General features: G+C 47.4%; 5 protein-coding genes and 1 non-coding gene across 6 annotated transcripts; 3 read left to right on the top strand and 3 right to left on the bottom strand.

Moving 5' to 3' along the window:
- Positions 1-12,273: 12,273 nt before the first annotated feature.
- LOC124676677 (serine/threonine-protein kinase CTR1-like) lies at positions 12,274-16,415 on the top strand. The gene is made up of 15 exons (XM_047212722.1): positions 12,274-12,747; positions 13,048-13,352; positions 13,756-13,900; positions 13,990-14,102; positions 14,234-14,442; positions 14,531-14,806; positions 14,884-14,924; positions 15,030-15,098; positions 15,183-15,283; positions 15,361-15,445; positions 15,533-15,631; positions 15,728-15,796; positions 15,882-16,013; positions 16,102-16,196; positions 16,301-16,415. Exons 1-15 carry the CDS (start codon positions 12,274-12,276, stop codon positions 16,383-16,385), a joined length of 2,298 nt encoding a protein of 765 aa, XP_047068678.1. The 3' UTR covers positions 16,386-16,415.
- Positions 16,416-16,880: 465 nt separating this feature from the next.
- On the bottom strand, positions 16,881-19,929 carry LOC124678122 (26S proteasome non-ATPase regulatory subunit 8 homolog A-like). The gene is made up of 6 exons (XM_047214047.1): positions 19,776-19,929; positions 18,869-18,947; positions 18,344-18,446; positions 17,559-17,819; positions 17,363-17,474; positions 16,881-17,171 (listed from the first exon to the last, which is right to left on the bottom strand). Exons 1-6 carry the CDS (start codon positions 19,878-19,880, stop codon positions 17,034-17,036), a joined length of 798 nt encoding a protein of 265 aa, XP_047070003.1. The 5' UTR covers positions 19,881-19,929; the 3' UTR covers positions 16,881-17,033.
- Positions 19,930-20,184: 255 nt separating this feature from the next.
- On the bottom strand, positions 20,185-20,257 carry TRNAA-CGC. The gene has a single exon. It is a non-coding gene; the product is annotated as a tRNA-Ala (tRNA).
- A 3,168-nt stretch (positions 20,258-23,425) lies between these two features.
- On the top strand, positions 23,426-27,891 carry LOC124679304 (protein ECERIFERUM 26-like). Its single transcript, XM_047215086.1, has 2 exons — positions 23,426-24,056; positions 26,795-27,891. The coding sequence occupies exons 1-2, from the start codon at positions 23,571-23,573 to the stop codon at positions 27,617-27,619; spliced, it is 1,311 nt and encodes a 436-aa protein (XP_047071042.1). The 5' UTR covers positions 23,426-23,570; the 3' UTR covers positions 27,620-27,891.
- A 21,805-nt stretch (positions 27,892-49,696) lies between these two features.
- Positions 49,697-51,584, top strand: LOC124678551 (cationic amino acid transporter 8, vacuolar-like). The gene has a single exon (XM_047214427.1). The coding sequence runs from the start codon at positions 49,788-49,790 to the stop codon at positions 51,579-51,581; it is 1,794 nt and encodes a 597-aa protein (XP_047070383.1). The 5' UTR covers positions 49,697-49,787; the 3' UTR covers positions 51,582-51,584.
- A 16,674-nt stretch (positions 51,585-68,258) lies between these two features.
- On the bottom strand, positions 68,259-69,331 carry LOC124671362. The gene is made up of 4 exons (XM_047207740.1): positions 68,740-69,331; positions 68,526-68,636; positions 68,407-68,440; positions 68,259-68,292 (listed from the first exon to the last, which is right to left on the bottom strand). Exons 1-3 carry the CDS (start codon positions 69,329-69,331, stop codon positions 68,415-68,417), a joined length of 729 nt encoding a protein of 242 aa, XP_047063696.1. The 3' UTR covers positions 68,259-68,292; positions 68,407-68,414.
- Between the last annotated feature and the right edge of the window lie 1,487 nt (positions 69,332-70,818).

The raw sequence follows: 70,818 nt of genomic DNA, 5'->3' as shown, positions 1-70,818 counted from the left end.
ACATAGATAAATTGTGATACAAACTCATATGAATCTCAATGAGATCATTGTATTGAAGTACATGGAAGAGAGATGAACCACATAGCTACCGGTACAGCCCCGAGCCTCGATGGAGAACTACTCCCTCCTCATGGGAGCAGCAGCGGTGATGAAGATGGCGGTGGAGATGGCAGCGGTGTCGATGGAGAAGCCTTCCGGGGGCACTTCCCCGCTCCGGCAGGGTGCCGGAACAGAGATCCCGTCCCCCGCATCTTGGCTTCGCGATGGCGGCGGCTCCGGCAGGTTTTCGTGGGTTTCGTCAATTGGTATCGGGTTTTCTGATCCAGGGGCTTTATATAGGCGAAGAGGCGGCGCGAGAGGGCTGACAGGGGGCCACACCATAGGGCGGCGCGGCCCCCTCTCGGCCGCGCCAGCCTAGGGTTTGGTGGCCTCGTGGCCCCCCTCCGGTCCTTCCCGGGTGTTCCGGATGCTTCCGATGAAAATAGGAACTTTGGCGTTGATTTCGTCCGATTCCGAGAATATTTCGTTACTAGGATTTCTGAAACCAAAAACAGCAGAAAACGAGAACCGGCACTTCGGCATCTTGTTAATAGGTTAGTTCCGGAAAATGCACGAATATGACATAAAGTGTGCATATAACATGTAGATAACATCAATAATGTGGCATGGAACACAAGAAATTATCGATACGTTGGAGACGTATCGGCATCCCCAAGCTTAGTTCTCGCTCGTCCCGAGCGAGGTAAAACGATAACAAAGATAATTTCCGGAGTGACATGCCATCATAACCTTGATCATACTATTTGTACAGCATATGTAGTGAATGCAGTGATCAAAACAATGTATATGACATGGGTAAACAACTCGAATCATAAAGCAAAGACTTTTCATGAATAGCACTTCAAGACAAGCATCAATAAGTCTTGCATAAGAGTTAACTCATAAAGCAATAATTCAAAGTAGAGACATTGAAGCAACACAATGGAAGATGAAGTTTCAGCGGTTGCTTTCAACTTATAACATGTATATCTCATGGATAATTGTCAATGCAAAGCAATATAACAAATGCAATATGCAAATATGTAAGAATCAATGCACAGTTCACACAAGTGTTTGCTTCTTGAGGTGGAGAGAAATAGGTGAACTGACTCAACATTGAAAGTAAAAGAATGGTCCTCATAGAGGAAAAGCATCGATTGCTATATTTGTGCTAGAGCTTTGATTTTGAAAACATAAAGAGAGCATAAAAATAAAGTTTTGAGAGGTGTTTGTTGTTGTCAACGAATGGTAGCGGGTACTCTAACCCCCTTGCCAGACAAACCTTCAAAGAGCGGCTCCCATTTTATTTTATTTTTGGATGGCACTCCTTCCAACCTTTCTTTCACAAACCATGGCTAACCGAATCCTCGGGTGCCTGCCAACAATCTCATACCATGAAGGAGTACCCTTTTATTTTAGTTTTATTATGATGACACTCCTCCCAACCTTTGCTTACACAAGCCATGGCTAACCGAATCCTTCGGGTGCCGTCCAACAATCACATACCATGGAGGAGTGTCTATTTTTGTTAATTAATTTGGGACCGGGAATCCCATTGCCAGCTCTTTTTGCAAAATTATTGGATAAGCGGATGAAGCCACTAGTCCATTGGTGAAAGTTGCCCAACAAGATTGAAAGATAAACACCACATACTTCCTCATGAGCTATAAAACATTGACACAAATAAGAGGTAATAAATTTTGAATTGTTTAAAGGTAGCACTCAAGCAATTTACTTTGGAATGGCGGAGAAATACCATGTAGTAGGTAGGTATGGTGGACACAAATGGCATAGTGGTTGGCTCAAGTATTTTGGATGCATGAGAAGTATTCCCTCTCGATACAAGGTTTAGGCTAGCAAGGTTATTTGAAACAAACACAAGTATGAACTAGTACAGCAAAACTCACATAAAGGACATATTACAAGCATTATAAGACTATACATCGTCTTCCTTGTCGTTCAAACACCTTACTAGAAATTATCTAGACCTTAGAGAGACCAATTATGCAAACCAAATTTTAGCATGCTCTATGTATTCTTCACTAATAGGTGCAAAGTATATGATGCAAGAGCTTAAACATGAGCACAACAATTGCCAAGTATCACATTACCCAAGACATTATAGCAAATTACTACATGTATCATTTTCCAATTCCAACCATATAACAATTTAACGAAGAGGAAACTTCGCCATGAATATTATGAGCTAAGAACACATGTGTTCATATGAACCAGACGGAGCGTGTCTCTCTCCCACACAAGCATGATGTAATCCAATTTATTCAAACAAAAACAAAAACAAAAGCAAACAAACAGACGCTCCAAGAAAAAGCACATAAGATGTGATGGAATAAAAATATAGTTTCAGGGGAGGAACCTGATAATGTTGTCGATGAAGAAGGGGATGCCTTGGGCATCCCCAAGCTTAGACGCTTGAGTCTTCTTGATATATGCAGGGATGAACCACCGGGTGCATCCCCAAGCTTAGAGTTTTCACTCTCCTTGATCGTAGTATATCATCCTCCTCTCTTGACCCTTGAAAACTTCCTCCACACCAAACTCGAAACAACTCATTAGAGGGTTAGTGGACAATAAAAATTCACATGTTCAGAGGTGACACAATCATTCTTAACACTTCTGGACATTGCATAAAGCTACTGGACATCAATGGATCAAAGAAATTCATCCAACATAGCAAAAGAGGCAATGCGAAATAAAAGGCAGAATCTGTCAAAACAGAACAGTCCGTAAAGATGGATTTTATTAGGCCACCAGACTTGCTCAAACGAAAATGCTCAAATTGAATGAGAGTTGCGTACATATCTGAGGATCATGCTCGTAAATTGGCATAATTTTCTGAGCTTCCTGCAGAGCAGTGGGCTCAGATTCGTGACAGCAAAGAAATCTGGAACTGCGCAGTAATCCAAATCTAGTACTTACTTTTCTATCAACGGCTTAACTTGGCACAACAAAACTCAAAACTAAGATAAGGAGAGGTTGCTACAGTAGTAAACAACTTCCAAGACACAAATATAAAACAAAGTACTGTAGCAAAATAACACATGGGTTATCTCCCAAGAAGTTCTTTCTTTTTAGCCATTAAGATGGGCTCAAGCAGTTTTAATGATGCACTCGCAAGAAATAGTATTTGAAGCAAAAGAGAGCATCAAGAGGCAAATTCAAAACACATTTAAGTCTAACATGCTTCCTATGCATAGGAATCTTGTAAATAAACAAGTTCATGAGGAGCAAAGTAACAAGCATAGGAAGATAAAACAAGTATAGCTTCAAAAATTTCAGCACATAGAGAGGTGTTTTAGTAACATGAAAATTTCTACAACCATATTTTCCTCTCTCATAATAATATCCAGTGGTATCATGAGCAAACTCAACAATATAACTATCAAATGAAACATTCTTATCATGAGTCTCATGCATAAAATAATTACTCTCCACATAAGCATAATCAATTTTATTAGTTGTAGTGGGAGCAAATTCAACAAAGTAGCTATCATTATTATTCTCATCATCAAATATAGGAGGCATATTGTAATCATAATCAAATTCACTCTCCATAGTAGGTGGCACCAAAAGACCACTATCATTATAATCATCATAAATAGGAGGTAAAGTATCATCAAAGAAAATTTTCTCCTCAATGCTTGGGGGACTAAAAATATCATGAAAACCAGCTTCCCCAAGCTTAGAACTTTCTATATCATTATCAACAATGGTGTTCAAAGCGTTCATACTAATATTACTACCAGACATGCAAATAAGATTTCATAGGTTTTTTAATTTTCGCATCAAACAATCCAAGTTTTAAATCAGGAAATAGAACAAGAAGCTCACTCTTATACATTATGCCAAACTAGTGTAAACAAGAAACAAAAAGATGCAATTGCAGGATCTAAAGGAAATAGCTTTGAGCACACACACAACGGCAACAGGAAAATACTTTACCTGGGACCGTAGTATGAGAGCCTTTTTACCTTTCCTCCCGGCAACGGCGCCGTGAAAAGTGCTTGATGTCTACGGGAGCTTCTATTCTTGTAGACAGTGTTGGGCCTCCAAGTGCGAGAGGTTTGTAGAACAAGCAGCAAGTTTCCCTTAAGTGGATACCCAAGGTTTATCGAACTCGGGGAGGAAGAGGTCAAAGATATCCCTCTCATGCAACCCCGCAACCACAAAGCAAGAAGTCTCTTGTGTCCCCAACACACCAAATAGGTGCACTAGTTCGGCGAAGAGATAGTGAAATACAGGTGGTATAAATAAGTATGAGCAGTAGCAACGGTGCCAGAAAAGTGCTTGGCGTGTAGTTGATGGTGGTGGTATTGCAGCAGTAGTAACGCAGTAAAACAGTAAACAAGCAGTAGTAATTCAGCAGTAGTAACGCAGCAGTAGTAAACAAGCAGTAGTAACTCAACAGTATTTAGGAACAAGGCCTAGGGATTACACTTTCACTAGTGGACACTCTCAACATTGATCACATAACAGAACAGATAAATGCATACTCTACACTTTTGTTGGATGATGAACATATTGCGTAGGATTACACGAACCCTCAATGCCGGAGTTAACAAGCTCCACAATAATGCTCATGTTTAAGTAACCTTTAGTGTAAGATAGATCAACGCTACTAAACCAAGTACTAGCATAGCATGCACACCGTCACCTTCATGCATATGTAGGAGGAATAGATCACATCAATATTATCATAGCAATAGTTAACTCCATAATCTACAAGAGATCATGATCATAGCATAAACCAAGTACTAACACGGTGCACGCACTCGTCACCTTTGCACACATGCAGGAGGAATAAAACTACTTTAATAACACATCACTAGAGTAGCACATAGATAAATTGTGATACAAACTCATATGAATCTCAATGAGATCATTGTATTGAAGTACATGGAAGAGAGATGAACCACATAGCTACCGGTACAGCCCCGAGCCTCGATGGAGAACTACTCCTCCTCATGGGAGCAGCAGCGGTGATGAAGATGGCGGTGGAGATGGCAGCGGTGTCGATGGAGAAGCCTTCCGGGGCACTTCCCCGCTCCGGCAGGTGCCGGAACAGAGATCCTGTCCCCCGCATCTTGGCTTCGCGATGGCGGCGGCTCTGGCAGGTTTCTGTGGGTTTCGTCAATTGGTATCGGGTTTTCTGATCCAGGGGCTTTATATAGGCGAAGAGGCGGCGCGGGAGGGCTGACAGGGGGGCCACACCATAGGGCGGCGCGGCCCCCCCTCTGGCCGCGCCGGCCTAGGGTTTGGTGGCCCCGTGGCCCCCTCCGGTCCTTCCCGGGTGTTCTGGATGCTTCCGATGAAAATAGGAACTTTGGCGTTGATTTCGTCCGATTCCGAGAATATTTCGTTACTAGGATTTCGAAACCAAAAACGACGAGAAAACGGAACCGGCACTTCGGCATCTTGTTAATAGGTTAGTTCCAGAAAATGCACGAATATGACATAAAGTGTGCATATAACATGTAGATAACATCAATAATGTGGCATGGAACACAAGAAATTATCGATACGTTGGAGACGTATCAAAGAGCAAGTTTTTTCCTTCTCGGAGGATCTTCGAGATTGCTCCATTATCACGAGAGCCTGTTTTTTCATCGACTGAAGTTGTTGTCGAAGTTCGTTCAAATCTTCTGTCTGATCAACGCTCGAGGGACCTTCAATAAACTCGTCAACGGAAGTTTTCCTTGCATAGGACTTGGCCGGTAACGCATCCGAAGAACGAGGCACCATGGTATAGTTGTCAAAAACCAACTGGAGAGAAATTTTTTTGACATCAATAACTTGGAAAATAGCATTCCATTGATTCATTTGGATATTTACATGAGCGTTACAAAAGAGGATTCCTAGTGAACCAATGATAAGCTGTCGCAATAGCTACTACGGTGACAGCAACACAAGAGGAAGAACAAAGCAAAAGCAGGGACAAGACGGTCTACTTGACCTCCGGCTTTGTAGAACTAGGGGAAGGAGTTGGTTTACATCCGAGGAAGGAGAGGATTTTTTCTTCGAGTTCGGCTTGGCAGCCTTAATCAAAGACTGCCACCTCTTCGTCTCCATCTTGTTCACATCACCAACTTTCGCCCAGTCGACGCTTTGTTGGCTTTCGGCAACCAAAGCGATGGTGTCTTCAACGCCAATCTTCAAGCCTTCTTGCCGCAGGGCCAGCCCAAGATCTTCTTCGGGAATCTGAAGTGCTTGGTTAGGGCAGCAAAGGTGTCAGGCTGCTCTTTCTTTGTGAAGAAGTAGGGAAAAGCCGAGAAAACGCCGACTTCGCATCAGAGATGCTCTGGCGCACTTCATCTCCATGAATCTCAACGAGATAAAGAGCGTCAAGAAGACGATCATCTTCGGGCTTTTCGAGTTCAAAATCATGGTGCATCCTCCCTGCTGAAACAAATTTCGGGTTGTCAACAAGTGCACGGAAAAGCTAAGGGTCACGAAGAATCAAAGTGGTTGGGGCACTTACTAACGAAGCGCCGATTTTGCGATTCCAAGCGGGCGATGATTTCTTCCTCGCCAGCAGTTTGTCGGGTTGTGTTCTCGTTCAAGGCATTTTCCGCGTCATGGAGTCTTTTTCGAAGACCCTCGACAGCGGCAGCGTCTAACTCAGCCTTTTCGCGAGCTTTTTCGCTTTGCTCCAGCTTGAGGGCAAGGTCATTGGTGCGCTTATTAGCTTCAGAAAGGGCCTCTAGCAAAGTAAAGGATGACAATGTTATAACATAATAGCAGAGGAAAATCTACTCGATGAACAGAGGCAAGAGAAGAATACCTTTCAACTTATCAGCATAATCACGGTACCCGATAAATTGGGTACCAAGACAAATAAATTCTTTCATCAAAGGCTGAAAAGTAACACGGATGAGAAAATCAACATAGGAAAAAGGTTCGACAGCAAAAAGAGAATGATCAGAGCCCTTACATCGTCCATAGGAGGAGTCGACGAACTACTAGTCAAGAGACTCGACTCTTTGCCTAGCTCAATCCTCGCTCTCTTCGGTGACGGGGCATGGGGGCTCCCGACAGGAGTCGGATGTCCTATGTCCTGTTGAGGAGGCGAGGTTTCGTCCGTAATAGGACGAGTCTCGGAAAGAACTAAAGTACGAGACGTGCTCGTAAGAGCAGTCACGTTAACATGAGGATCTTCTTCCTCGTCGCCACTATACATCAAGAAATAGTATAAGAACGCTTAACAGGCAGAATATCGGGCGCAAAAAGTGACAGAAACTTACGAGCTAACGAGGGCATCATCGTAAGGGTTGAAGGCTTTCCCCTCTTCTTCGGGTGAAGTCTCCTCGGCAGGGGATTTCCCCGCTTTGGAGGTGAAAGAGTCTGCGACCTCATCCCTTTTCCTCTTGTTTGTCGGGGAAGCAGCAGAGGGGAGAGAATGCGTAGACTCGGAAGCCTCGGATTCAACTTCTCTTTCAGAGGAAGCCGCGGATTTGCGAGAACCTGCAACTTCACTCTCAGGGCGAGAAGTGCCCTGGGTATCGTCGGTGACGACGGTTCGTTCCTCGACTTCCCCGCCCTCAGGAAGGGGTGGAAGAGAGGATAAAACTTGATGTTTCTACAAGGCGAAAAGATATGTCGACAATAAGTTACACCAGTGGAATCAGCAAAATAGTAGTCGACAATGTTGAAAATTCGGAAGGACAAAGATAGTTTACCTTGGGGAGGGCGTTGGCGCCGCTATACGGCTCCACGCGACACGAGGTTGGAATGGCGTCCTTTTTGCTTAGCGATGAGATCTTTCGGACGAGTTTCTCCAGATCCTTTACCGAAAGGTCCTTGGAGAGGCGTTCCACGTCTTTATCGCCAGCATACATCCACAGAGGATTCTTGCGAGCCTGCAGAGGCTGCACCCTGATCCTAAGGAAATACGCCGTAATCTGAATACCCGACAGCTCTTTGCCGTGGGTATTCTGAAGTTCGTGGTTGCGCTTCATCAGCGCCTCTGTCGCCATTTTTTCTTCATCGGTAGCCTCAGCATCCCACGACTGATGACGGAAGATTTCCTCGCTACCATCAAAAGGAGCGACATTGTATTCTTGCGAATCATTGTGCTCTTCATGAACATAAAGCCATCTTTTGCGCCACCCTTGAACAGAGTCAGGGAATTTGACATCGAAGTATTCGACATCTGGGCGGACGCAGATAACTACACCACCTACATTATAGGCGGTGGTGTGGGAGCTGTTGCGGCGGACAAGGAATATGCGTTTCCACAGGCCCCAATTGGGAGGGGTCCCGAGAAAGCATTCGCAGAGGGTGATGAAGATAGATATGTGAAGGATGGAATTAGGGGTGAGATGATGCAGCTGCAGCCCGTAAACAAAGAGTAATCCACGAAGAAATTCGTGGATCGGAGTAGCTAAGCCACAGATGAGGTGGTCAACAAAGGTTACACTGTATCCAATGCACGGCGTGGGGTAGCTCTCCTCGCCGGGGAAGATCAGCGTCTTCTCCTGCTTCATGAACCCGAGCTTCTTGAGCAGGTTCACGTCCTGGTTGGAGATCCTAGATCTCTCCCACTCGGAGAACTGCAGGTCTTCCGTCGCCATGGGGGAGGTGTGCTTGGTGAGCCTCGACCGCAGCGGCATTCAGTGGGATTGACTGCAGTAAGGAAGCAAGCACAGGCGCAGGAGCGTTTTGTGGCAATGGGGGATTTTGGAAAGAGACAGAGCAGAGGTGCGGCGCAGCGAAGGGGAGAACGAAGGAAGAAGAAGGTCCTTTATAGGAAACTTGCGAATCGACGCACCATTGGATGCAGCAGTAATAGGCTTGATGCTTTACACGTGGTTCAGGGGGTAAAAAATGTATTTTCATTGTGAAGGAACTGGACAGGCGCTACAGCGCGCGTGCCAGAAAAAGCGGAGGACGTGTGCCCCCCCTACTTGCGTAACGTGTCAAAATGCTGCAGATTTTGGGTCCACAAGTCAGTGACAGGACAGAACTCGCGTTTTCCCGATACAGGGGTCGTGGCTATCGTCTGCACTGATGTCACTTTAACAAAGGAAAATCTCGACGGCGGTGTTATGACGATTGGTGACAAACAAGAAGTGATGATAATTTCGAGAGCTTTTGATCAAATACAAGTTTTTAACCAAATGCTCCGGGGCTACTTTAGAAAGAAGGAAACCTCGAGTATGGCAAGAAAGAAAAGGCAAGAGCCTATGATCAAATGCAAGCATTTGTCCATATGCTCCGGGGCTACTCCCATCGGGAGCGCTGGTCGCGCACCCGAAAAAGATAAAAGAACTCGAAAAGATGACAATATAGCGACAAAAGATGTTAAAATGGTGAGCCTACAACCAAGTATAAGCACTTGGCTGTAGCCTCGGGGGCTACTCCCATCGGGAACGCTGTTCGCGTGCCCGATGAAACTATAAAGAGTGTGATGAGCATATTTCGAGTTATATAAGTAACTCTTCATATACTCCCATCGGGAGGACAAGATAAAATATACAAGTCATCCTCTGACTCGAAAAAATGGGCTATTCCAGCAGCCGAAAAAGTACTCGACAATATATTCTTAGAGTGCCTCAGTCGCAGATTAATCTTTGAATGCCGTAATACTTTGCGAAGGTAAGTCCCCGAGATCCGTCCTGTGCGGCGTGGCACCGCCTCTGACGGCGCTTCGATACTTTTTTCCGTGTCAGCAGATGCGAAGAAAAATCCTAACGGACGCGTTAGGTACCCGAAAAAACATAACTGGAATTCGACATTTGGTAAGACCTTAAGCGGCGCATGTCGAATTACACCAGTATTCCGAGATCATGTCCAGGAACGTGATCTTGAAGTAGGTTTTGGAGGATTGCCGCAAGAGCAGTTAACTAGTACCTGATGTGTCAGATGAACTAGCCTCAATTACCGTTATCCCTGTGCAATATATGATTGATATGTGTTAACCCGAAAAAGTTGTATGGTAATTGTAAAGTTGGCGATTTTCCCTGATTCTCCGATTCAAGCAAAATCTCGGGGCTACTGACATAGACATCCCCAATGGGCTTGCTGAAGATGGTACTCGGGGTTTTATTGAAGGCCCACGACCCGAAGATTATAAAGCCCGGAAGCCCAGTTAGGAGAGAGTTTGGAAAGATAGAATTGTATTAGGAATATTAACTTGTAATTACTACGGGACAGACTCAGATTGTCTCCCGAACTCTGTAACTTGTGTATCACGAAACCCTCGGCTCCGCCTCCTATATAAGGGGGAGTCGAGGGACGAAGAGAGGATCGATTTCATTGTCAATACAACCCTAATTTTCTCATAGTCGAGTACTTTTCCGGCTGAAACCCTCGAGATCTACTTGCCCTCTACTTCCAACTAAACCCTAGTCTACAATCCGTAGGCATTAACAAGTTAATCCCTTGTCACCGCGCGACGGCGAGTAGGTACGGCCGTCGTGTTTTTAGGTTAACTCGACTAACTATCTCTGTAAATATGATCCTTTTTGGCCAATCAACAGTAATGAACAAATATTATGGTTACCTAGTCAATGCCGATCGGGCCCAGATGCAACTACCGCGGACACTTGTCGCGTACGCGCAGCGTCAACGAAGACGCAAACCTGGCGCATATTTGGGCCAGGTTTGCGTCTCTATGGACGACCCGGTCACTTTGCGTCGCCCCGCTGCGGTCATGGCGGACGCAAACGGTCGCTCAGCGTCCGTTTGCGTCGCCCCGTTGGAGATGCCCTTAGACTAGAAGCTCATGATTCGGGCGAGCCCCTGGCGTGACAGCGTCTGCATGTAAGCTGGAGCCTCGCGATTTGGGGCGAGCCCATGGTGCGACAACGTCTCCATGTAAGCTGATGTGACTGGAGCTGCCGATGGCGTGTCTTGTACCGACAGGTTTCCCACATGCGGCGCCAATTGTTGAGGGCACTCCTCGGTAATGCCCACCTTTTGGGCTTAGGGTTGACGGAATCCTGCAGGCTGACACGAGACATCGGATACCAAACAAACGGGGAGAGAGATTTACCCAGGTTCGGGCCATCGATGAAGTAAAACCCTTACTTCCTGCTTGTCTGATCTTGATTATCGATAATATCGGGTTACAATGGGGTAGCCGAAGGCTTCGACTATGAACTCGTCGAGAAGCTAATATTTCGTATGACCTAGCTCTAGACTTACGGCGGTTATCGCTAAGTTGATTGTGTGTCCCTAGTCAGACCCTCTCCTGGCCCTTATATTGTGAGCCAGGTCTCGAGAGGTCTATCCGGGTACGACTAGGTTACAAAGAGTTATATGTCTAAACTTTCCTTGTTTTATTCGTCTTCTTTTCTTGTTCTTCAAGAGTCCTTTAGAATCGACATAATGGTCCACCTCGGTCGGTGGATGATCTTCATGGACCCCTGGTTGGGCTGTATGAGGTACCATAATACTAGTTACCCGAAGGGTAATGCCCATATCAGATAGTCTACGAAGTTGACAACACGGAGATGGAGGAGTAGAGTCTTACCCTAGACATCTCAGAGCCGAGCAGCGTAGTGGCTTACCTAAATAAGTTGTTGAGCTCGTCATGTCTTTTAAGATTGAGTTGTAATGATACTTAAGTAATAACGTAGGGTGTATTCATCGGACCTGTGAGAATACCAACTTGTTAAGAACCATGTTCGTCTCATCAGAACCTATCCTCTAAACGTTCCTCCATAGGCCTATCCCAGAAATGTTTAAGACACATGCTATACAAAAACGCGAACGAGCCCAGCCAACGAAACAGATCGAAAAACTTGCCTTCCCCCAACGCCTTGCGGTTGCGGACTTGCTTGCGGTCACCGCCGGCGCCCAGGCGCCGCAAGTCATAAACGGCCGCATCGCGCCCTTCCCCGGCCTGACGCGACGGCCCGGCGGACGACGCGTGTCCTCGCTGCCACACGCGGCAGCGTGCCATGGCGCCACGAGCTCCGCTGTCCACGTGCACCGGCGGCGCCTTTTTGCTCGCGCACCCTCGTGATCCCGTTTGGGAAGAGAACCACGATGAAACCACAAGGGAAAGGCGACGGAAATCTCAAGGGCTAGCATGCAAGTTGGAGCCGTTCCATTGTTCCCCCGCCCGCTCCACCGAGTTTATTCAACACCGCCGTCACGTTTCACACGCAAACTCTCTCTGACTGTCTCCGGCAACCCGGCACCAGCCAAAACCACCTCGATCTGCTAGCTCGCCCATGCACGCGTAGCCTCTAGCCAGCTCCTCCGGCCATGCCGCACCGCCGCCGCCTACACGCCCTCGCGCCACCGCTGCCCCCGGCCCACGCCGCCTTCGACCTCGCCGACCCCGACTCGCGGCTGCCGCTCCTCGCCGACTACGCGCGCCTCAAGCCCGTCGACGTCCCCGCCGCGCCGCCGTCCACGCACTGGAGCGCCGGCAGCAGCGCCTTCACCACCTCCACCACCGGCAACGAGCCGGCGACGGCCTCCACCGCCACGGCCACGAGCTCCTCCTCCCTGGCGCCGCCTTCAACCACCGCCGCGGCGGGTGGCGGCGGGAGGGACGACACGTGGGTTCAACGCTCCAGGGAAAGCTACTACCTGCAGCTCTCCTTCGCCGTCCGCATCACCACCGAGGCCTTCCTCGCCGGCGTCCCGCCCGAGCTCCTCCTACACCGCCTCGGCCCCAGCGAGGAACCGCCGGAACAGCCCACCGATGCCGCCGCCGTCTCCTACCGGCTCTGGGTACGCAGTTACGCACAATAATTTAATGTCCACGCCTCATGACCAGATTAGGCATATCATCACACACTAATCACTGAGCTGACGCTAAACTAATCAGTGCAGCTAGTCTCTCTTCTCCATCCAATTCTTTATGTTCCGATTCTTCGCTCATTAAAAACTGCAAGTTGAAGCAAATCAAGGCGTGCAACCTTCAGCTCCATCATTGGCTAGATCTTTCTTTTAAGCGAGCCACTCATTAACCGGATGGCATCGTACGTTATCAGCTATTCAGCGGATCACCAATGTAAATGGTGCGTGCAGGTGAACGGGTGCCTGCCGTGGGGCGACAAGATCGCGCACGGGTTCTACAACATCATGGGGATCGACCCGCACCTGTGGGCGATGTGCAACGCCGACGAGGGCGAAGGCCGCCGGCTGCCCACGCTGGCGGCGCTGCGGGAGGTGGACGCCAGCGACCAGTCGTCGCTGGAGGTGCTGCTCGTCGACAAGTGCGGCGACTCCGTGCTCGTCGACCTCGAGCGGCGCGCGCTCGACCTCCACCGCGCCCTCGGCTCCACGCTCGACTTCGTCCGACGCCTCGCCGTACTCGTCTCCGACCAAATGGGGTACGTTATCCTAGCTGCTGCTGTAGCTTCGATCGATCCATGCCCGTGATTTTGCTTTACAAAGAAAAAAGGTTTGGTTGGTCCGTGTCGATGCAATGTCTTGCTCGTGTGTGTATGTCCGTGCTGTGCATGCACTGCCTGTGACTCTGACGGTGACCGTGAGTGACCAATGGACCGTCAGACATGGGACGAACACCAAATTTCGTCCGTGAACCTCGAAACCGACGAACTTGTGAACACCACTCCAATTTCGGTGATGACTTGACTGTCATGGTCACGTTTGTCTGTAGTGTGTACTGCATTATAGTAGAGCTTCAGCTTTTGTTGATGATGAAAATGTCTCCAGTTACCTGAGCAGACAACGCACGGCACATTTTGCTCAATTTGCTGGGATTTTTTGAAGGGGTGCATTGAGGTCGGAGGACGGGGACCTGTACATGCGGTGGAAGGCGGTCAGTAAGCGTCTGAGGAAGCAGCAGAAGAGTGTCGTCGTCCCCATCGGTCGCCTGTCCATCGGCTTCTGCAGGCACCGTGCTATTCTGTTCAAGGTACGTTCGCCGGCATTGATGTGCTTGCATTGTGTTTAAACCAACAGGTTCAGTAAGTAGTCAGCGGTCTTTCAAACCAATCCACGCAGGAGCTGGCAGATTTCGTCGGCCTGCCATGCCGGATTGCGCAAGGCTGCAAGTACTGCTCCGCGCCTCACCGATCATCATGCCTCGTCAAAATCGACGAGAGAAGATATACCAGGTGTGTGCAGATGTGCTCGGAGAATTCTTGCAGCTATATATATTGTAGACCTGAACTTGCACAACCTCTTTTTTACTTACTGGCCAGTAAGTAAAACACCTTTATTTACAATGATGATGGTGCTTCTTCAGGGAGTACGTCGTGGACCTCGTCGTTGTGCCAGGGAGCATCTCCAATCCAGACTCCTCCATCAACGGGCAGCTGCTCTCCTCTGTGTCTTCGCCTTTCAAGACTTCTTGCACAGCAGGTTTGGCAAACTATATCACACCGGTTGCAGCAAGGAATCGTCCGGTAGATGATGATTGTTGCAATTCGATGTTCTCAAATTCCCAGTATTCAGGTACAATTTACAACATCATTATACCGCGTCGATATCAAATGTCTAGACCATGCAGATGCACGTACTGATTGGTCATGTTCTATTGCAGTTGCCGGGGACAAGAACTCTATTCAAGCAGCCACTATGGAAGGTGTGGTCTCGAAATGCGGCCAGGTCATGCAGAATGACAACTGCAACAACATGTCAGTGTTTCAAGTGTCAAAGCAGTTGAAGGCGATGGAGGTCGATACCGAGGTACTAATCAATAAGGAGAACATCCCTGGTGTTGCAATGCCGAAACGCCTGATTGTTGAGCCATCTTTCGCCATGGATTGGCTTGAGATATCATGGGATGAGCTTGACCTCAAGGAACGCGTAGGAGCTGGTACTTCTTTAGCTTCAGTATTCTTATCAACTTGCTGCCTGATGTGAAAGTGATCACTCTTCACTGGAATAATGCAGGTTCATTTGGTACCGTTTATCGAGCTGACTGGCACGGTTCTGTAAGTACCTTAAACGTTTCTCTATGGAAACTTTTTCTCTTTGCAAGTGAGTTAAGTATCCTTTGGAGAGCTCACGAAATTAAGACCATACTTATGGGTATGTAGGATGTTGCAGTCAAAGTGCTTACAGACCAGGATGTTGGCGAAGCTCAGCTGAAGGAATTCCTGAGAGAGGTAACTCAACACTTCTTTTTTGCATCAAAATATTACTTATCCCTAGTATGGATCTCAATATGTCTCATTCTTTAACTCTTGCAGATCTCTATCATGAAACGAGTTCGCCATCCAAATGTGGTATTGTTCATGGGTGCAGTGACAAAATGCCCACATTTGTCGATAGTAACCGAGTATTTGCCTCGGTAAACCTTCCACCAGTTCAATATGAGCTAATTTCCTGCAACAAAATAAAATACCTGAATCCTGATGTTGTGAACAGAGGGAGCCTCTTCCGTCTCGTCAACAAAGTGGCTAGTGGAGAATTGCTCGATCTACGGCGTCGCTTGCGCATGGCATTAGATGTTGTATGTATTGGAATACTGGCTTTTGCAGGTAGCATGTTATTAGTTTTCCTGAATGTCGCATGACACGTTGTTGTGCTTGGAATGCAGGCAAAAGGTATCAACTATCTCCACTGCCTGAACCCTCCTATTGTACATTGGGATCTGAAGACACCAAACATGTTGGTGGATAAGAACTGGTCCGTGAAGGTTAGTTAGAGTTCCTATCCAACCTAGCATCGCACGATCAAGAATGGATATGTTCTGCTTTTGTCTCTTTATTTACTATCCTTGATACGACTTCAGGTAGGTGACTTTGGCTTGTCCAGATTCAAGGCTACCACCTTCATATCGTCCAAATCAGTCGCTGGAACAGTAAGCTTCATATGACAGTCTAGCTCCATCAGTAATCTGTCTTTACCCTTTTAGACTCTTATGTTCGAATTCCGATAAACTGCAGCCAGAATGGATGGCACCAGAGTTTCTCCGTGGCGAACCATCCAACGAGAAATGCGATGTGTACAGTTTCGGTGTGATCTTATGGGAGCTCCTGACAATGCAGCAACCATGGAGCGGCCTAGGCCCCGCACAAGTAATCTCCCATCTCATTATCATGTTCTCTAATATAGTTCAGAAAAAGGGTTATGTTTGTTTGTGATTCATTATAGAAACATTTGCAGGTAGTAGGAGCAGTTGCATTCCAGAACAGAAGGCTCCCTATCCCACAAGATACCATTCCAGAACTAGCTGCTCTTGTTGAATCCTGTTGGACTGAGTAAGCATTTTCTATGATCTTCCTGCTATCTTGATGAAAATTTAAGCAACTATATCCATTTGTGCTCAGTCGCTATGTTTAACGTGATTATGCTTTATTTTCAGTGATCCAAGGCAGCGCCCTCCGTTTTCGAGCATTGTGGATACCCTGAAGAAGATACTCAAGTCAATGATCGGAACCGGTTCATGAGGAGTCCCGCAGATTCTTGGCTGACTTTTTTTTTATTCACTTCGTTCTATGGGTTGATGCTAATCCACGGCAAGGAAATGGCAAGGAATAAAACAGTTGGTTCCCTCAAGGCATATAGGCCTCGACACAGCCCACATCTGTTTCCTTCTCCCTTGTCATGCAGAAACAAATAAAATCAATTATTTTTCTGCTCCTCTGTTGCCCAACATGCCCTATGTACAGTGATTTTTGCTACTAACTGAAATTCTTAGGGGCGGTGAGTTGTGGTGTAAAAAGGTCTCAACGTCCTGAATGTTTCCAAATATTTCTACGGAAATTGACTTTGACGGCCACTAGCTCACCGTGATAATTCGACAAGCCAACAAAACATTCAGGTTGAGTTAAAAATACACCCAACTGAAATGAACTGAATTTACCAGAAGCATTAGACTGCAAGTGAACATATCTTTAGCTTAGACAGGGTCAACACTGACACGAAAATACAGTGCTGAGTTTAGCACCTCAAGCAGCCACCAGCAGTGTTTCTAACAGAAATTCCACCATTTGAGTAGGGAAGAAAACGCAAATCACGAAACATGGCTGCCTAAGTTCATCGTTGCCTAGGAAGGGACTACCTACATCAGAACAAAGTCCACCTTGCTTTGCAAATTACACTACCTGCTCCAGCTCCTGCGCATAGCAAAGAGATTGCTTGATCAGCTTAAACGAGTGTACGCCGACACGAGGTTGGGACTTCGCCATGTGAAAAAGAACCGAACAGTTCTGAACCTCCCATTCATGTTGCCTCTGCCATCAACAGGAGTACTTGCATGGTCAGAACTCAGAAGTGGTACAGAAAATCTATTATCTGGTTTAGCCAGTAGAGCAGCAGCTTAGTGGATGCACTCATGCCTTTAACAAGATGTGGATGCCACCCTTAAATCATTTCTCATATTGAAACATGATGATGGGGACAGAAAAGATAAAAGAGCATTTACCTCTGATATGTACTCCAGAAGCTGCTGGTCAGAGGAGAACATCAGCATTTCCATGGCATCATTCACTGGCAAGTGATCATATGCCTGACCACTGCAATCAGCTATTTCATCTCTGCAAAGGAACACGTAGAGAACACACACAATCAGGAAATTCACCACAGAAGCCAAGTAGAAAGGATAATGTAAATTCATTCACCTGATAGTTTCAGCAAGAAGGTCCATGAAGTAGCGGTATGACTCATGTGGCACAGCTTTTCGATCATTGATCAATCGGTAGGTCCCTTCCATAAAGGCTTGCTCAAGCTCTACTGCATATTTGATGCAAGGATGGTGTAGGGCTCCCAAGGGCAGAAGTTCCAGCTCAGTGTGGAATTCGGCTATTCTGTTCCCAGCCAGAAGCCTCATAAGATTAAGCCCCAATATTGGGTATTCATCTGGTGAGGGAGGGATCATGCCTCTGATGAACAATCACAAAGAAAAACTGGTATAAATAGCACTCAACAAACATTATTTCAGAAAATACAGCGTTCAAAAATACAATATATATGTAGAAATCTTCAGCAGCATTTAGCCACAACATAACTATGCTCGTAAAGTCCAGGAGGCCAATTAACACAAATGTATTCCTAACAACGACAGCTTGACAAGTGACAAATATTGAGACTGTTGAAGAGAGGAATCTTAATCTTTGTATTTACTATTTATATCAAGGATGTTCTGCTGGCACCTCACAGGTTCTGTTAATGGCCACAGATTAAACCTACAGTTAATGGTCACAACTACCACCAGAATGAAGTAGATTGTATCAATAAATGTATGTCCATGATCTGAATGTTTCAACTGTCAACGTGATGTTCAGGGAAAAAATATAAATGTGATCGCAAGAGAAAAATAAGTTAGAAAGAAATTAAAAATGCTTGCTTACATAGGATAAATCTATACAGTACATAGGGCCAAACTGAGTTAAAGTAGGAAAGAAACCTTGTATCCATGTAGAAACCTTTTAGTTGGACCAAGTCCCTCTCAAATGCTTCTTGGTCTTTCATTTCCATGCTCAAGATAACAGCAAACTCGTACACAGCCCCTGAAAGTTTCACAATTAAGTCACCAAACAAATTTATACAAAAACATGGATGCTTACCCACAACTACCCACTACACACTTGATAAACTGCAATGCAAAAATGCAGCATCAAGAAAAACGTGAACAGAGTTTTCCAGAACAGTGTAAAGAAGAGTTTCAGTTATTACTTATGACAATGTTCTCTTCAGCAGAATGCTTTGTAGACTTTTCGTTGCAATCCATGACTAGTGAGCACACATACAACCTGAACTAAGTATCCCAAAAAACCTTAAGCTATATAGCAACTTCGAATTGGATGGAACTGAATATGCAGCATTTTAGGTTACATTGTACAGGAGCAATTCTCTTAAACTGATTCAGGATCCCACATTTACTGGAAATAAGAATGTTTCATCATGTATATATCCCAAACCAAGTGCTTACTTGCAAATTTCAGCTCCTCTACTGCATTAGGTGTCATCTCAAATGTTGGTGGCAGGCTAGGAAACTTTGTCAGGAGAATCTGAAATCAACAACAGGAAGAGACGTGTCACCTGATGATAAACGATGAATATAAGGGAAACCCTCAAAAAAAAAGCACGGCATTTCGTCCTACTGCAAACCCCCAGAACCAGCCCTGCATCATTACATTGTCAATGTGGAAGCAGAGTTGCACATCCCCAAAATTGCAAACACTCGCCCCAATTCATCTTATTTCCAGCAAGTTGCGCAAACCCTAACAAATCGCAGTACAGTTGGGAAATTGCAGGGACCTATGGAAAGCACATCACGAATTCCGGACCCATCCATCCACCTCCCAAGTCTGATGATAAACGCTGAATTGAAGGAAAACCACAAAACAAAACAAAAAAATCACAGCATTTCCCTCCTACCGCGAACCCTCAAAACCAGCAAGTACCATCAGTAATGCATTGTGAATGTGGGAACGGAGCTGCTCATCCCCGAAATTACAAACCCTAGCACCAATTCCTCTCTTCATCTTTATCGAAAAGAATTCCTCTCTTCATTTCCAACAAGTAGCACAAACCCTAATCAGTCGCAGTTCAATTGGGACATTTCGGGGATGCATCGAAAGCACATCCCGAATTCCCGCGGAAAAATTAACTCCCCAAGGATCACCGAAAAGGCCAAAACCTGCTCATAAACCCCATCCTTCGCGCTGCGGAACGCCAAAAATACACAAAATCTACATCTAAACCCTAGGCATCAGACTGCAGCAAAACCGCGTAGTCACCGGGTTAATTCGTCAAGGCCACTCCAGAATCCGCTGAAACCCCCCTTGAGAAAATTCGAAAGGGGCGAGGAAGTCGAGCCATGGGTGGGTGGATACCTTGAGCTCCGAGAGCCGGGCGACGCAGGACCCGAGCTCGTTCCTCGAGCAGTCGAAGTTGAGCCACGCGAGCTTGCGGATGCCCTCATCCAGCTCCCCGTCCATGGCGGCCGCGGCTTCGTCGCCCTTCCCTTCCCCCTTCTCTGTCAGGTCTCGCTTTATTTTGAGCTTTTTTCCTCGGCAGTTCTTTTTGGGGCACACTTTCTTGCGGGAGGAGACGGCGCCGCACGCTGGTGCCGTGGAGGCCTTGTGAGCCGTAGGATGGGAAATGAACGGTGCGATCTGCCACGAGGTGGAGGCGGAAAACGGAATGGAGCCGGCGTGCTCGGGGATAGAATACGTTTTCGAGAACGAAAGGCGGACTATTCAGAAATTTGGAGGAGGCTGATTAATTAGCAAAAAAGCGTAATGGAGGTGCGGGGAATCGAACCCCGTGCCTCTCGCATGCGAAGCGAGCGCTCTACCATATGAGCTACACCCCCGTTGTTGATCCTGAAACTACTGCAATTGTAATGTACTACTAGCGAAAGCTAATCATCAATTTTTTGATAGAACAACGGTCAAAGCTTTTGATTACGGTGGTTGATCCGTGGATCTGAATTCTGATAGGCACAGCTCCTCCTGGTCACTAACACTGGTTTAATGCGGTCGATTCTTTGTCCATTAGATTAGACTTCATTCATTTGTGTCTAACCAACACAAATGGAAAAAAAAAAAAAATCATGTCTAGCTATGGGGATGTGTCGTCCTCTGTTCACGTCGGTGTCATGCTTATTTGACAAATTTAAGCTGGCTAGGAAATGCTAAATTAGTAATGACGATCAATTCCCCAACTCCCAACCTCTGCTTTGTTTATTGTACGTTGCACACACAAATCTGCTTCGCGGTTATCACGTGTGTCTCCGAACTCGGATGCACTGGCCTCCAGCCCAACCGTTTGTCCCCTCCAAGATGGTGGAAATGGCCGTGGAGCAAACTTGAGTGGTGGTTGTGTCTGACCGCAGAGCAATGAAAAACACTTTTGATTCAAAAAAGGAGCTTTATTATAATATCCTTTTTGCTTTTCCTACAAACGGCATAACAGCCATATTTTCTTCATGAAACTTTGCATACGTAAAAAATACAAGTATGTGTATTTTCACAAAAGTAGTTCAATATGTTTATGAAATTTCATTTTATTTATTAAAAAGTGTGCCAACAATACAACAAGTAGTGTCCATATTGTTGCAATGACCTCACTCGGTTTTGTTACAAGTAGGTAAGCAATAGTTTGTCGTGTCATTGGCCCGCTTTTATGGCATTTATTTTGCAACTTCATATATTTGTGTGCGTCGCGAGTGCGAGGCAACCATCCAACGGTGCCTCAATTTTTCTGCCTCTGTGCTATATGTTGTTCCCTAAAATAATCTAAGAATACCATCATAATACAAATCCTTCCGTATTCACCTGTCGTATTATTGGCATAAGTTCCTCACGTCCTTGCCTACGCCGTAAATTTGTTATCGGATAATCAGAGAAGCTCGTCCAAGTAGTCGGTGTTTAGATTCTCTAGCACCACATGCCCAACTATCGCTTGCCGCACCTAAACAACCTCATTCACGACAACACGTTGGTGCTCGACGTGGAAGTTAAAGACCTGCATACGGCGGTGACACCACCAACGAAAGAGGTGCTTCGTCATAGGACGCCGCGGAGGCTTCGCCGTCCCAAGTGAGGGTGGCCAACCATGGGAACCCTGCCAAATGTGTGCCCGTGATCGACTAGATGATCTAGGCAACATTTGTTTTTTTGTTTGTTGACATCACGATAAAAGAAGTGCACATCTAAGACTGGCAAGTGCTCGTTAGAAAGAGACAAGGTGAGCTCCATGTGGATCATGGAGGGTGACAGAGGCCGAGCTAACCACACGGAGACCGTGTGCAAAAGCATAGACATGTTTTCTAAAAAGCTATATTTCTGCACAAAAGGAGAAGCTACCATGGAATTTGTATTTCTATCATATCCTCAATTTTGGTTCAGGAGAAAGAAAAATCGGAAGCTGTTGGATGGGCTGTTGTCGACTCGTGATTTATGCGATAGGCCATGACAAGCTTGGTCCATCCTAATAAGTGCACCATGCTCAGCACCTAGGATGCATAGTAATTGTGTTCAGTATACACAAATAATTATGTTCACATTGACTAACAACAAAACAATTAACTTAAGAAATGTAATTATGAATCATAAAAATGTAAAAAAAAATGCAAAACAAATATGTATTTCAGCACATGTAAATGGCCTTATGACACTACATTTACTTTGCTCACGGGAAACTTATATATATACAACTATGTGCATGTATTGCTAGAGAAAACAATTCAAAAAGAATTCTAAAGAAAAATCATGTTAATGCATTAACTCTTCAGCATAGGCTCTCTGAACCCAAAACGCATCCCCAAAAACAATCCTCTTATGCCTGGTCAATGCCAAAAAAAAACTTTAATAAGTTATAACCTTTGCCAAGCATGGGTAGGTCCACCCGAAACTCCCGAACAGATTTAGGCCCGAAAGCTAGGCCGAGCTTGTGCTTCTTAGTTGGGCGCATTAAGGAAAATGTCTTGCCCGTCGGCCAAATGGGCTTTTGGGTTGGGGTTGTGCTTGGGCCAAGTTTTCTTCCGGGCGGTTTGCCCTAGGGTATGGCCAAGTATGTCGCCAAGTATACCTGGGCAATGAGCATGCGTTGGGCTGGGCCAAGAAAAGCCTAACAGAATTAAACTAGGCCCTAACCAGGCCCAACCTAATTAAAAAGCCCACCGGGCCCGTGGGCTGGGCCGCTTCGTTAGACCATGTTTTTGGGCTACGCAAGCTCGGCCCGGTTGTCAGGCCGAGATTTCAAGCTCAACCTATATTTTCGGGTTGGGCCTAGGCCCGGGCCGGGCCGGGCTGCCCATGCCCGGGTACATCACAAGTATCAGCAAAAGAAATGTTGCATCAAATATTGGCAGCCTTTACATACAAAAGAGTTATGACAAAACAAAGTACAGTATACGAAACAAAATGGAGATCGACAGCGCAGTCAATTTTCTGTTAGTGTCATTCTGAAACTTGCCAGCCTACATGGTCCGATTTGGTCCTAGTTGGGTGGGTACAGATCTCAGCTGCTTCACGCTGCAACGGGCCATGCCTTCACGTGACCTTCAAGGCTTGAACAGCGCCCACCGCCTCTTGCTTTCCGTGGTACCAGCTGCTACGGCCTCCGCTGAACGAGATAGACGCCACCGTCGCCGCCGCTACTATTGCGCCGCCGACACCGCGTTGCATCGGTCCGATCAGAGATTCCCAGACCCAGATCCAATCCCACTGGGCACTGGTGGTGTACTTGTACTACATTCCTCGATCCATCCTTGGACAGATGAGATGAGGACCATCATCGAGGAACCAGAATTCAGAGAAACAGCCAGGCAAAACAGTGCGCCGGCCGGCAATCAATTCTCACCGGCGGCGCCCGCAACCGTAAACCGATCGGGCCGGACATGCGCACACCTCGCCCGCCGTCGACACCACACCACAGTGGACTCCATTCATCCGTCACCGCCCGCTCTTCACCTCCCCAACCACCTCATCCCAGCCGTATTTAAACCCCCTGCCCGTGCTCGTCCTCCCCAGCCAGCCACGGTACCGGCGAAGGAGGAGCTGTCGTGTGCCATCTGATCTCGCGATATATACGCCACTACACGCGTCCCACCGGCCCAAGCTAGCTCTCAGCCAGCACAAGTACTCCTACGTAGGCAGCAGCGGTTGCGCGGCGCGATCGGCATGGGTCTGGAGACGGAGTCGGCGGCGGCGGCGGGCGGCGCGGTGCACGGGCACCGGCTGTCGACGGTGGTGCCGAGCTCGGTGACGGAGGTGGAGAGCTACGGGCTGGCGGACCCCGACCTGGCGTTCCGCCTGCACTACCTGCGCGGGGCGTACTACTACGCGGCGGGGGACGCCGTGCGCGGGGTGACCACCAAGGTGCTCAAGGACCCCATGTTCCCCTGGCTCGACGCCTACTACCCCGTCGCCGGCCGCGTCCGCCGCCCCGCCGACGACCAGCCACAGCAGCAGCAGGAGGACGGGGGAGGCGCGTCGCGCAGGCCGTACGTCAAGTGCAACGACTGCGGCGTCCGCATCGTGGAGGCGCAGTGCGGCCGGAGCCTCGACGAGTGGCTCCGCGACGACGACGTCGACCGCGTCGCGCAGCTCTGCTACGACAAGGTGCTCGGCCCGGAGCTCTTCTTCTCCCCGCTGCTCTACGTCCAGGTAAACCGTTGACCCTTGCTTCATTCCACCACTAGTGAATTTCCACCCAACCTTGTCGCATCTCGATAACGAATTCATAGATTAAACAAGCTCAGCTGTTGAATCTTCGCGGTTTGATCATGGGGATTTTAAACATTATCAGGAAAAAAAATCGTTGCACACAGTTCTTTACTTGCTACTTCGCGTGGTCTCCGTCGGCGATTTGGTTGGTTGGGCCGCGACATGGGATCGATGAGCCATGGAGACGTAGCTTTCGGTGTAGTTCGCAGCTGCGGCCATAGCTGTAGCCATCAAAAACTTATGCTAGAACACTGACGATCGACCACGAAATCGGAAGCTTTTATTGCTGCCCTGTGGTTGCTGCTGGGGGCAAAACTGATCGCTGAATGGTCGTTTTGCACACGCTCTTCTTCTTCAAGTGTTCGCGGCACAGAAGCAAATTGATCACGCGAAGCAAATGAGCCAGTTTCGTGCGCGATCAGGGTTTTGCCGACTAGATATTCTTCCACGGTGAGTTGTGGCGATGAACTGATGAGGGATCTCCATTGATCCACCCTTTCCACCTTCGCTATAGCTGCCTAGGACGCGGTGAATTCGTCATGTAAAGGCGAAAAATGTCCAAAATTACCATTTAAAAAGTGCAAACTTATACTACTGTTCTACTGATCTACTCTGGATACTCCTATATACACCATGTTAGTACATCATTCATGCCGCGCCTTTACCCGTACCTTGTCCAGCGTAACCGAGTCTGACAGTAGGTGTCGACAGTATTAACTGCAACACGTCTAGGACAAGAATGAATGCACCTTGTCATCACAGAGAGAGTACTGTAGACACAATCACACAACGCTTCTGCGATTCAATTTCCCTTGCACACATCTCAGATTGAATCCCAACTACCCGTCAATCCATCACGTACTTGTACCAAAGGGAGAACAAAGAAAATCGACCTGAATTTGCTTTGATCCCACTAGCACCGGTGCTTGCAATGTTTGTCCCAACATTCCCTCATGTATTGGTTATTGAAGTGTTTGGTGTTAAAAACTTCCTCCAGTCAAGCCTCCAAACGACGTACGGCAAAAGTATCACATCTATGGACGTTGCGGCACAATGTCACATCAGCCCTGTTCGGCTGTTCCCAGCCGTGTCCCCAATTTTTTTTAAACAACAAGTTTAAACCATAATTTAAAATTTCATCCACATTTGATAATATTTTACGCATTCTGAATGAAATTTAACTAAACTAATCTAACCGTGGCTATGGCGGCCGTCGCGATAGTAGTACTCGACCTCGTTCTTCCCGCGCTTCCCGTGCTGGTCCGACTCGTCCTTGACGGCGTCGCTGGGTCCAGCGCCACTTGGCAGGTGCATGTCTGGCGGGACTAGGTACCGCACGCTGTAAAGAGCCCATGCCACAGAGATGGTTAGGCCGCGTGGCGCAAAGCCGTCCGTGACACTTCCACTGGTGCGGCAGTTCGACATGGCGATGATGGTTATGTCTCTTGGTGCAGGGTGGCTCTAGGGTTTTCTAATGAGGCGAGTCGTGGAGGGTGTGTGAAGAGAGCATGTGCGGAGGGAAATCAGTACATGGGTGTACAAATGTACACCCATTATTTTTGGCATAAGCTTGTATGTCTATATCTAGTTCACATGTAGAGCAATAAACATCAAGTAAATTAGGAGACATATAAGTACTATAACTTTTAGTCTGCTTTGTACGCCATTCTTTATACGCTGACTCCGCCACTGGAAGAGAGAGTGTCGCCCGAGGTGAATTTAATGATGGTGACACGTGAGGGAGCGGTACGTGGCGCGCATTAACACCGGCACTATCCCGTCATGTCACGCCACACCACCCCTGTGCGACGGCGACAAGACACCCCACTAGGCACGCCTAGGAAACCGGCACACATCCAATGTGTTTATGACATGGCTGGCCTGCCACTCGCCACGTCGTCACCATGTTGCATTAGGCGCGTTCAACATGTGCTCTATGGGACGGGGATGATCTCGGGGCGCCGGACACGGTATTGAGCCACACGGGATGGAAAAGGTTTTGGAGCATGAGTCTGGAGAGATCATGTGCGATTACAGATTACAGTACACCATTCATTGCTGCATCTGCACTTACCCGTATCGTGTCCTGCGTACCGAGTCTTCCAATAACTAGCATCGATAGTATTCACTGCACCACGTCTGCTCTGAACAAGTGTAGCTTCCCAGACAGAGACCCAGCTTCTTTTCTTTCGTAATTCAATTTCCATTGCACATCTCAGCTACCACTTCTCAGATTGAATCTCAACCCTACCGTCGATCCCACCAGTATCAGTACCACAGTAGCCCTTCAAAGTTCCGGTCCATCAGAGGGCAATAATCCCTGTACTTGAGCACTTAAGTTAGTCATACATGTGTGTGTTGGTTTGGCAACAATGTTAGATGGATCGCCGTCAGTACCGGTGGTGCATTATGATCAGCTTTTGGCATGTAGGACCACCGTGTCTCAACCTATGTGGCCAGATCGTATCTAGCTAATTCCATCCAATCTCTGCAGTTCATTTTGCTTGGCTTCTTTTCTGAACAAAGACAGGCTTAATTCTGTTTCCGATTTCAGTCTCAAGCTACTTGAAATTTCAATTCGATCGGTGTCGCTGCATATAACCTGAATCCTGTCGTGTAGTTCTAGTCACGCCAGTTTTAACAATAGTGCTTTGTTCTGACTGAATGATGATTCGCAGGTGACAAAATTCAAATGTGGAGCGATGGCGCTCGGGTTCAGCTGGGCGCACCTCATCGGCGACGTGGCCTCGGCGACCACCTGCTTCAACAACTGGGCTCAGATACTCGCCGGCAAGAAGCCGGACGCCATCACCGTCAACCCTGTGAAGGAGCCGCAAGACCGCGCACCTGCCGCAGCGGCGCCGCCACGCTCCATCAGGCAGGTCGGGCCCATCGAGGACTACTGGCTGGCTCCCACCGGCGTCGACATGGCGTGCTACTCCTTCCACGTCACCGAGCCCATGCTCAAGAGGCTGCAGCAGCAGGAGTCGGCGGCCTCAGCCGGCGCCTTCGAGCTCATCTCGGCGGTCCTGTGGCAGACGGTGGCGAAGATCAGGGTCAATAAGGAGGTGAAGACCGTGACGGTGGTGAAGAACGACATGTCCGCCAGGAGCGGCAACTCGCTGGCGAACGAGCAGAAGGTCGGATACGTGGAGACGAGCTCGCCGCCGGTGAAGACCGACGTGTCCGAGCTGGCGGCGATGCTGGCCAAGAACCTGGTCGACGAGACGGCCGCGGTGGCGGGGTTCCCCGGGGACTTGATCATCTACGGCGCGAACCTGACGTTCGTGGACATGGAGCAGGTGAACCTGTACGGGCTGGAGATCAAGGGGCAGCGGCCCGCGCACGTGGAGTACGGCATTGCCGGCGTCGGCGAGGAGGGCGCCGTGCTGGTGCAGCCGGACTCCGACGGGCGCGGCCGCGTCGTCACGGCGGTGCTCCCCAAGGACGAGGTCGGCAGCCTCCGTGCCGCGCTCGGGAGCTCGCTCCTGCAGACTCCCTGAAACTGAAACTTCAGCTCGGTGATTGATTTTCAGATGAGCGATAATTCTGTGTGATAATTCTGGCGCGTGATTTCCATGTGGGTAGTATGAACGATAGATGCGCGATCGGTTTGCCATGTGTGTTCTGTACGATGTTACGAAATAAGTTGCTCCTCGAATAACTTGTTCCAGATGTACCCGGGACTGCAAGAAATGCAAAGTTAATTATAGTTGTAAATTTGTTCCATAGCAAACAATCCAAACCCGGAGGTGAATTCAGGATGGTTTGACGATTCTAAGTAACCCAATTGCATTATTGCATCACATCGTAAGGAACTAAAGTACAATCAGGGGGAGGGCTGTGGACAAATGGAGCTCGGGCTCCATGTAGCCTTTTTTTTTTGGAAAAATCAGAAGCAACAATATGGAGATTGAAAAATAATCTGAAACAAATATCTAGATGCATTAGATAATGTTATACTTTACCGATTTTTAAAATATCAACTCAAAATACCTTATATTCAAGGGTACACAAAAAAAATGAGAAAATCAACCTAAAAATTGAGTAACAGTATAATGGAACGAGTTAGGGGCACTCACAGCGATTAGGCATTCTGAACCGTTGAATCTGGCCAATGAACGCTGTAGATGATTCTTCTTATCCCGAACCGTTGTTTGCTCATTATTTACTCCGCCCGGTCGTGGTAATGGGCACACTGTTACGTTTTAGGGCTGCTTCTCCCGAAATCGAGCTAGCCCGCTCCTGATTCGTTGGGCCAGGAAACGCTGATTTAGCCCATTCCGTCCTTTTCTTAACAGGGCTATTCGTCTTCCTTCTATTATTTTCCCATCCCGGTTAAGGAGTCATCAGCTGCAGCGGCGGCGGCCGGCATGCGACACGACATGTCAGTCCTTCTAGGCCTGCGCGTACCCCTCGTTCGCTATCCACGTCCGTTTCTGCAGGTATTAATACATCGTCCGATCTGAAACTGCTGATGGCGGCATAATGGTCAGGATGAAGCTCCATCGCCTTCCTCCCATAATAAGTAACCATAACTGCTCACTGCAGCTGCGTTACTTGCCTCCTCTTCTCAACTGGTTCTTTATTTTCTCTCCCGAATCATCCTTTAGAGCATCTCCAGCCGCGTCCCCCAAAGCGTCCCCTAAACCGTGCCGGATTGAGCGTTTGGGGGACGTGTTTTGTTCGTGCCGCGTTTGGGGAACGTCGCTCCCTGTTAGACTTTGTATAGCTGTCTCTGTATTATACGTGTATATGTACGATGTTCCCCTATATATATATGAGATATGCCACCCCTAGAGGGTTGAGCAAGTTCCCACAACAACGTTGTTTCATATGGTATCAGCCTAAAACCGATCCGCCTACCCTAACCCTAGCGCCGCCGCCGCCTAAAACCCTACGCGCCACGCCGCGCCGCCGCCTCTCCCCACCATGACCGCTTCCGCATCGGGCACCACGAGCTCCGGGCTTCTTCCCGCATCGCTCGCTGCCCTCCTCAACTCGCCTCCGTCCCCGCTTGCTCCCCAGGTGCCGCAGTTCTTCGGCACCACCGCCGTTGGCTCCATGTACTCGGCTCCGCATCCGCTGCCGAGCACCGTCGCCGCGGCCACCCTTCTCGCCGCCTCGTCTGCGGCCTCCACGGCGTCTCTCGGCGCCGCCACGGCCGGGAACATCCGCCCCGGCGGGTTCACCCGCCACCGCCCTTCCGACGTTGGACACGGCCCTCTCCGTCGTGCCGCCGGCCTCGGGGGGCTCCGCTGCCTCGGCCTCGCCCGGGATGCAGCCTCCTCCACCCATGCCCGCGCCCTTGGCGCCGGCCCCTGCTGTCGCGCCTCCCGTGTACGCCACGGCTGCACCGGGGTCGGCCGCGGTACCGGTGGCGCCGTTTCACTTCGCCAACCAGATCACTATCCGGCTAACCCCGGACAACTATTTGTTCCGGCGAGCTAAGGTGTTGCCGCTGCTCCGCAGCCATGAGCTTCTTGGGTATGTTGATGGTTCTCTTCCATGTCCTCCTCGGGTGATCATGACCATGCACGGCCCCGCCATCAATCCGGACCACCGCGTGTGGGTTCGAGCAGGACCAGGCGATCCTCTCCGCCATCCAGGGCTCCCTAGGTGAGGGAGTCGCTGGTCTCGTCCTCTTCGCCGCCACCTCCAAGGACGCTTGGACCACGCTGGAGCATGCGTTCGCCAACGTCTCCACCTCTCGCACCATGGCCCTTCGTCGGCAGCTCGGTGAAATTAAGAAGCTCGACTCCTCTGCCTCCACCTACTTTAACAAGATCAAGGTGGTGGCGGATACGCTTGCCTCGCTTGGTCAGCCACTCCGCGATGAGGAGTTCGCCTGCTTCATCATCCAAGGGCTCGACTCCGACTACGACAACCTGGCGGAGGCGAGCCAATGGCGCCCGACGCCGCCGCTCTCCCCACGAGCTTTACTCGCGCCTCATGTTCACGGAGCGAGCGCGTCGAGGCTCGTCGCGCCGCCGGTGTCATCACCGACCGGTCCGCGGCGCACCGGGCCAGCAGTGGCCCGCGTCCGCCCGCGCCTCCCGGCGCTGGTTCGGCGCCCCCGCCGGCGGCCAAACCCGCCCCACCCCCTGCACCGACCACGGGTGGCGGGCGAGCCGGCGACACTCGCGTCTGTCAGCTGTGCGGACGTCCGGGGCACCTCGCTTCGAAGTGCCACCGCCGTTTTCAGCGCAGCTTTCTGGGCATCGGCAACAATGGGCGGGGCAATGAACGCCGAGGCTCGGCTCGCCGACTTTGGCCCTCCCACCGCCGCCCTCGCCGCCTTTGCCGCGACTAAGGGAAAGGAGCATGTTCGAGGGTCCACTCCGTCCTACCCCATCGATCCTGCGTGGTACATGGATACTGGCGCCACCGATCATCTGACGAGTGAGCTTCAAAAGCTTACCACCCACCAGCCCTACTATGGTCATGATAAGGTTCACACCGCCAATGGCGCAGGTATGCCCATCTCTCATATTGGCCAAGCATCTCTTTTAACTAGTCTTCCTAGTAGACAGCCTTCATCTTCGCAATGTTTTACGGGTTCCCTCGGTCACTCGTAATTTGTTATCTGTTCCAAAACTCACTCTTGATAATAATGTCCTATGTGAATTTCACCCGTTTGATCTTCTTATTAAGGATCGAGCCACCGGGACGTTACGCTTAGTGGTCGCCTAAGCCAAGGGTTGTACCGCCTCGGAGGATCCTACTCTCTCTCGTGTCTTCGACGGGATTCGAGTATCGTCATCACAGTGGCACTCTCGCCTTGGTCATCCTGCCACTCCCATAGTGCGCCATATTCTCCACCGTCATGAGCTGCCACTAGAGTCTAGCAATAAAGAGTTAGGTGTGTGTGATGCCCGTCAACAAGGCAAAAGTCATCGGCTACCATTTGTTTCATCTACTAGAGAAGTAAAGAGTCCTCTTGAGATTGTGTTTTCAGATGTATGGGGTCCTGCCCAAACCTCTGTTAGTGGTCACAACTATTATGTGAGTTTCATTGATGCTTATAGTCGCTTTACTTGGCTTTATCTCATTAAGCGCAAATCTGATGTGTTCGATATATTTGTTCAGTTTCAAAAGCATGTTGAACGACTTCTCCAGCATAAGATTATTCATGTTCAGTCTGATTGGGGGGGCGAGTATCGCAACCTCAACACATTCTTTAGCAAGCTTGGAGTTTCTCATCGTGTCTCATGCCCACATACACATCAGCAGAACGGTGCCGTTGAGCGTAAACACCGTCACATAGTTGAGACTGGCCTTACTCTTCTTGCTCATGCCTCTGTACCTTTTCGGTTTTGGAGTGATGCATTTGCTACTGCATGCTTTCTTATTAACCGTCTACCTACACGAGTGCTTCATATGAAAACCCCCATCGAACTTCTCTTGCATGAAACTCCTGACTACACATTTCTCAAGGTTTTTGGGTGTGCTTGTTGGCCTCACCTTCGCCCCTACAATAGTCGCAAACTTGAGTTTCGATCTAAAAAATGTGTATTTCTTGGGTATAGTTCTCTTCACAAAGGCTACAAGTGCCTTCATGTACCGACCAATCGTGTCTACATATCACGAGATGTTGTTTTTGATGAGAATGTTTTCCCATTTTCTACCATGCCACAACCATCCACTAGCGATACACTCATGCATTCATCCTCCATTCTCGCCCGGCCAATTTGAAGATGTTGCGTATGCGCCCGTGTTGTTGCCTAATCATGGTGCAGGTATTGGTCGCGGAGCACGCCTGGAGCTTCTTCCCGACTGCGCTGCTCCCCCGGTGCAGCACGTCGATCCGGCCATGCATGTGCATGCCCCGGGTCCCGTGCCCGTCATGGCGCCATCGCCCCCTGGTGCTTCCTCACCTGGCACGCCTACGGCGTCCGCGCGCACGGCCCAGCCCGTGTCGCCGCTGGCCCACCCCGCCTCCTCATCGCCCGGGCCGTGCTCGCCTGGACCTAAGCCCTCGTCGCCCTCGACGCCGCCTCGGGTGGCGACTCCCCTGCTTCGCCCGGGTCCGCCCTCGGTCGGCATTTGTCGCCGCCCACTACGCCTGGGTCGGCCGCGCCTGCCTCCCTGTCGCCTTCATCGTCGGCGTCTTCATCACCGGCAGCACCGCCTCCACCCGTACCTGCTGCCTCGCGTCCTCATACGCGCAGTCGCAGCGGCATTGTTTGCCCTAAGGAGCGCACCGATGGCACTGTTGCGTGGCTGGCAGCTTGCATGGCTCATGCTCGTGGATGATCCCACCGCTCGAACCTCGCAGCTTATCAAGCCGCTATGACCATTCCCCATTGGCGGGCTGCTATGGAGCAGGAGTATCGAGCTCTTCTTCGAATGAGACCCGGACGCTTGTTCCTCCTCCCCCACGTGTCAACAAGCATTGACTCAAAGTGGGTATTCAAAGTGAAGAAACATGCCGACGGCTCCATCGAGCGCTACAAAGCTCGTCTTGTTGCCAAGGGATTCAAACAGCGTCATGGGCTTGACTATGAGGACACCTTCGGTCCCGTCATCAAGCCTACCACCATTCGGCTCCTCCTGTCTTTGGCGGTCTCCCGCGGTTGGTGTCTTCGACAGCTGGATGTTCGAATGCATTCCTTCATGGTCTTCTTGAGGAAGAAGTCTACATGCGGCAGCCCCCGAGATTTGTTAGTCCTGATCGGCCACATCATCCGTGTCGACCGACTAAGGCTCAGTATGGATTGAAGCAAGCACCGCGGGCTTGGCATGCTCGTCCGGCTTCTCGCTCTTCATACTCATGGCTTCATCCCCTCGAAGGCTGACACATCGCTGTTTCTGTTTCAGCGACCCCGTGTGACTATGTATCTACTGGTCTATGTTGATGATATTATCTTGGTCAGCTCTTCACCGATAGCTGCTACTGCTCTCATTTCTGCTCTTGGTGCTGATTTTGCTGTCAAAGATTTGGGTCAATTGCACTTCTTCTTGGGAATTGAGGTTGCTCATCAGTCTATCGGTCCGGCTCTCACTCGAAGAAGTATTCTCTCGGATCTCTTGCGCCGTGCTTGGTATGCTCAAGTGTAAGATGTCGCCCACGCCCATGTCTTCTACGGACAAGCTCTCGGCCACCGATGGTGTTATCTTATCTTCCGAGGATGCCACGGAGTATCGCGAGTATTGTTGGTGGCTTGCGATATCCGACCATCACACGTCCGGACTTGTCCTATGCCTGTCAACGAGTGTGCCGGTATTTGCATGCTCCTACCGATGTGCATTGGTCTGCTGTCAAACGCATCTTGCGTTATGTCGACCACACGTCCTCGTTTGGTCTTCATCTCCGGGCTAGTTCATCGGGGGTTCTGTCTGCGTTCTCCGATGCTGATTGGGCTGGGTGTCCGGACGACGGGCGATCCACGGGGGTTATGTCTGTGTTCCTAGGTCCTAATTTGATCGCCCGGAGAGCACGCAAGCAAGCCACTGTTTCTCGCAGCGATATCGAAGCCGAATATAAGGCGGTTGCTGATGCAACCGCTGAGCTCATATGGGTTGAGTCCCTTCTTCAGGAATTGGGTGTCTCTCAACCTCGTCCACCGGTCCTTTGGTGTGACAACATCGGTGCCATGTTTCTTTCATCTAATCCGGTGTTTCATGCACGGACCAAGCACATAGAGATTGATTTTCATTTTGTGAGGGAACGTGTCTCGAAGAAGCTACTACAAGTCAAGTTTATCTCATCAAAGGATCAACTTGCGGACATCTTCACCAAGCCTCTACCTTTGCCCATGTTTGAGGTCTGTAGGCGCAATCTCAACCTTCATGCTACATCAGGAGTGAGTTGAGATTGAGGGGGGGTGTTAGACTTTGTATAGCTGTCTCTATATTATACGTGTATATGTACGATGTTCCCCTATATATATATGAGATATGCCACCCCTAGAGGGTTGAGCAAGTTCCCACAACAACGTTGTTTCATACTCCCCAGCCGCGTCCCCCAAACGCCGCCCCCAAACATTTAAAATACTTCTTTTTAACACAGAACCATTTATCAAATATAGCATATGGATAAAAATGTTTGCGAGGATTGTTTTCAAATTAAATTACAACAAACAATAAAACAAGTAAACAAATATAATAAATAGGGGTAGATGCTACATCAAGGTGCCACGGTATTTCCTTTGATCCTCCACAAATGCTCAACGAGATTGATGTCTACGTTCCCCCTCCTTTCCTGTAGACAGTGTTGGGCCTCCAAGAGTAGAGGTTTGTAGAACAGCAGCAAGTTTTCCCTTAAGTGGATCACCCAAGGTTTATCGAACTCAGGGAGGAAGAGGTCAAAGATATCCCTCTCATGCAACCCTGCAACCACAAAGCAAGAAGTCTCTTGTGTCCCCAACACACCAAATAGGTGCACTAGTTCGGCGAAGAGATAGTGAAATACAGGTGGTATGAATATATATGAGCAAGTAGCAACGGTGCCGTGAAAATAGCTTGCCGGCGTGTAGTTGATGGTGGTAGTATTGCAGCAGTAGTAACGCGATAGAAACAAGTAAACAAGTAACGATAGCGGTATTTAGGAACAAGGCCTAGGGATTACACTTTCACTAGTGGACACTCTCAACATTGATCACATAACGCAACGGATAAATGCATACTCTACACTTTTGTTGGATGATGAACACATTGCGTAGGATTACACGAACCCTCAATGCCGGAGTTAACAAGCTCCACAATAATGCTCATGTTTAAGTAACCTTTAGTGTAAGATAGATCAAAAGACTAAACCAAGTACTAACATAGCATGCACACTGTCACCTTCATGCATATGTAGGAGGAATAGATCACATCAATATTATCATAGCAATAGTTAACTTCGCAATCTATAAGAGATCATGATCATAGCATAAACCAAGTACTAACACGGTGCACACACTGTCACCTTTGCACACATGCAGGAGGAATAAAACTACTTTAATAACTTCACTAGAGTAGCACATAGATAAATTGTGATACGATGCACATTGCAATCATAAAGAGATATAAATAAGCACTTCACTACGCTCTTCGACAGTGAATAAGTACTTCGTGAAATATAGCCTAAGAGACCCACACGGTGCACACACTCGTCACCTTTACACACGTGGGACAAGGAGTCTCCGGAGATCACATAAGTAAAACTCACTTGACTAGCATAATGACATCTAGATTACAAGCATCATCATATGAATCTCAATCATGTAAGGCAGCTCATGAGATTATTGTATTGAACTACATAGGAGAGAGATGAACCACATAGCTACCGGTACAGCCCCGAGCCTCGATGGAGAACTACTCCCTCCTCATGGGAGCAGCAGCGGTGATGAAGATGGCGGTGGAGATGGCAGCGGTGTCGATGGAGAAGCCTTCCGGGGCACTTCCCCGCTCCGGCAGCGTGCCGGAACAGAGACTCCTGTCCCCCAGATCTTGGCTTCGCGATGACGGCGGCTCTGGAAGGTTTCTGTGGGTTTCGTCGAACGCCTCAGGGTTTTCGCGACGGAGGCTTTATATAGGCGAAGAGGCGGTGCAGGAGGGCTGACAGGGGGGCCACACCATAGGGCGGCGCGGCCCCCCCCTTGGCCGCGCCGGCCTAGGGTTTGGTGGCCCTGTGCCCCCTCTCTGGCGGTTCTCGTGTGTTCTGGATGGTTCCGGGAAAAATAGGAACCTGGGCGTTGATTTCGTCCGATTCCGAGAATATTTCGTTACTAGGATTTCTGAAACCAAAAACAGCAGAAAACAGGAACTGGCACTTCGGCATCTTGTTAATAGGTTAGTTTCAGAAAATGCACAAATACTACATAAAGTGTGTATAAAACATGTAGGTATCATCAATAATGTGGCATGGAACATAAGAAATTATCGATACGTTGGAGACGTATCAGAGATCAGCTTGAAGTTGCTGCTTGATGCGCGTAGATTGTACACGTCCGTTGGGAACCCCAAGAGGAAGGTATGATGCGCACAGCGGCAAGTTTTCCCTCAGAAAGAAACCAAGGTTTATCGAACCAGGAGGAGCCAAGAAGCACGTTGAAGGTTGATGGTCGCGGAATGTGATGCGGCGCCTCGCCAGGGATTCCGGCGCCAACTAGGAACCTGCACAACACAACCAAAGTACTTTGTCCCAACGAAACAGTGAGGTTGTCAATCTCACCGGCTTGCTGTAACAAAGGATTAAGCGTATCGAGTGGAAGATGTTTGCAAAGAAAACAGTAAAACACAAGTATTGCAGTAGATTGTATTTCAGTAAAGAGAATTGGACCGGGGTCCACAGTTCACTAGAGGTGTCTCTCCCATAAGATAAAAGCATGTTGGGTGAACAAATTACGGTCGGGCAATTGACAAATAGAGAGGAGCATAACAATGCACATACATGACATGGTAAATATAGTGAGATTTAATTGGGCATTACGACAAAGTACATAGACCGCCATCCAACTCGCATCTATGCCTAAAAAGTCCACCTTCGGGTTATCATCCGAACCCCCTCCGGTATTAAGTTGCAAACAACGGACAATTGCATTAAGTATGGTGCGTAATGTAATCAACAACTACATCCTTAGACATAGCATCAATGTTTTATCCCTAGTGGCAACGAGCACAACACAACCTTAGAACTTTACGTCACTTGTCCCGAGTATCAATGCAGGCATGAACCCACTATCGAGCATAAATACTCCCTCTTGGAGTTAAGAGTAAAAACTTGGCCGAGCCTCTACTAGTAACGGAGAGCATGCAAGATCTTAAACAACACATATGTAATAACTTGATAATTACCATAGCATAGTATTCTCTATCAATCGGATCCCGACAAACACAACATATAGAATTACGAGATAGATGATCTTGATCATGTTAGGCAGCTCACAAGATCCAACAATGAAGCACAACAAGGAGAAGACAACCATCTAGCTACTGCTATGGACCCATAGTCCAGGGGTGAACTACTCACTCATCACTCCGGAGGCGACCATGGCGGTGTAGAGTCCTCCGGGAGATGAATCCCCTCTCCGGCGGGGTGCGGAGGCGATCTCCCGAGTCCCCCGAGATGGGACCGGCGGCGGCTGCGTCTCCGGAAGGTTTTCCGTATCGTGGCTCTCGGTGTCGGGGGTTTCGCGACGGAGGCTTTAAGTAGGCGGAAGGGCAAGTCGGGAGGGGGCACGGGGGCCCCACACCACAGGTCGGCGCGGCCGGGGCCCGAGCCGCGCCGCCCTAGGGTTTGGGCGCCTCGTGGCCCCACTTCGTTGACTCTTCGGTCTTCCGGAAGCTTCGTGGAAAAATAGGACCCCGGGCGAAGATTTCGTCCAATTCCGAGAATATTTCCTTACTAGGATTTCGAAACCAAAAACAGCGAGAAAACAGAATCGGCTCTTCGGCATCTTGTTAATAGGTTAGTTCCAGAAAATGCATAAATATGACATATAATGTGCATAAAACATGTAGATAACATCAATAATGTGGCATGGAACATAAGAAATTATCGATACGTTGGAGACGTATCAGCATCCCCAAGCTTAGTTCTGCTCGTCCCGAGCAGGTAAAACGATAACAAAGATAATTTCGAAGTGACATGCCATCATAATCTTGATCATACTATTTGTAAAGCATATGTAATGAATGCAGCGATCAAAACAATGGTAATGACATGAGTAAACAAGTGAATCATAAGGCAAAGACTTTTCATGAATAGTACTTCAAGACAAGCATCAATAAGTCTTGCATAAGAGTTAACTCATAAAGCAATAAATCAAAGTAAAGGTATTGAAGCAACACAAAGGAAGATTAAGTTTCAGCGGTTGCTTTCAACTTATAACATGTATATCTCATGGATATTGTCAACACAGAGTAATATAACAAGTGCAATATGCAAGTATGTAGGAATCAATGCACAGTTCACACAAGTGTTTGCTTCTTGAGGTGGAGAGAGATAGGTAAACTGACTCAACAATAAAAATAAAAGAATGATCCTTCAAAGAGGAAAGCATCGATTGCTATATTTGTGCTAGAGCTTTTATTTTGAAAACATGAAACAATTTTGTCAACGGTAGTAATAAAGCATATGAGTTATGTAAATTATATCTTACAAGTTGCAAGCCTCATGCATAGTATACTAATAGTGCCCGCACCTTGTCCTACTTAGCTTGGACTACCGGATCATCACAATGCACATGTTTTAACCAAGTGTCACAATGGGGTACCTCCATGCCGCTCTGTACAAGGGTCTAAGGAGAAAGTTCGCATTGGATTTCTCACTTTTGATCATTCTTCAACTTAGACACCCATACCGGGACAACATGAACAACCAGATAATGGACTCCTCTTTAATGCATAAGCATGTAACAACAATTATTATTCTCACTGGAGATTGAGGATATGTGTCCAAAACTGAAACTTCCACCATGATTCATGGCTTTAGTTAGCGGCCCAATGTTCTTCTCTGACAATATGCATGCTTAACCATATGGTGGTAGATCTCCCTTACTTCGGACAAGACGAACATGCATAGCAACTCACATGATATTCAACAAAGAGTAGTTGATGGCGTCCCCAGGAACATGGTTATCGCACAACAAGCAACTTAATAAGAGATAAAGTGCATAAGTACATATTCAATACCACAATAGTTTTTAAGGCTATTTTGTCCCATGAGCTATATATTGCAAAGGCGAATGATGGAGTTTTAAAGGTAGCACTCAAGCAATTTACTTTGGAATGGCGGAAAATACCATGTAGTAGGTAGGTATGGTGGACACAAATGGCATAGTGGTTGGCTCAAGTATTTGGATGCACGAGAAGTATTCCCTCTCGATACAAGGTTTAGGCTAGCAAGGTTATTTGAAACAAACACAAGGATGAATGGTACAGCAAAACTTACATAAAAGACATATTGAAAACATTATAAGACTCCATACCGTCTTCCTTGTTGTTCAAAACTCAATACTAGATATTATCTAGACTCTAGAGAAACCAAATATGCAAACCAAATTAGCAAGCTCCAAGTATTTCTTCATTAATGGGTGCAAAGTATATGATGCAAGAGCTTAAACATGAGCACAACAATTGCCAAGTATCACATTATCCAAGACATTTTTAGCATTACTACATGTAGCATTTTCCAATTCCAACCATATAACAATTTAACGAAGAAGAAACTTCGCCATGAACATTATGAGTAACACCTAAGGACATATTTGTCCATATGCAACAGCGGAGCGTGTCTCTCTCCCACAAAGTGAATGCTAGGATCCAACTTTATTCAAACAAAAACAAAAATAAAAACAAACCGACGCTCCAAGCAAAGTGCATAAGATGTGACGGAATAAAAATGTAGTTTCAGGGGAGGAACCTGATGATGTTGTCGATGAAGAAGGGGATGCCTTGGGCATCCCCAAGCTTAGACGCTTGAGTCTTCTTAATATATGCAGGGGTGAACCACCGGGGCATCCCCAAGCTTAGAGCTTTCACTCCTCTTGATCATAGTATATCATACTCCTCTCTTGATCCTTGAAAACTTCCTTCACACCAAACTTCAAGCAAACTCATTAGAGAGTTAGTGCACAATAAAAATGTACATGTTCAGAGGTAACACAATCATTCTTTACACTTCTGGACATTGCATAAAGCTACTGGACATTAATGGATCAAAGAAATTCATCCAACATAGCAAAAGAGGCAATGCGAAATAAAAGGCAGAATCTGTCAAAACAGAACAGTTCGTATTGACGAATTTTTAGATGGCACCAGACTTGCTCAAATGGAAAAACTCAAAACTAACGAAAGTTGCGTACATATCTGAGGATCATGCACGTAAATTGGCATAATTTTCTGAGCTTCCTACAGTGAGGTAGACCCAGATTCGTGACAGCAAAGAAATCTGTAACTGCGCAGTAATCCAAATCTAGTACTTACTTTACCATAGAGACTTTTACTTGGCACAAAAAACATGATAAGGAGAGGTTGCTACAGTAGTAAACAACTTCCAAGACTCAAATATAAAACAAAGTACTGTAGTAAAAACAATGGGTTGTCTCCCATAAGCGCTTTTCTTTAACGCCTTTCAGCTAGGCGCAGAAAGTGTAAATCAAGTAACATCAAGAGATGAAGCATCAACATCATAATTTGCTCTAATAATAGAGTCATAAGGTAACTTCATTCTTTTCCTAGGGAAGTGTTCCATACCTTTCTTGAGAGGAAATTGATATTTAATATTACCTTCCTTCATATCAATAGTAGCACCAACGGTTCGAAGAAAAGGTCTTCCCAATATAATGGGACAAGATGCATTGCATTCAATATCCAAGACAACAAAATCAACGGGGACAAGGTTATTGTTAACCACAATATGAACATTATCAACTCTCCCCAAAGGTTTCTTTTTAGCATTATCAGTGAGATTAACATCCAAATAACAATTTTTCAATGGTGGCAAGTCAAGCATATCATAAACTTTTTTAGGCATAACAGAAATACTTGCACCAAGATCACATAAAGCATTACAATCAAAATCATTTACTTTCACCTTAATGATGGGCTCCCAACCATCTTCTAACTTTCTAGGAATAGAAGTTTCACGTTTTAGTTTCTCTTCTCTAGCTTTTATGAGAGCATTTGTAATATGTTTTGTGAAAGCCAAATTTATAGTACTAGCATTAGGACTTTTAGCAAGTTTTTGCAGGAACTTTATAACTTCAGAGATGTGGCAATCATCAAAATCTAAATCATTATGAGCTACAGCAATGGGATCTTCATCCCCAAGGTTGGAAAAAATTTCAGCAGCTTTATCACAAGCAGTTTTAGCAGTTTTAGCAATTTCAGGCAGTTTTGCACGCTTTGCACTAGGAGTAGAAACATTGCCAACACCAATTATTTTACCATTGATAGTAGGAGGTGCAGCAACATGTGAGGAATTAGCATTACTAGTGGTGGTAATAGTCCAAACTTTAGCTACATTACTCTCTTTAGCTAGTTTTTCATTTTCTTCTCTATCCCACCTAGCACGCAGTTCAGCCATTAACTTTATATTCTCATTAATTCTAACTTGGATGGCATTTGCTGTAGTAGTAATCTTATTTTCAATATCATTATTTGGCATAACTTTCAATTTTAAAAGATTAACATCAGAGGCAAGACTATCAACTCTAGAAGCAAGAATATCAATTTTATTAAGCTTTTCTTCAACAGATTTGTTAAAAGCAGTTTGTGTACTAATAAATTCTTTAAGCATAGCTTCAAGACCAGGGGGTACACTCCTATTATTGTTGTAAGAATTCCCATAAGAATTACCATAACCATTACCATTAGCAGAAGGATATGGCCTATAGTTATTACTAAAATTGTTCCGATAAGCATTGTTGTTGAAATTATTATTTTTAATGAAGTTCACATCAACATTTTCTTCTTGAGCAACCAATGAAGCTAAAGGAACATTATTAGGATCAACATTAGTCCTACCATTCACAAGCATAGACATAATCACATCAATTTTATCACTCAAGGAGGAGGATTCTTCAACAGAATTTACCTTCTTACCTTGTGGAGCTCTTTCCGTGTGCCATTCAGAGTAATTTATCATCATATCATCAAGAAGTTTTGTAGCCGCCCCCAATGTGATGGACATAAAGGTACCTCCAGCAGCTGAATCCAATAAATTCCGCGAAGAAAAATTTAGTCCTGCATAGAAGGTTTGGATGATCATCCAAGTAGTCAGTCCATGGGTTGGGCAATTCTTTACCAAAGATTTCATTCTCTCCCAAGCTTGAGCAACATGTTCAGTATCTAATTGCTTAAAATTCATTATGCTACTTCTCAAAGATATAATTTTAGCGGGAGGATAATATCTACCAATAAAAGCATCCTTGCATTTAGTCCATGAATCAATACTATTCTTAGGCAAAGATAGCAACCAATCTTTAGCTCTTCCTCTTAATGAGAAAGGAAACAATTTCAATTTAATAATATCACCATCTACATCCTTGTACTTTTGCATTTCACATAGTTCAACAAAATTATTAAGATGGGCAGCAGCATCATCAGAACTAATACCGAGAAAATTGATCTCTCATGACAAGATTTAGTAAAGCAGGTTTAATTTCAAAAAATTCTGCTGTAGTAGCAGGTGGAGCAATAGGTGTGCATAGGAAATCATTATTATTAGTGGTTGTGAAGTCACACAACTTAGTGTTTTCATGGTTGGCCATTTTAGCAACAGTAAATAAAACAAACTAGATAAAGTAAATGCAAGTAAACTAATTTTTTTGTGTTTTCGATATAGAGAGCAAGACAGTAAATAAAGTAAAACTAGCAACTAATTTTTTTTTGTGTTTTGTTTAGGTGCAGCAAACAAAGTAATAAATAAAATAAAGCAAGACAAAAACAAAGTAAAGAGATTGAGAAGTGGAGACTCCCCTTGCAGCGTGTCTTGATCTCCCCGGCAACGGCGCCAGAAAAAGCTGCTTGATGCGCGTAGATTGTACACGTCCGTTGGGAACCCCAAGAGGAAGGTATGATGCGCACAGCGGCAAGTTTTCCCTCAGAAAGAAACCAAGGTTTATCGAACCAGGAGGAGCCAAGAAGCACGTTGAAGGTTGATGGTCGCGGAATGTGATGCGGCGCCTCGCCGGGGATTCGGCGCCAACTAGGAACCTGCACAACACAACCAAAGTACTTTGTCCCAACGAAACAGTGAGGTTGTCAATCTCACCGGCTTGCTGTAACAAAGGATTAAGCGTATCGAGTGGAAGATGTTTGCAAAGAAAACAGTAAAACACAAGTATTGCAGTAGATTGTATTTCAGTAAAGAGAATTGGACCGGGGTCCACAGTTCACTAGAGGTGTCTCTCCCATAAGATAAAAGCATGTTGGGTGAACAAATTACAGTCGGGCAATTGACAAATAGAGAGGAGCATAACAATGCACATACATGACATGGTAAATATAGTGAGATTTAATTGGGCATTACGACAAAGTACATAGACCGCCATCCAACCGCATCTATGCCTAAAAAGTCCACCTTCGAGGTTATCATCCGAACCCCCTCCGGTATTAAGTTGCAAACAACGAGACAATTGCATTAAGTATGGTGCGTAATGTAATCAACAACTACATCCTTAGACATAGCATCAATGTTTTATCCCTAGTGGCAACAGCACAACACAACCTTAGAACTTTCGTCACATCGTCCCGGTATCAATGCGGGCATGAACCCACTATCGAGCATAAATACTCCCTCTTGGAGTTAAGAGTAAAAACTTGGCCGAGCCTCTACTAGTAACGGAGAGCATGCAAGATCTTAAACAACACATATGTAATAACTTGATAATTACCATAGCATAGTATTCTCTATCAATCGGATCCCGACAAACACAACATATAGAATTACGGATAGATGATCTTGATCATGTTAGGCAGCTCACAAGATCCAACAATGAAGCACAACAAGGAGAAGACAACCATCTAGCTACTGCTATGGACCCATAGTCCAGGGGTGAACTACTCACTCATCACTCCGGAGGCGACCATGGCGGTGTAGAGTCCTCCGGGAGATGAATCCCCTCTCCGGCAGGGTGCCGGAGGCGATCTCCAGAATCCCCCGAGATGGGACCGGCGGCGGCGGCGTCTCCGGAAGGTTTTCCGTATCGTGGCTCTCGATGCGGGGGTTTCGCGACGGAGGCTTTAAGTAGGCGGAAGGGCAAGTCAGGAGGGGGCACAGGGGCCCCACACCACAGGTCGGCGCGGCCAGGGCCCAGGCCGCGCCGCCCTAGGGTTTGGGCGCCCTGTGGCCCCACTTCGTTGACTCTTCGGTCTTCTGGAAGCTTCGTGGAAAAATAGGACCCTGGGCGAAGATTTCGTCCAATTCCGAGAATATTTCCTTACTAGGATTTCTGAAACCAAAAACAGCAGAAAACAGCAACTGGCTCTTCGGCATCTTGTTAATAGGTTAGTTCCAGAAAATGCATAAATATGACATATAATGTGCATAAAACATGTAGATAACATCAATAATGTGGCATGGAACATAAGAAATTATCGATACGTTGGAGACGTATCACTCATGCACATTGCTGTCACGGATCTCCGCGTGCATGGCGAGAAAATCAGCAAAATCTGCAGGCAACTCATGATCAACCTCCGCAAGAGGGACTTCACACTCATAGGGACCAACATGTGACCTACCATGATTCTTGCGGTCATCCTCGATGATCATGTTGTGCATGATCACAGAAGCCTACATCACCTCCCACATTTGGTCGTGAGACCAGCTTAGAGCAGGGTACCGGACAATGGAAAATTGTGCTCGAAGCACACCAAATGCCCGATCGACATCCTTCCTGCAAGCCTCCTGTCGCGTAGCAAAGTGAGAATTCTTCAGACCTGATGGATTCGAGATTGTTTTGACAAAAGTGGCCCATTTTGAATATATACCATCGGCTAGATAATAGCCTTTGGTATATTCGTGGACATTGATCTCATAGTTGCATGGTGGAGCATGCCCTAAAGTATAATCAGGGGGGAGCGGGGTGGACAAATGGAGCTCGGGCTCCATGTAGCCCTTTTTTTTGGAAAATTCAAAAGCAACAATTTGGAGATCCAAAAAAAATCTGAAAGAAACATCTTAATGTAGATAATGTTGTACTTTACCAATGTTTGAAATATCAACTCAAAATACCTTATATTCAAGGCACATAACTTGAAATCTGACACCTAAAGTAGTGAAGATTGCAAAATTTTCAGCCTCTCAAATGTAACGGTTCTCATTTTTTAGTATCTCCGACTATAGGATATTTCGAGTTGAGATTTTACATGTTGCTAAAGTACAACATTCTCATCTATAATTTCTCCCAGATTATTTCCAGTTGTACATATTGTTTTCAAGTTTTGAAAAATAAGGGGTTTGCATGGTGCTTTGGCTCTAGTTGGATTTTCCGCGGGGAGCTCCTATTTGCCGCTTTGTGCGTGTGTTTGGGATGCTCCGCCCGTGACGATGGCTCAACAAAAAGGTAACGGTTTTATTTTATATATATTATCAAGCTCTTTTGTCAACTCACTTTAATAATGCAAAAGTATTGCATTGCAAAAAGGATATGTCCGTGCATATCAAACTCATGAGCATATGTTCTAAACACGCGAACTTATTTCAAATTGCATGCATATTATTTTTTTAAAACCATAAAATATGTTTTGAACCCGTAAAAAACATAAACACCCTATTGAAAATATATGAACATTTATCAAATGCAACAACAAAATGATCGTATCTCAAAAAGTGTTCATCTATCCATGAAAAAAGTAATGAAAAGGTAAAATTGAAGAGAAATAGAAAAACAAAACATAAGCATAAAAATAAAAGGAACAAATAATAAAGGACAAAATCACAAGAAATGAAAAAGCAAAAGGTAAGCACACAAAGGGAAAAATATTACTAGGCCCAGCGAATTATCAGTGGCTTGATACATAGGTTTCCTTGCTAACTCTCATTTAGCGGCAATGGGGATTGTCGAGCTTAGGTTGGGCAAAAAAGGATGGCCTTCATCCGGCTCATAAATTTTTGAAATACATCTTAGTCTAGAGACAGAAGAGTGGATTCGCTGTTTTCCGAGGAGATGGACATTTTTTGACATATCATCAGCAATTACTTTTATCGATGGTATTGTGTATAGCTCAACAATAATTTTCATGCTATTGTCCAGGAAAAGAACTAAAGATGCCGAACCTGGTGTAGGGTATAAATCAATCGCTCTCAGTAGTGGCCGTTTGCTACTATGCAGCAAGCGTGATAGTACTATGTTTTTGCCCATTTTGTGTCGGTGCAAACTTCGCTACTTCATGTTCTTCTTTCTTTGTTTTCCTTGCATTTGTTGATCTCTGGTGATTACTATATATGAAAAAAATTCAGAACATTATATGTCATCATCTATTGGGTTAAGAATCATAGTATTCTTTGAATTGAAATGAAAAAGACCAACACATGTCAGCCTCAAAAATAAGAACAACACATGTTGACTCAGTGGTGCATGGATCCACTTCCAATGTTGTGAACTTTTCTCTAGTTATTGATGTATCTAGATGTATTTAGTTAGAGATACATCCGTATCTAGATAAACTTAAGACACCTATTTTAGACGGATGGAGGATATATGATTCTAATTTTATGAAATCATGACTTTGCAGCCTCTCTTAACTAGATTATATGTTTGTTCAGTACCCTCATGGCACTCTGAAACCGTCACTATTGACAGATATTTGTATAGGAAAAGACAATAATGCATAAATGGCCAAGACTGTGTACTCCCTCCCGTTCGGATAAAATTGACGCGGGACAATCCGCGTTGCTTATGTATGTGTGTACCTGATGTCAAAAACATGAACAGAGGTAGTATTACATTTTGTCAGATTTACAACTGGTGCAGACTGGCGCCATGTTGATGACAGAATACACATCTGTTGTGTTTGTCTACTGTCTACATGAAGCATCTCTGTCGTTATTTTAGTGTGCCTATGACAGTGGTTGTGGCATACTACAGTGTAGTAAGTGTTGTCAGAATATTTGTTCCTGTTGGTCAATTATTCTCATTGTCAACATGGTTTCCTATGCTAAAAGAACAGCTAAACCTTGATTGGCCATTCGCAAAAAAAAAAAAAAAAAATTGATTGGCCAAAGTATGTCCTACTGCAAAGAAAAAACAATACTGATATTCTGATGATTGGCTAATCCTTCCATGTACCCAAAACGAGCAAGGCAGGAAAATGTATCCATGGTTCATATGAGACATATAATCTGTATAGAATTCCTTATGCGCGCGCGACGCTCCTCTCTTCTTCGTTCCTCAGTTTTACCAGGCCTTACTAAGCCGACTCTATCCGAAATCTCAATCCGCATACTACAGTTTAGTACGTATTCAGTTAGAATCAACAAGGTTCTGTTATGCTTTTGTTCCCGGATGTGTATCGCGTTCGGCAACATATGGACCCTTGATGACACGGGAAAAAATACAGAAAAAGAAGGGAAAATATGTTTCTGTGGTTGAGGAGTTCGTTTCTCTGTTTTTTTTTTTGAGTTTTCACCGGGGGCGAGCTCAAAGGCTCACCACCTGAATGGCTTGTATTCATTTCATCCGATGATCGGGTGAATTCCCCGATTTTTTTTTACAGCAGATGATTACATGGAGAGACAGGGAGACAGCACCCAACGAAGAGGGGGTGTGCTCGGGGGGGGGGGGGAAGAAGCAGGTCACGACGCAGCATGCCAGCGCCTGGGGACGAAGAAAGCAAGCCAAATATCGACGTCAGCTCGCTTCGCCATAGGGAGACGACCGCGCCAGAGAACAGCATTTCCGGACAAGCTCAATGGAGGGAGCGAGGCCGTTGAAGACGACATCATTTCGATGTTTCTAGAGGTGCCACAGGCAGAGGAGGCGAAGAGTGGAGGCCGAGCCTGGAGGAGCGGATGGAGGGATGCTGCAAGCCGCTGCAGATGTGATCTAGCGATGCTCCTCCGGTTGCGCTCCGATAGAGCTCCAGAACTGACGAGCGAAGCGGCAACCGAACATAATATGGCTAGCTGTCTCCAGTGTTGCCGCGCAGATGGGGCAGCCGCTCTCATCGGCAGTGAGGATCCGTTTGCGAAGGAGGTTGCCGCGGCTCTGGATACGGTCCTTGATGGCGAGCCACCCGAAGAACTTGACTTTCGACGGGGCGTAGTTGCCCCAGACGAACTCGTGCCGCTTGTCAAGAACCCCGACATAGGAACACAACTTGTAGAGGGCGGAGGTGCTCAGCTTCCCACCCGCCTTGCCGCATAGCGGGAGCGTGCGCTCGTCAGCAGGAGGGCCTCACGCTGCCCGGAGGCGACGGTAGACAGGCGCGGAGCAAGCACGGCGTCGAGCCCGTGAGTCAGCACCTGGCGCACCGAAGCGCACTGCAGAGAGCAGTGGGAGAACAGCTCCGGCATAGCGGTGCCCACAGCTCCAGAGGGAAGCCACCAATCCAGCCAGAAAGCAGTCTGCACCCCGTCACCAAGCTTGACGCGGGAGATGCCGCGGTAGAGAGGAAGAAAACGTCGCAGAGAGGTCCAGTGAGCGCCTAGGAGAGCAGTATCAGCCCCGTCGATCTCAAGAGGGAGGCCGGCCTGGGCTCCCCAGACCCAACGTGGCCACGACTCATCGGTGGCGCAGTGCAGGCGGTGGAGAAGCTTGATCAGGAGACAGGAATTCTGAGTGGGGATGGAGCACACACCTAGCCCTCCTTCGTTTTTCGGCCGGCAGACCTGCTCCCAGGACACGAGGCACTTGGCGCCACTGATCTTGTCCGTGGCAGCCTAGAGGAAGGCGGGGCGGAGCCTGTCGAGGGCGGCGAGCACACCAGGGGGGAGCTCGAGCGCACCCATGGCGAAGGTGTGCAGGGCATCCAGCACAGCGTTGAGAAGGACGAGCCTCCCACCTGCCGACAGAAGAAGAGCACGCCAACCGGAGAGATACTTGTCACTTTGGCGATCAGTGGGTTAAACGCTGCCAGGCGAAGCTTCTCAGCCGACAGAGGCAGCCCGAGGTAGGTCTGGGGAAACCCCTCGATGCGGCAGCCGAGGATTTCCTGGATGCCACCGAGAGTCGCAGAGTCGACGTGCATCAGGACCAAGACGCTCTTCCCGTAGTTGATAGCCAGGCCAGTCGCGCGTTCGAACTGACCGAGGATGAGCTTCAGGCGGCTCGCCGCGGCAACGTCTGCGCGCAAGATCAGAAGCGTGTCGTCGGTGTACTGAAGCACAGGGCAAGGAGCAGCGTCCACCAAGGGGTGCAGAAGAACGTCATCGCGGCGAACCAGCCGCTGAAGAACGTCGGCGACGATAAGGAAGAGGTAAGGCGACAGGGGGTCGCCTTGCCGCATGCCCCTGACACACCGGATCCATCTTCCCGGCACGCCGTTGAGGAGGAGACCTTGACGAGGTGAAAATGTCGTCTAGCCAATCGCACCAAAGGACGGGGAAGCCACGGGCGAGCATGATGGAGCGCAAGCTGGACCAGCTGACGGAGTCGAACGCCTTGGCGAAGTCGAGCTTGAGGACGACCGTCGGAGCTCTGCGGCGAAAGCAGTTTGCACTAGCTCTGTCGCATAGACAAAATTCTCCGGGATGTTTCGGCCGGAGAGGAACCCTGTCTGGTCGGTGTCGATGAGGTTGCAGATCTGTTGTTGGAGGCGGAAGGTGAGCGTCTTGCACACAGCCTTGATGCTGCAGTTCTACAGCGAGACGGGGCGGAACGAGCCTGGCTTGAGCACACCATCGTGCTTGGGGAGGAGGACGACGGGCGCCCTGTTGATCCTCTCCAAATCCGCAGCGCGGGAAAGAAAGGATTCAAACAGACGGGCCAACGCGGGGCGGGCCGTGGGCCAGGCCGCACGGTAGAAGGTGGGCCCAAAACCATCTGGCCCGGGTGCGCTTGAGCGGTCGAGGGAGAAGAAGGCCGCCTCGAGTTCCTGGGCCTCGGCGTTCGTTTCTCTGTTGAGATCATCACGGAAACAAATTCGTTGTACTCCGTAACTAATATCCCGACCTTCTCTCGAATCTCAGCCTTCCCCAACAAACTCCAGCAGCAGCAGCAGTATACCACATAGCGATGGTTGTTCAGCTAAGATAAGAAACGCAATTCGATCTATCCGATCCCACCGTGCGCGATGGCGGGCGGGGATCAGCCGGCGGCGGGAGAGGGCCGGAGGTATTGGCGGTGGAGCAAGGCGGATTTTTTCCCGGAGCCGTCGTTCCAGAGCTGGCGCTCCTACGGCGGCGCGCTCGCGGCCACGGTGCCGCGGCTGCGCGACCGCGTGGCCGCCCGCTCCACCGACGCCATCGAGGCCGGGACGCTGCTCGCCGAGAGCGAGAACCCGCTGCGCCGCTGCCTGTCCTGGGTCGACCTCGCCTTCCTCGGCTTCGGATCCGTCGTCGGCTCCGGCGTCTTCGTGCTCACCGGCCAGGAGGCGCGCTTCGACGCCGGCCCGGCCATCCCGCTCGCCTACGCCGCTGCGGGGTTCTCCGCACTGCTCTCGTCCTTCTGCTACGCCGAGCTGGCCACCGAGATCCCATCTGCCGGGGGGTCGTTCTCGTACCTGCGGGTCGAGCTGGGCGACATGGCGGCTTTCCTGGCCGCCGGGAACATACTGCTTGAGGCCGTCGTGGGGGCGGCGGGGCTCGGCCGGTCGTGGACGTCCTACCTCGCCGCGCTCCTCGGGCGCGACAGCGACTCGCTCCGCATCCACGTGCCGGCGCTCGCCGAGGGGTTCAATCTGCTCGACCCCATCGCCGTCGTGGTCCTCATCTCCACCTCCGCGCTGGCCATGTCCGGCGCGCGCCTCACCTCCACCATCAACTCGCTGGCGTCCGTGATCGGCATCGTCATCATCGCCTTCGTCATGGGCTTCGGGTTCTCGCACTTCGACTCCAGCAACCTCGAGCCGTCCTTCTTCCCCTTCGGGGCGGCGGGCGTGTTCCGCGCGGCGGCAGTGGTGTACTGGTCCTACACGGGGTTCGACATGGTTGCCACCATGGCGGAGGAGACCAAGAACCCCGGCCGGGACGTGCCGCTGGGCCTGCTGTCCTCCATGTCCGCCATCACCGTGGTGTACTGCGCCATGTCCCTGGCGCTGGTCGGCATGCAGAAGTACAGCGACATCGACCCCAACGCCGCCTACTCGGTGGCGTTCGCCGCCACGGGGCTCAAGTGGGCGCGCTACGTCGTGGCGCTGGGCGCGCTCAAGGGCATGACGAGCGGCCTCCTGGTCGGCGCGCTGGGGCAGGCGCGCTACACCACGCAGATCGCGCGCACGCACATGATCCCGCCCTACTTCGCGCTCGTGCACCCCAAGACCGGCACGCCCGTCTACGCCACCATGGCCGTCACGCTCGGCGCCGCCTGCGTGGCGCTCTTCTCCAGCCTGGACGTGCTGGCCTCCGTCTCCTCCATCAGCACGCTCTTCATCTTCGCGCTCGTGGCCGTGGCGCTGCTCGTCCGCCGCTACTACGTCGCCGGGAGGACGCCGGCCTCGCAGCTGCGCACCTTCCTGGCGTTCCTGGCGCTGCTCCTCGTGTCGTCCATCGGCATGTCGGTGTACTACAACTCGAGCTACGCCGGGCGGTGGCCGGGGTACGTGGTTTTCGGCATTGGATGGGCGGCGGGCACGGCGGGGCTGGCGTTTGGCGCGAAGCAGCAGCGCGTGCCCAAGATGTACGGCGTGCCGCTCATGCCGTGGCTGCCGGCCATGTCGGTGGCCACCAACCTGTTCCTGATGGGCTCGCTCGGGTCACTGGCCTACATGCGCTTCGGCATCTGCACGGCGGCGATGCTCGTCTACTACGTGCTCTTCGGCGTGCACGCGACCTATGACGTGGCGCACTCTCGGGATGGCGCCGACGCCGTGGCCGATAATGTCGAGCAGGGAAAGATTGCGCTGCCGGTGTCCACGGCGCCTGCATGACAAGAGTGGGCTCTTGTTGGGGATTTTCTCTGCAAGTCATAGTGCCTTGTCAGTCAATTCTCAAAAAAAAAAGTGCCTTGTCAGTCTGAACTTATAGGGTAGGTAATTTGGCTGGTCTTTAGTTAATTGGGACAAAGATTTTATAGTCAGATTTTTATGTTACATTTCAGCTGAAGAAGCTCCATAGGTTTTGGAACATAATCCCTATAGGCGAAAGCAGTTTTTCTGATTCATCTTGTCCTGCCATTAATCATGGTTTTTAGTTTGCACATGTGTGACTGATCTTTCTTCGTTATTACATTATTATTCGTACTAGAAGATGAAAGCGCGCGTTGCCACGCCCGTCCATTCTATGAAAATATTGGTAGATATTTGTAGAAATACTTGATAAAGTTTGGCACTTGAAACATTTACTAATACAATTTAAATGAAAAGACCATGATATAGCTGTTACAGTGGTGTTCAAAACCACAAACGGTATGATCACAGGGTTTGCTTTCCGTTTTACGTTTCTCCAGATAATTCATGAGAAGAATGATAAAAGAGGATATAAAATGAACAAGAATCAATCTAATATCAGGTTACTACAGTGGTAGTATACACAAACCACAAGAAATGCTGAAATTTGTACACATCTTCTTCTACTATGTCCAAATGTCCACAAAACAGATCCTATAATAGAACCATGTACACTCAAGCAATGAACAAGTAATAATTAGAGAGTGAACAAATAATGTATGTGAGCAATTATGGGCAATATATTACTATTTAAGATCCAGAAATCAAAAGGACAGCATGCTTAATTTTATGCTGAACCAACTCAAGCCATATGTTGAGCAAAAAAACATGTATTCGACAAGATGCAAATTATGCATGGTAAAACGCACTAAATTCTTTTTCCTAATGAAAACAGGTGCAACTATGCAGTAAAGACACAATTTTGGGGTAAAAATAATTTTATTTTTGTAGCATATATAAGCTCCAAGTTTGATATTCCCTTACATAGAATCTGGTAATCTTATATGAATGAGTATTGAGGTGTAGGTAACTACCAAGGCTCCACTGAAAAATTCAGTAGACTCTATTTAACAGATGACTCTGCACATGTTTTTTTGTACAAACGGTAAGTATGACTTCCTTATCATGTAGAATAATTTAAGGAACATTAGAAGAAATAACTCAAACATTGTCAACTATGTGTAACCATTACAAAATAGTGTGGCCACACATGAGACTGTTAAAGATAGTAAAATAATTTCCATTTTCAGTAAGATTGTTTTTCTTCTTCAATTATTCTACCATCAGCTATGAATATCACAAATCACTAAGTAAGACACAGAAATATAAATATATATTTTGGTATCTATTTCGAATACAGTTGACACTGTACGTTCATTGTGTTTCTCTTCAGTTAAACATGACCTAATAATTAGGATGAACACTTCCATTTCTTCTCTGCAAAAATAAGAATAGCAATATATCAGCCCAAATTCTTGGCACAAAATCCATGGCAGCATTGCCAAACTTTATTTTGTTTCTTCGCTTCATCGAATTTCCAACTGCAACAACATATTAGCCTGTAGAAAGCACAACAATTACCGTTGATGGACGAAAGAATACGACCATGGGTATCCACATGTAAGTAGGTGGAAGTGAGGCTGTCAATGTCATATAATTAAGTTTACACGAAATTAAAATCTAGGACCATACCTTCGAAGTTTGAACTTTGTCATGTATCATACACCGAACAGTATCAACAGCATCTGCCTCTTTATAAAAAGTATGTCCATTTGGCTTGACAATGCATATTATCCAAGTTTGAAAAATGAGAAAATCATGTTAGGTAGTGTCCAGTTTCCATTCACGCGAAGCTTGAAGTATTGATGCACAACACTTAACATTTCTTATTGAGTAATGGGCACAGACAAGTAGAAAGTACCATGCTATTAATTCACAATGGATACTCATTCGCAATATAGAATGTGGTGCATCTACTTAGTTGTTTCGAGATCGACTTTTTTTTAGAAAACTATGAAATCACCAACCAGTTAAGAGAAGTGCATGTTCTATTCAAAAGACAACCCAGGACAGCTTTTTGTATAAGCATTGACTATGAGTAAACAATCTTTAAATCTTATATATGGCAGTAAACATTAGAAATAAGAAACTCAAATGCCGTTAACTATCTATAAGTGTAGCAAAATGATACGGCTGCATAGAAATGTGCAGGACAGAAAATATAGAGAATTTATTAGAAGAAGCCTTAAACATGATGTATTACCATGACGAATAATCTTGAATCTTGGGCGACCACCGACAAATTCCACAAGAAAGGCCCGTGAACAGATCACCATACGGAAGAGCTCTCCTGTGATTAGTTTGAGATAATCATAACATAAAATAAATTTGTTGCAAGCTCTTTTGCAATTGAAGACAATTCTGACCGTACCATGTCAGTAATAGAGCTTAGTTTGAAGCTAAGTTCACAGTATAATTTTTGGAACAAAGTTCGCAAGGAATAGGAGGAGTAATTCGTGGACCGAGATTCGTTGCCCCTTCCATCCATGAGGATCTTGACTTCTGTACTTCCAAGATTGGAAGATGGTCTTCCTGCTGATATCCATCCAGAAGGGAAGAAGGTAGGATCGTATGGAGTGGAGGTGCCGTCGAAGGGTCAGGGGAGGTAGGGTGAGGGGTGTTGCAGAGGAGGATACCTGCAACAGTTGCCTCGTGGACGCGTGCGTGGTCGCCGCGGGCCTGTCGCCATCCCTAGACGCTGTAGTTAAATTTTTGCCATCGCCGGCCCGGTCGCCCACCCGTCGAACGAAGGTTCCACCAAATAGGTAACCCTAAGGGAGGAGTACAGGACACCCCTCCATGAGATCCCCACTCCGGTGCCTGCGCGCCATCCGCACTGCGCCGGCGAAGGAGTAGAAGGGCACGAATCTAAATCCACGAAAACGGAGCGACAACGGCAACCAGCATGCATAGAACGTTGCTAGCGTGGCCTTGCCGGTTTATCCGCCGGCGCGAATCGCTTGCGGACGCTGATGAGGGAAGGCAAGGGTCAGGAATCGGGAGGGGGAACGACGGTGAAGTCAGGAGAGAGGATAGTAAAAGGCACTGCGTTCGCTCTTGCTTATCGGACGGGCTGACTATGTACGCTGAGGAAGAAAACAACCGAAGGGTCGGCCCATGTAACGTTTCCTAGCCCAATCAACCAGGAGTAGGCTAACTCGGCCTGTGGAGTAGCAGCCCAGTAATGGTGGGTTATCGAGCGAGATTAGACGAACGAAACTAGATTAAAGCCGCTGCGGGATTGCTGTACTAATTTGGACCGTCGGATGGTCAGATCTGACGGTTCAGGGCTTCAAATTGCTGAGAGAGGTCCTAGCTAGGTAAGTTTTACTGTTTACTAATATAGTACTGCACAAGATTTCCTTTCTCTTTTGTGCCTCGTGGGCGGTGGCGTCGTGGCGGCGGCGCTGCTGCTCTGGTCTTTTGTGCCTACCACTACGCTCCTTTCCCGACGAGTGGCGTCGGCGGTGACCAGAAGACGGCGAATCCGGTTTGGGATGCAGTTGGTGGGTGGTGGCTTTGGCCTTCTTCCTCGACTTGGTCGACGGTGGGCGGCCAGGCTGAGATCTGGAAAAGGGTGCAGGTCTTTTTCCGGCTGATGTTCCACAGAGGAGATGTGCTCGCCGTTTGCGGCGAGCTCCTTTTGAGGTCCACAAAGGAGCTGGTCTCCGATGGCGCTCGTCCAGGTCTCAGAGTGTGGTCCTTCTCCTATCTCTCCGGCGATGGCGGAGGTGGAAGACGGAAGGAGGTTGCTGCGCACAAAAGATTTTTGAAAGGCTTTTTTGCTTTTTCTGGCAGGATCTTTTGTATAATTGTGCTTTTTTTGAGAGAGAGAGATTGTATAATTGTGCTGGGTGAGTTGTCTCTCTGGTTTCTTCCAAAGAGATGCCGCGTGTGTTGTACTACAACTGTTTGACTTAGTGGAACAAGTAGGGGTGGTTGTTTGATAAAAAAAAAAGTAATGCACAAGATTGCAGTCAAGTAAGTGTAAGTCATGTTTGTGTGTCTGGGTGTTTTTTTAGTGTGGACGTGGTATTCTTATCAGAAAAAAATGATGTCCTTTAGCATCAAAAGCGTGTTTGATTGCTAACAATTGGTTTTTCTCGTATGCGTGGAGATGAAACCCGGTCATTTGGATGCCCAGGGGAAACGATTCTTTGCGTCACACGAACTTCCAAAAAAACTGTATGAGGGAGAATGCTGGATTCAACGGTTTCTTGCGAGCCAACCTTGTCTCACGCTCGTTAGGAAAATATGCGCCGCGCTGAAGCAAGGGAGGGATGGTAGGAGCCCGCGCGCGGCGGGAATAATTCGGCAGGGGTGTGCGAGTTGGTGAAGGAAGGGACGACTCGAGTGCAGTTTTTCAGGAACCGTGACCTGAAAGCGATTGTAGAGGTTGTTCTGAAGTTCACCGGCCGTGAAGTTGGTGTCCACCAACTCTACAACCATCTGACGCACTGGAGAGCAAGGCGAATCATGTATGCAAGCTAAAAATGCTGGAGAGGGTGCATTGGGTGGACAAGACCTCAACTATCATGATGGACGATGATGTATACTATGCCCACATCAAGATTAGAGCATTGCACCTTTTGTTTCACTTCCATTCCCTAAGGATTTATGATGGATGTTGTTAGCTTACACGAAGTAACATCATCATTGCAGACTCACCGTAGGGACGCTGATCTCATCAACATGCACATAGAGAGCTATGCTCGGATGGAGAAAATCTACGTTGGTCATGTTTCAGCTGCTCCGCTTACTTCCACTGCGGTCCACCGTGCTCTGAGCCAACTCATGGATCACAAGGCACAGGTGAAAAGGTATCTTGCAATGACCCCTGCTGATATGATGGACTGGTTCACCGCCTTCCTGATGAAGTATTACCTCTAAGGATCCCGAGCATTGGATGCTTGTTGTCGTGCTTGTTCCGCTGATGATGATGAACATCGCATCCATGATGTATATTTTGGGAGTAGCAAGGTTTGATATGCACTGATGACACGTCTGTATATTTTGTGAGGTGGTATTTACGTAACCCCTTTATTGACGAACCTGTGTTGTATCACGAGATGTTGTTCGTGAACTCGTGGTGCAACACTATGATCCACCACTAAAACTATTATCCATATGCTAGCCATGCTGATTACGTGATCTATGGTTGTCGTCCTATCATTTCCTGTTGCATCGAACACTTTGTGGGCATATATGGTGAACTGGGTAAGCTCACCAAGAATAGCAGGAGGCAATTGTATTCAGCAAATATGATGTAACCAAACAACCGCTGCATTTGTTGAAACACGATTTATGGGCAACGAAACATTTGGGGACTTTGTTTCACAACTAATGCGCAGTACGAATTGTTTGCAACCAAACAAGTTGACGTGGATTAGAGGTTGCATTTCTCCTAACAGCATCCACAAAGCCATGTTTCATTGGTGCGAGCAAAGCCTGCTAGCAATCAATCAGGCCGAAAATACATCAATGTTATGACACACGCATCACCATTACATATTGGCATAAACTAAGGAGATGCCAAACAATGGCATACATGTTTTACGCAAGATGGACTAGCTCCTAATGTTATTCAACGTACTTCGAGAAAATACTAGTAGTATCTACTCATTGTCTTCTTCAATCCTGAAGTGATTCGTCTTCACTCCTTGCTAAGCATATGGATGCCAACCATGGTTAAGTGTGTGCACCTTTCATTTTCTGTACCCATATGTAGCACAGGAACGAGTGCAGCGATATAGAGCTCGAACTCCCTAGTTCATTTTTTTCAAATGCAAACGTCCTTAAAATTTTCAAAAAATAAAAAATCCACTAATAAATCATATGCTTTCAACGAACCTGTAAAATTTTGTCATAACAGTGCGTTACAAAAAGTCATAAAAACATCTCTAGATAAGGCAGAAAAAAAACTTGATTCTGGTTTCACATTTCTTTTTTTTTGTAGGTCACATCTGAAAAGATAATTCGACGAAACTTAAAATCCACATACAAGACATCGACGTGTACTTGTACATTTTCGCAGATCTTTTGATGTGCAAAAATTAAGTTTTTGAATTTTAGTAGTGAACTCCTCGTAGCCTTCCTTGATGTTTATTTTTCAATAAAAGAAATAGATTAATATCACGAACATATCAATTACACCCCTAATCTGCACTAACAAAATATCGAAAGGCCTTCCAGCTGCGCACCTCCCCCACCTTCCTGACGTTGCTCCTCCCGTCGTTCATCGGCATGTCGGTGTACTACAACTGGAGCTACACCGGGCATTGGTCGGGGTACATGGTGTTTGGCGTCGGCTGGGTGACCGGCATGGTGGGGCTAGCATTTGCCGCGAAGCAACAACACGTGTCCAAGATGTACGACGCGTCGCTCATGCCGTGGTTCCGGCCATGTCTTTGGCCACCAACATCTTTGTGATGGGCTCGCTTGGGTCATTGGCCTACATGCGCTTCGGCATCTACACGGCGGCGATCCTCGTCTACTACGTGTTGTTCCACGTGAACACGGCGTATGATGTGGCGCATTCTAGGGATGACGCCGTTGTCGTGGCCGAGACTATCAAGCAGGTGAAGATTGCGTTGTGGTGTCTCCGTCGCGTGCATGAGAAGATTGGGTTCTTGTTGGAGATTTTTGTCTACACTAGTTAAATGCCCGATAAAAAAAACATATCTAGACATAGAATTAGTCCCTGGTATCATAAAACAAAAGCAAATTGATCAAGTTTATAAAACATATCACATACTTCAATCTCATTGATGAGATTTTGTATAGTATATCGAGTACAAGTAAACTTGAGTAGGATTTTTAGACCACAAAACTATAAATGAAACCAAACCAAAAATATACAACATGGTCTAGGAAACTTGTTTAAACATCATTTGTCTAACATTATTCCTCAACTTGACAACATCCATCTCAGCGTAGGCTAATCAGTCATAATGTCATTTCTCCTATTGTTTGGATCTGTCTACCACTGCACCAACTGCAATCTTGCATCAATGGAAAGCTTGGACAACAGAATTTGATTATTGACGAGTAATTCCCATCTGATAGCTTGTAGGAAATAGGAGGGGAAACATCAGTGCAATATCTTTCAACATATTTTCTTCAAATAAGTTTTCACAAATCACTGACCATTTTAAAATTCAAGTCGTAACAAGTGCAAGTTAATTGACCTTGAAAGAATCATTTAATACCAAAAGAAGTCCTACCAAAAGTTTTGAAACATATGATATATGTAGTGATAGTCTGATGGAAATAGGTAAACAGCTGTACACAAGAACCTTTATGTATAGGGAAAAAGGTTGTCTTATAGGATATTAAGATTATGAAGAAACAACTTTTAGATATCTCGACAGGCCCATAAAGGAGATTCCTGCCATCAAGATCAAATATAATGTTTGAGTGTGACTCACCTTGTCTACCAGTTGAGATCGGAGGGGGTGTTCAGAGCATTTCAATAGAAGAGTTTATAAATTCATTTCAGAAAAAATAACTGTAATCAGATCTCTATTCACTGTTTTGTTGGAATGTTTAGAGGTTGCTATATCAGCCCAACAGTTCCAAATTATAATCTAAAGATGATACATATAAGATTGCACCATAAATAGTACATGATGGCGAAATATGCGTAAGTATCTGCATATATTCATTCTTAAACAAAATTCCACAAAATCTTACAACCTTGAGCTCAAACCTCTTGTCAGAATAACAATCTGGTTATTAATGAGCCAAAATATCAAAATCGAGATTATATATGCAGAGTAATATTTCTAAGTACTAAACAAAGGTTACAGTAACCTAGTTTTAGTTATAAATGGCAGCAAGAGACCTCGTACTTCTATTTACTTCCTTTCAAACAGATTAAAAAAACAAAATGCAGAGCCATGGAATGTCATGAACTTCAGATCCCATCACTACTAAAAACAGCAGATGTCGCAAACTTCAGATCCCATCACTACTGAAAAACTTAAGCAATGCTGCTGGTGAAGTGCACGGTTGAAAGAGTAGGGTGGAGGAGGAGCACCAAATCGAGGCGTTTGGTCAGGTGGAGCCGAGGAGAAAGCGCAGTAGTTGGGTCATTGAGGTAGAGTGATGCGCCCCGCGGCTGCGTCCACGAAGTGATTGTATCACCCAAAAGCAAAGAACGACTAAAATTGTATTGCCAGAAACCAAAAAACAACTTTTTTTCAACAGATATTATGCTTCTGAAGAGCACTTCTTACAACTTAATCTGCGTGTTTCATGTAAGATACTTCTCATCCTTCACATTCCAGCGTGTGGGCTTTCCTCTGGCATAGCTTAGACTTACACGATATATGATCTTGTAAGGATATAATAAAAAAATTACTTGCAGAGTTTGCTTTCATCTATTCCTCTATTAGTTCTTGAATCTTAATACATGGATTACAATCTGTTCATATGGACTAATATTTCTTCAGAATGTGGGAAATCAAATAAATCACCTGTCTTGAAAGTTTCAACACATATAAAGAACACTTCATCAAATTAGTGAAGCCCAAGTAATGCTGACAGGATTTCAAGTACTTAGATTTGGCTACCCGATAGGTTTTGTCAGTCTTTAAAATTCTTACAGATGAGATAGAACAGATAGACCATTTGTCGACACCAAACTGGTTAACAAATACACCTTCTGTTAAATGTGAACTTCCATGGTCTACATGTATTCATGTCCAATGCAACCAAAAGAGATTTAAAAACATAAGTATGAGAGAACAAAGAACCTTGAAAATAATAAACCTTTAATTTTTGGACAAAATGTTGGCGACAAACTGGAGCTAAAAATCCAATAGATCACTATATCAGTAGATCATGGAACACATGGATTAAGGCCAGTGAATCTTTATGAGAAAATGCAATGGCTACCTTCAGTTAGAGATTACCAATTGCCTGGGGATGCCAAAGATGATTTGTCCTGTCATATGACTATCTTTCAATATCCTCTCTCGGGATAGTGATTTGACTTCAACTTCAATTGAAAAAATGTTAATAAGAACAGACAAACTCTGTAGGGAGAGAGAGACTTAACAGAGGAAGCTTGATCAACCGTGAGGCGGCGCACATGCCGGAATTCAGCGCTGGGAAGAGAAACAGAGTAGCTAAGAGCATCTCCACTCGTCCCCCCGAACAGGCCCCCGGCGAGCGTTTTTTCCATCCGGACGGCGTAATTCGGCCCAGTCGCGCCCCGGTTCCTCGTTTTCGTCCGGATTTGGGCCTAAATCCATCCGGCGATCCCACGCCATCCCCGGCCCCCGGGGAGCGCTCGGGGACTCCGGACGAAACGAAAGCGCGCGAAACGGCGAGGAAACTTCCCGCGCGTCTGGTGGCCCCAACTTGTCGGCGAGAGAAGCCGATCGTCGTCCTCATCGCATCGTCTTCCGCGCGCTGTAAAAGCCTGCCGCCGGTCTGCATTCGCCGGCCACGCGGCGAGTTAATGTCGTCGTCTTCCGCGCACGCATCGTCTTCCGCGCGCACTAAAGGCTGCCGCCGGTCAGCTCGCCGCGGACGCGTCGCAATCCACGCGGCATTTAATCCCCGCGCCAGCCACGCCTATATACGCCGGTCCGATCACCGCGAGGCGTACCCCGTGCTCCACTCTCCCTCCACTCTCCCTCTACTCCCAAGATGGCGTTCTACGGCGACGACGGCGCAGCCAACAACGGCTTCCCCGCCGGTCGCTGCACACGTGGGAGGGGCACCTCCTCCACCAGGCGGGGTACCCCCGCCCGCCGGACACGAGGCCTCCCGAGGCGGCTGGCGGCTAAGTGCTGGCGGCGTTCCGATCCCGCCGCCGCCGCAGGGCCATGCCCTCGACGTCGCCATCGAGGAGGCGAGGATGACGATGACCGACGAGGAGCGCGCCGACCCGCGCCACCACCCCGACAACTACACGCGGTGGAACTCCTACTTCCTCCGGCGGTGGGAGCGGGAGCTGGCGGCCTACGACGGCCCGCCGCCTCCACCTGCGCGCAACAACGCCGTGGGCCGCCGACGGTGGTGGAGCGCGCCGGGCCGGACACTCGAGGCCGTCCTCGAGCACATCGAGGGCGGCAACTTCCCGGTGCTCACGATGCCCCCTCCATCGGCATCGAGGGCATCGGCGAGCCGCCGTCGGGGAAACGTCTGGCAGCCACGGCGCATGGTTGCCAGCTCGTCGTCTTCGGATCGGCGCCGAGGTCATCCTTGGCGCCGGTGAAGAGGAGGAGGCGACGTCGCCTTCGACGCCGGTGCTCGTCAAGAAGGAGCCGGCGTCTCCGCCGGCGACCAGAGGGCGCAGCAGCGGCGCCCTCGTCATCCGAGAACAGCCTTCCGCGCCGCAGAACGGCCGGAAGAAGAAGACGAAGAAAGAGGCCGCCGCCGCAAGCCAGCTCGCCGAGGAGGAGGCGAAGCGCGCGGAGGACGCCGCGATGGCGGAGGCGATCGCCAGATCGCTGCACGACATGGAGGAGGAGAAGCGCGCGGACGACGCCGCACTGGACTGGGCCAGGCGCGACCGGGAGCGCCGGGAGGAGGAGCAGCGGCGGCGGCTGCTGGACCCGGCCGCCGCACGCCAACTCGCCGCCCGCGCCACTCCAACCGCCAACGACGACTTCGCGCGGTACCGCCGTCCTGCGACACCTCCATCCGGCGTCGCTGTCCCCGTCGTCGACCTCGAGTCCTCCGACGACGACTGGTACAAGCCATCCCCGGGGTGGGAGACGCCGGCCGTGGCAGCAGCAGCCAGGCCGCGCAGCCGAAGGCCAACGACGACGGCTCCGACGACGACGGCGACGGCGACTACACGGTGTTCTACCGCCATTTCGGCATGTAGAGCGCCGTGTTTTAAAATTAGCGTTTACATTCCCCTAGCCGAATTCGAAATATAGTCGAGTTCGGCCTCTATGTATGAACTCCTCCCGTTTTAGTCTAAATATCATTAAATTTAGTCTATATTCACCCGAATTTAGCCGTAGTTTGTCAAGTTTCCGTTTTTAAAATTCGCATCGTCGACTTCGCCCGGGCACGCGGCTGGGAAACTACTACTCCCCACGCCAAATCTTCCTCCAATCCGGACGAAAATTTCGCCGGATTTGGGCGTGGGGAGCGCCAACGAGTGGGGATGCTCTAAGTCCCAGCGTGCCTGGACGGACTCCGCAACGATGTCAGCCCACTCCATGAGCCCAGCTACCTTCCATATGCTAATTGGTGAAGATGTAAAATATTGAGAATTTTGACCCTAGTTAACTTAACACCATACCACTGTGCCATCCCAGACCCCGACCTTCCTGAAGTAGTAGCAGCGCGAATCTATCATCCCATGTAAAAAAATTACTTGCCAGCAAGCAACAAATTAATGTAAAATAAAACAAACCAAAATCCACGCTAACACAAACAAAATGGTAAACCAACACAAATCATGTTAGACATCTCCATAGAGAACCACAAGTTGGATTAGCCCAAGCAGGCCTTTTCCTTTCAATCAAGTCTTTCCTAATCATTAGAATATTTCCAAGTAAAACGTGCCTCATTGGTGATAATTGTTCAACAATTGATAAAATCAGAAGCAATATCATGTTTTTTTATGTAGAGTATTCTAGCAATTACGTGTCAAGCAAATTTAGAAAGTATACATTGTATGAAGCATTTTATCAATCACTTGACATGGCTAAGTTGGTGCACTGATATAATAAAACAGTGGTAAGAAGGAATGGGCCAAACCTGGGATAGGAGGGTGTTGGTCTGTCTGACTCTAGCAAGATTTCGGCATATGAGAACTTCCGCCCTATCCACATCACAAGAAGGTGCTTATGGAGTCACGACGATGAGGGTGGTTGATGTCGAGGTTGAACGACGGAGAGAGCAGGATCATCATGACATCATCATCCACTTCCCTGATGACCTTTGGATCGCCATGGTTGCCACCGTGTGGTCGCTCCAGCAGCGGCAACAGACGACACTACAAAAAAAATACAAACTGATTTATAAATTCTCTAGCTACATTGAATAAGCTTCTTTATCCATAGATCTGATCGCTAATGATCTGATTTATAAATTATCTCTATCTCTCTTATTTTCTCATGTCAGTACATGGAAAGAAATATATCAAGTCTGTTATTTTTTACCCGAATAAGGAGCTGCAAACAATAAGTAGCAAATCGGTGTTCTATAGTATTGATCAGAACACCACTGAAATTACATGTAGAGTACTAATGCTAAATCATTGCTAAACTACATGTAGCATAGACTTTCATAGTATTACTTCTGTAGTAACTATGATAGGGTAAATGATTGAAGAATCATTGCAAGATTGAGTCGTACAAGTAATAACACTATCATAGTGACATAGTGCTCAAAAAAGCCTCTTTACAAGGGACTAAATTATCATCACTGTACCTCAGGTGCCAGATCAAGTGCGATTTCAGCAGAAAGTGCAAGCCCCATAATTACTCAAATCCACAGAACAATAGAGACAAAGGTAAGTACAGGCGAACAAGGCGCCCACCTCCTGGTCTGGAAAGTGAACATCCCAAAACCTGCATGTTCTTGCATGGAGAAGAGGGTGGCATGGAGTTCCAGTGGTCGTCCTTCTAGCGCGTGTGAGCCATGACACGCTTGATGGCTTCCCTGGCACCGGACCTGGCCACACAGCAACCCATGCGCGGTGCGCACGTGGATAGCTTGACCGCCATGCTCGAGATCTGGTTCTAGGCGGCAGGAAAAAAATTAGCGCGCTATAATAAAATAGCGTGGGTCTAAAAATACGCTATTAGCATGTTATAGCGTGCTATTAACGCGAATAGCGCGCTATAGCGCCAAAATAGCGTAGCATCGCCTCTCCAGATATGCTATAGCGTGCTATTAGCGTTGGAATAGCGCGCTATTTTTTTCCATGGGAGGACGAATTAGAGCCCTCCATGACCGCTGGAGACTGAGGCGGCTAGGGTTACCTGAGATGGCAGTTGAGAATGTAGAAGGAAGAAACAACGATGGGGGTTGCTAGAAGAGAGATAGCCGAGCTCGCTCCAGTGAAGGGCGGAGCTGGAAGAAGCCTACGTCGGCCAGAATGAGTGGAGGTAGTAGCGCCGTCGTGAGTCGTGAGAGAGGATACAGAGGGGATCGAGAGGGGGTCCTGCCTTGCCTTCCGCAGTAGGAGGGATTTGTTGGGCTTTGGCCCATTTGGGCGCTCGACAAAGCAGAAGGAATCGCTCGACGGAACGGACGATGTACCGATTGACGACGGAACCCGCTCGTCTTTTTAAAGTAGTAGAGAAGTCATAGTACCATGTTAGTCTGAACTTTTAGGATAGGTCTTTAGTTAACTGGGACAAATATTCCATAGTTAGACTTTTATTTTACATTAGAGATGAAGAAGCTACTAATTTTTTTGCAGTAGGCCCAATAATATCGACACCCTGATCAACTAGGAGCGCCCAAGTCCCGGGAGCTTAGAGCATCTCCAACAGGCGCGCTATATCGCGGCGCGCCAAAAGCAAAAATCTGCGCACGCTAAATCGTTGCCGCGCGCATGATCGATTTCTCCTCCGCCGGGTGCGCCATTTTGCAGCGGGCGTTGGCGCGGTAAAATAGCACCTCCGCCGGACGCGCCATTTTGCAGCGCGCGGGCGCGGCGCAAACAACAAACACACACAAGTATGCATCCAAGAAGATCAAACAATATATAAAAATTCACAAATATATTGTACCATCCAAATACAATACATTGTTCACAACAATACTTCACACCAAATACAACACGTCCAACATATAACAATACAACATGGTTTTGAGACAATACAACACATAGTTTTCAAACAAATACAACAAATATGCAACTATTGTTGTCCATTCCAATTCCACCATTCTTCCATGAGATCTTTTTGAAGCTCATCATGTGTGTCGTTGCACGGAATGGCATGGTATGAGGCAATGAATCGGGCAATCCTATGTGCGGACCTCGTCACTTGCACGGGAACCCCCATCAAGTCGTAGTGGGTATGATCCACATCTTTTCCGCGATCATCCTCTATAATCATGTTGTGCATGATTACACACGCGGTCATGATATACCAAAGGCATTCTTGATCCCAAAATCTAGCCGGTCCTCTAACAATGGCAAATTGGGCTTGCAAAATCCCAAATGCTCTCTCTACATCTTTCCTAGCCGTCGCTTGTGCATTGTGGAATTGAGTTTGCTTTTTACCTTTTGGTTGAATAATTGGCTTCACAAATGTTTGCCACCTTGGATATATGCCGTCGGCGAGGAAGTAGCCATAGTTGTACTTGTGGCCATTTGCTTCAAACTCCACCAATGGACCTTCCCGCATTGCAAGTCTTGTCATCAGTGGTGACCGTTGAAGAACATTGATGTCATTGCAAGATCCGGGCATTCCAACGAAAGCATGCCATATCCAAGTCTCTTGGTCGGCCACCGCTTCAAGTACTATGGTGGCATCCTTCTTGTAGCCTTTGAATTGTCCATGTCATGCCGCTGGACAATTCTTCCAACTCCAATGCATACTATCAATGGAACCAAGCATACCGGGAAACCCCCGGTTGGCGTTGATCTCCAAAAGCCTTGCCGTGTCTTGAGCATTGGGGGCTCTCAAGTATGTGGAGCCAAAGACATTGACAATTGCAACGACAAAGCGCTTCACACACAAGATAGAAGTGCTCTCTCCCATGGCCAAATGATCATCAACAAGATCCGCCGGTATACCATATGCCAACATACGCAAGGCGGCGGTCACCTTTTGATATGTGCTATGGCCAAGTTCTCCGGCAGCATTCCTCCTTTGCTCAAAGAAGCGATCATATTTGGTGATCTCCGTTGCAATGTGCTTGAACAAGTTGAGACTCATCCGGAAACGCCGCCGAAAATAGCTTTCGGGGAAAATCGGATTCTCATTGAAATACGACCGCATCAATTTCTCATGCCCTTCAATCCTTTCTCTCCACAACTTCGTCTACCGAACACCGATCCACCAAATTTTGGCCTCTTAACGGCGCGGTATGCTAATAGTATCGATATGTTCTCCTCTTCTTCTTGGTCGAACTCGTCATCAGATGAATCATATGAGGAACTCTACAAACATATGTATGAAATTACTTCACTATGAACTTTTGTAGCTACTTGGCGAGTATAATAGAGACCGGCCGGCGGAGGTTCATACCTTGCGAGCAAATGGGCGAGCACCATGGGCGCGCCATGTTGCAAGCAAGCTCGAGGACGACGAGGACGACATGTCGACGCCTGCGCGGAGGAGAACGCGACGGCGGCGCGAAGGGGGCCGCCGAGAAGGACCGCCGACTACAACTCGTCGCTGGCGGCCGCGCGAGCGACACAGTGCGGCGGAGCGTCCGCCGCTGCCAGGAGGAGGTTCGGGCGACGCGGATCTACGACGCGGCGGCGCGCAGAAGCGGGGGCGGCGGCGGAGTCGACCGGCGGCGGCTGGATTTCGCGCCGGCGGTAGGTGGGGAAATGAAGGCGCGGGCGCGGGGGAGGAATTTTCCAGCCGTTGGCTTTTTCGCGCTTGGACGAGCGATGCCGTGCGCTGTAGCCGACGCGCCAGATATGCCGCTCCGGATTGTGCAAAAAGCCGCGCGCCCTAAAAAAATTTACAGCGCCGCGCCGTTTACCGCGCCTGCTGGAGCACCACATTCTGTCCCGCGCGCGCTATATCGGACGTTTTTATGCCGCGCGGCCTATATAGCGCGTCTGTTGGAGATGCTCTTAGAGCTATTTAGAATGCCCTGGTCTCTGGAGAACGACGATTTGTCATGAGAGTAAAAGTAAAGGAAATGAAAGGATAGTAACCCCCCGTACAATTTATCCTGAAATTGACGGAACAAACCGAAGCAAACGTTAACTCCAGCGACCTATGGAGCTTCTTCAGCTCAAATCTGAGATAGGCATCAATGACACGGTTGTCTTCAACCCCATGGAGGACGGCTTCAACATCAATCCATGCAGTTATCGCACCTCCGTCGCTACCATCTACGGCTATGCAAGATATCCATCCAACATGAGATCTAACATTTCTTTCACCAGGAGGGACCAAACAATAATGATCTTCACTTTAGAGTTGCCAAAAAGGCATTCACCTATAGATGTTTGGCAATACTTGGCAGGGAAGTCGACATGGGACTGTTGAGCAATGGCACAAGATGGTGTGTAGGCTTGTATGGAAACTCTCAGTGTTCCTTGCAATTCTACTGAAACAACATTCCTAGACAGATGAAAGTGGTCATTGTCTGGCATTTTTTCCTCACCATGAATATCCAGCAACACAACTTCCCTAGATAAGGGATCATTAGTCTCTGCAGCAGACAGGGAACAAGCAATGCGGGCACCATATTTAAAAGGACAGGGTCCTTCAACAACACAAACACTAAGGATTGTGGCCTGGACTGCTCTAGCAAGTTTCCCTAAACTTAACTCTGCACTATAAACACCGCTTGGAAACAAGGCTGTGTGGTAACTGGAGTGGTAACTAGTGACAGAGCTGAATAATACTATATCTTGTGACTTACTTCCATACATTATCTTCAGTTCAACTTCAAAAGAAATAGGGTTATCAGCCAATATTGCACGAGACAGACCAGTCAAGCACAAAAAGGGGTTCTGCAAGAATCATAGTCATCATTATTAATATAATGTATACACTACGCATGAACAACATTATACACATGAGGAAGAACAAAGGAAAACGAAAAGACAAATTAATAATATACGTACATGTTCATTTAGTTCCTGGCAGTTAGCCCTTGACCTACAAAAGAGCAGGTTGTGGTTGCGGTCAACAGTGTCTCGGGCAGCAACCACGCCGTACACATAAAGTGGCCAATTCAAGTCACCTTTCAGGCCAACAATCTTGAATGAGTATATCTGTAAGACAGTTCCAACAGCAGAACCGTATGGGAAGATACGAGGTGTACAGTGCGTGAAGAGCATAGGACTCAATGTGGCTGCGGAACCAAAGAAGTGTGTATAGAATTCTAACATGAAAGCTAAGCTTGCATTGATTGAGAAGCAAAAAAGTGTGAAAAGAATATGAGTTTAGTATCTTACTTATATCGTCGAAGCCACCACACTTGTCTATCCCACTGCCCCATGAAGATGTCCAGCCCATACGGTGCTCTTCATAAGAACTCTGATTTGAGCGACCATAACTAATAGCATCTGATATTCTGAGAAATGATCGGGCCATGAGAAGGAACAACTGAATCTTCTCCAAGGGGATGGCGATGCTGAATTCCTTCAGAATTGTTGCAAAAGACTTGATCCGGTAGCACATATTTTCCAAATCATGCAATATAAAATCTAGGACCTCGTCACGGTTGCTAACCAGGTAGGGCAAAGACACCTCAAGCAGGTCGGAGAAACGCAAGTCCATCCTTTGGCCGGACAGCTGAGACAACCCATGGACTATATGCGGAGGTGCGCGTATTCCTTCCGAACGACACTTTACATAATCCACTCTTCGAGAGATCGTCGCCAATCCCCAGGAGGTAATCTCCTTCCTCAGGAAGGTGGTTTCCCTCCTCAGGATCTCACGGTGGTGAGAAAGAGCACAAACCAACTCTCTCTCCCTGCCCTGGAACTTGCCCAGAGAGGGCATGATCTCCCCCCTATCCATCACCTTCCCAGATTTCCTATCCATTTTTTTCGGGAATGCAGATTTAGTCTCCATATTCTTCCCGGATTTCAGAACTCTCCTTCCTAGATCTATGTGTGTGTCACCGCCACCCCTGCCGCCGCCACCTAACTTAGGGGTTCTCAACGAAACTGCCAGCTTTTTTTAGGGCTATGAAACTGCCAGCTTGGGATACCATCTATGGCTAGGCAAGATATCCATCCAACATGAGATCTAACCTTTCTTTCACCAGGAGGGACCAAGCAATAATGATCTTCACTTTAGAGTTGCCAAAAAGGCATTCACCTATAGATCTTTGGCAATACTTGGCAGGGAAGTCGACATGGGACTGTTGAGCAATGGCACAAGATGGTGTGTAGGCTTGTATGGCAACTCTCAGTGTTCCTTGCAATTCTACTGAAACAACATTCCTAGACAGATGAAAGTGGTCATTGTCTGGCATTTTTCTTAACCATGAATATCAAGCAACACAACTTCCCTAGATAAGGGATCATTAGTCTCTGCAGCAGACAGGGAACAAGCAATGCGGGCACCATATTTAAAAGGCCAGGGTCCTTCAACAACACAAACACTAAGGATTGTGGCCTGGACTGCTCTAGCAAGTTTCCCTAAACTTAACTCTGCACTACAAACACCGCTTGGAAACAAGGTTGTGTGGTAACTGGAGTGGTAACTAGTGACAGAGCTGAATAATACTATATCTTGTGACTTACTTCCATACTTTATCTTCAGTTCAACTTCAAAGGAAACAGGGTTATCAGCCAATATTGCACGAGACGGACCAGTCAAGCACAAAAAGGGGTTCTGCAAGAATCATAGTCATCATTATTAATATAATGTATACACTACGCATGAACAACATCATACACAGGAGGAAGAACAAAGGAAAACGAAAAGACAAATTAATAATATACGTACATGTTAATTTAGTTCCTGGCAGTTAGCCCTTGACCTACAAAAGAGCAGGTTGCGGTTGCGGTTAACAGTGTCTCGGGCAGCAACCACGCCGTACACATAAAGTGGCCAATTCAAGTCACCTTTCAGGCCAACAATCTTGAATGAGTATATCTGTATGACAGTTCCAACAGCAGAACCGTATGGGAAGATACGAGGTGTACAGTGCGTGAAGAGCTTAGGACTCAATGTGGCTACAGAACCAAAGAAGTGCGTGTATTAGAATTCTAACATGAAAGCTAAGCTTGCATTGATTGAGAAGAAAAAAAGTGTGAAAATAATATGAGTTTAGTATCTTACTTATATCGTCGAAGCCACCACACTTGTCTATCCCACTGCCCCATGAAGATGTCCAGCCCATACGGTGCTCTTCATAAGAACTCTGATTTGAGCGACCATAACTAATAGCATCCGATATTCCGAGAAATGATCGGGCCATGAGAAGGAACAACTGAATCTTCTCCAAGGGGATGGCGATGCTGAATTCCTTCAGAATTGTTGCAAAAGACTTGATCCGGTAGCACATATTTTCCAAATCA

The sequence above is a fragment of the Lolium rigidum genome, chromosome 7 (genome assembly GCF_022539505.1).
Source record: "Lolium rigidum isolate FL_2022 chromosome 7, APGP_CSIRO_Lrig_0.1, whole genome shotgun sequence".
Classification (NCBI taxonomy): domain Eukaryota; kingdom Viridiplantae; phylum Streptophyta; class Magnoliopsida; order Poales; family Poaceae; genus Lolium; species Lolium rigidum.
The sequence above is the reverse complement of the archived record's forward strand: the minus strand, read 5'-3'. Positions and strand labels throughout refer to the sequence as shown.

What these genes read in the sequence shown, in the direction of transcription:
- LOC124676677 (XM_047212722.1), top strand. Translation starts at nt 12,274, where the DNA reads ATGCCGCACCGCCGCCGCCTACACGCCCTCGCGCCACCGCTGCCCCCG. An exon ending in CAAGGAACGCGTAGGAGCTG is followed by an intron (nt 14,807 to 14,883) that starts GTACTTCTTTAG and finishes GGAATAATGCAG; the next exon opens with GTTCATTTGGTACCGTTTAT. An exon ending in TGAAGGAATTCCTGAGAGAG is followed by an intron (nt 15,099 to 15,182) that starts GTAACTCAACAC and finishes TAACTCTTGCAG; the next exon opens with ATCTCTATCATGAAACGAGT.
- LOC124678122 (XM_047214047.1), bottom strand. Translation starts at nt 19,880, where the DNA reads ATGGACGGGGAGCTGGATGAGGGCATCCGCAAGCTCGCGTGGCTCAAC. An exon ending in CCCGGCTCTCGGAGCTCAAG is followed by an intron (nt 18,948 to 19,775) that starts GTATCCACCCAC and finishes TGTTGATTTCAG; the next exon opens with ATTCTCCTGACAAAGTTTCC. An exon ending in GGTTTCTACATGGATACAAG is followed by an intron (nt 17,820 to 18,343) that starts GTTTCTTTCCTA and finishes ATTGTTCATCAG; the next exon opens with AGGCATGATCCCTCCCTCAC.
- LOC124679304 (XM_047215086.1), top strand. Translation starts at nt 23,571, where the DNA reads ATGGGTCTGGAGACGGAGTCGGCGGCGGCGGCGGGCGGCGCGGTGCAC. An exon ending in CCCCGCTGCTCTACGTCCAG is followed by an intron (nt 24,057 to 26,794) that starts GTAAACCGTTGA and finishes GATGATTCGCAG; the next exon opens with GTGACAAAATTCAAATGTGG.
- LOC124678551 (XM_047214427.1), top strand. Translation starts at nt 49,788, where the DNA reads ATGGCGGGCGGGGATCAGCCGGCGGCGGGAGAGGGCCGGAGGTATTGG.
- LOC124671362 (XM_047207740.1), bottom strand. Translation starts at nt 69,331, where the DNA reads ATGGATAGGAAATCTGGGAAGGTGATGGATAGGGGGGAGATCATGCCC. An exon ending in TGGTGGCTTCGACGATATAA is followed by an intron (nt 68,637 to 68,739) that starts GTAAGATACTAA and finishes TTGGTTCCGCAG; the next exon opens with CCACATTGAGTCCTATGCTC. An exon ending in CAAGATTGTTGGCCTGAAAG is followed by an intron (nt 68,441 to 68,525) that starts GTGACTTGAATT and finishes GCTCTTTTGTAG; the next exon opens with GTCAAGGGCTAACTGCCAGG.